The sequence below is a fragment of the Sabethes cyaneus genome, chromosome 1, assembly GCF_943734655.1.
Source record: "Sabethes cyaneus chromosome 1, idSabCyanKW18_F2, whole genome shotgun sequence".
Taxonomy (NCBI): Eukaryota; Metazoa; Arthropoda; class Insecta; order Diptera; family Culicidae; genus Sabethes; species Sabethes cyaneus.
In genome coordinates, this window is record NC_071353.1 from 110181942 (window position 1) to 110254030 (window position 72089).

Genomic DNA, 72089 nt, shown 5'->3' on the forward strand with positions numbered 1-72089 from the left:
TAATGCTATCAGAGATGAGGTCCTAGATCTCACTCTGTGCAGTACTTCTATAGCTGAGAAGATCAAAAACTGGCATGTCTCTGACGAACTAAGTTTATCAGACCACAGCCATATCGTTTTTGATATTGAGGCAAACTCTCTTAGGAGAGAACAATACGGAAATCCGAAGAAAACCAACTGGAGTTCATTCAGAGAACATCTGGGAAACTCTCGGAATTCCTGTCATATTAATATACGCACACCAGCTGAGCGACGCTGAAACCAATAACCCACAAAGTAGGATTATTGATGCTTATACTGCAAACTTTCCGTTAATCACGCGGATAGTCTACCGTGACGTACCCTGGTGGAATGAATCGCTCAGCAACCTTCTTCGGGAGGCTAGGCGTTTATTCAACAGGGCTAAGATCACGTCTAATTGGGAGGCCTACAGACCATTTCTTACCAAATACAACGCAGAGCTTTGCAAAGCCAAAAGAAAGTCCAGAGTTAAGTTTTGCGAAAGCATCCAGACTCTGCCTGTGACGGCACGACTCCAAAAAGCGTTAGCCAAAGACCATAATAATGGCCTAGGGCAATTGTAAAAAGAAGATGGCAAGATGTTACTACTAGGGAAACGTTGGAGATTCTTAAGAACACGCATTTCTCTGGTTCGACAGTGCGACAGTTTCCACTGCGGTCAGTTTTACTGTCAAAAGTGCACCGGACTTTTCCGGATTTTCAACGGAATTCCTGGTCCGGTCCGGTTCCGGAACGCTTCGTTCCGGTTCCGGTCCGATAAAAAATCGGACTCAAAAATTTCGTTCCGATCGGACTTCGGACCGGACATCGGACCGGACTTTCCGGACTTTACCCGGTCCGATGTCGATCACTACTTGCGAGTTCTTGATATAGCAAACAAATTTCAGCAATGTTTAACTTTCATCTGTCTCAGCAAGTGTTACGTTCTACATTTATTTTAATGTTTCGATGTTTACTGTATTAGGTGTTAAGGGCCATTGGGGCATTGTTGCCTGTTGGTAAAGTTATGATAAAGTAATAAATGTTTTTCTGAAACTTGACAGATTTCTTGGCGGCTTTTGCACTGGTTTTCGGTGCAATTTCCATGATAGTTAAGATTAGCTAACTTCGCCATAGCGTTCATACTAGAAAGCATTTGGCTCCACAGCGCGCACGAGCACGAGGCACCTCGGTTAAATTAGATATACCCTCAGCCATTAAAAAAATAATTTACAATTCTCCTCCACCTCAATACAATCCGCAAGTCGCACGAATCATTTCTAAAAGGGGCAGTTTGGTCATCGCTGATCTGAAGTCTCCAAAACACTTGTAGAGAAAAGTGTTTAATTTGGTTATCTGTATGGTTGTAGAGGTACATTCTCACGGTCATCATATTTGTCCAGTTTTGTATGGCTTGTACCTTCTGTAGCGTAAACAGAAGTGGAAGGGGGTTAAATTAGTTGGTTTGTCGAATATAAATCTTAATCCGCATGTTTGGGCAGAAAATGTTCTGATTTTTTAGTTCGACCGATATGGTTACCTCGTTTAATATTCATAAGTTCCATTTCTAGCATTTTTGTCTGTAAGGTTGCTGAGTGGTCGATTTCTGGCCGGCCCGGCCGGTTTTTCACTTGCAAAGCCGGTGACCGGTCAATTTGGCAAAAAATCGGTTTACCGACTTAAGAAAACGGATTTGTATTTTTTGTTCGATTTTTAAAATTTATTTTTTATTTCCATCATTCCGCTAGATTTTCTAATAAATGTATTAGCAATCCTGAGCAATTCGTTGCAGTTTCCGGTCAAAAGAGTTTAAAACCGCAGGCCTGACCAGTGCGACATCAGCTATTATTTCGTTCCTAACGAGATTTCGTATGAGTAGGAAAGAGAATCAACAGCAGCAAAAGCACACGCATATAATTTTCTAAAAATTAAGCTTATTTAGCTTAATAAACTTAAACAAAACTATGGTTTTCTTTGGGGTTGCGTGTACCCTGCCAGTGTATCGATACCAATATCGATACCACTGGTATCGATGCTTGCCGCCCGATATTTCAGTCGGATCGATACTTTTAGAAAATTTGTATCGATATTCGAATATCGATACTTCTCGCAGTATCGCCCAATGCTACTGCCAAATCAACTTTAGTAAGATACCACGGGGCAAGTGGGAATACGGGGCAAGTGGAAACGGAGCTCATAACTCTCTTCAACCTCATTTTCTCCAACCGAACCTTCCTAGAAATGAAAGATACAACTCAAACGCATGTATTAAAATTATAGATTATTTATAACAGGCATTCTAAACATCAAAATTGGACTTTCAATTTGAGCGTTAGTTTCAATTTGCGTTGTAAGTTTGACGCACCTCTCTATAAATAATATTTTGGTCATAGGCTTTACGTAAAAGTACTTGTTTTTCTGACAGTAGGTAAACATAATGAGTATATTAACAAATTACACCCGAAAACTAGTTGTTTAATTTGACAAACGGCATTTAAAAAATGGCTCGTAATAAGGTCGGTACTTCAAAGCACCCGAGACAAGTGGGACCTATTAAAAATAAAGTGTTTCAGCACAAAACTTCCTGTCTTAATACATTTTTTAGATGAACTACCGAACATTTTCAGTTCAATTACATAATATTTATACCAGTAAAGCTTTTAAAATAAAACCGAAAAGGACTAAACCAAGGCGCCCCAAAAAAGGAGCCCATATGCACAGCTTGCGAGGGAACAAACACTTTGGTCACATTTTGGTTACACCTAAACGATGTTAATTGAATTTGGAAAGTCAAATTTGATATAATTAAGCAAATCTGCAACTGGAATTGAAACAATAAAGTGTTGTGGTTATTATAATTATTATATTATAATTATTTGTCTGTGTTATAACGTAAGTATCTCTTATGAGTAGCTCTACCGAATTGGGCATGGTAGAACAAACAGATCTTAATCGTATTTTCGAGCTATTAAACAATGGTTAATCCTAAATTACGTCTCGCAAGAATTGGATACAATGGCATATTCAACTACATTTCATTACAATAATGCTTTACAGCGTAATTGCTCACGATCTGTGTTTTAAATAAATTATAAAGTCGCCCGCTGTGATCTGATTTTGTTACGCTATTTTTGAATGAACCCTTCGTACAAATATTGTTTTTGATTGCTTCTTTCTGTATATGTATTAACTTACGCAATTTACTATTATTTCATGCTTCTTAATCAAATTTGAATATAGGTCCCACTTGCCCCGGTAAATGTGGCAAGTGGGACCTATCGCCATAATTTTGAAAATTCTCCTCCAGATTTATTTCATGTAAATTGATAGGCCTTTTTCGTAATTAATCCTTCGAAGTGATACCACTGAAGAGTTTCTGTGCTGAAAGAATTTTGAAATATTCATAGGTATACAAAACACAGTGGAATAAACCCAAACTATGGATTTTTAGGTCCCACTTGCCCCGGCGTACCTTATCACTCATCACTGTTCCAGTAATAGAGGCAAAGCGTGATCAAAAGTTTGGTGGTAAAATTCGCAGCTATTTTCTAAAAACAATAATACTACAAATTGTTTTCTAAAAACAATAATACTACAGAATGTTTTTTAAAAACAATAATAATACAGACTAAAACGCGTCAATTGCTGTTAGAGAGGTTGTTAGAGTCAATAGGATCATAGCAACTGACCCTGTCCTGTGCTCTTAACAACTGGCTGCGAAGTCTGTCGTATAAAAACATAAGGTCAAGTTTCGATGACGGAATCAAGCTTTGCTTTGCTTTTACGTGTCACAGGTGTAGAATAAGAAAATGAAGAATTCACATAGAGACGAACTATTTTAAAGACAGAAATTTGAATTCCCCTATTATCGGAACATTTTCTACTATTACAGGAACTTTACCACTATTATTGGAGCAAGGCACGTTTCTAATTTTTTTGACGTAGGACTACGTCTTTGTTTATTAAACTGGGACTGGGTAGCACTTTATGAAAACGAAAATAGAAGTGTAACGTTTGAATGAAAGATTTCAAATGATATTAATTACTAAACTACTGAACCAAACTGAACAATTTATATGTCGTTGGGTAGAGAACATGACTAGCAATTTTATGGAGAGAGCAAGACAGCAAATTTATGGTGGGCTAAGAGGGGAGGGGGGAGCTCCTATACAAATGTAACACAAATTTCCTCAAAACTCGAGAACTAATCAGCAATGGAACCAAATTTGGCATGATGGGGCTTTAGTAGGCAGGATTGTTTTCTATGGTGAATTGAGACCCCTTTCTCTTCTAAGAGGGGAGGCTCTCATGCAAAGGAAATACAAATTTCCTCATAACTCTAGTACTAATCAAGCAAATGGAACCAAGTTTGGCATGTGGGGGTCAGAAGACAAGAATTTTTTCTATGGTGAATTGAGACCCATCCCTTCTTTAGGAGGGGGGAGGGAGGTTCCATGCAAATGAAATATTAATTTCCTCAAAACTCTGGTACTAATCAAGCAAGTGGAACCAAATTTGGCATGTGGGGGTTTCAGAAGACAAGAATTTTTTCTATGGTGAACTGAGACCCCTCCCTTTTTAGGAGGGGGGTTTCCATGCAAATGAAATACAAATTTCCTCGTAATTCTAGTACTAATCAAGCAAATAGAATCAAATTTGGCATGTGGGGTTTTTTGGAGGCATGAATTTATTTTATGATGGAGGAGTATCACGTATCACCCCTGTGTTAGGAGGATAAGGACTCTCATACTAATAAAACAGAAATTTTTGCGTATGTGCCATAATTTCTGCTATGTAACAGGTGGTAAGCTGTGAAAGTAAACTAGTAAACTACAGAAGAAGAAGAAGAAGAAGAAAAGATGGCTAAAAAATAAAATTTTGTTTTCTTTTTCGTTTTACTCAAGCTGTATTTCGTTTACAAAACTCAAAAGTAATAAAAGTCTTTGCCAAGCTCGTACCAACAAAACAAAACAAAATTTGTTCCAATACGTTGTGTAGTTTCGGAGAAAAAGTTACATAAAGTTTGAAAATCGTTGTTTTTCAGGAGCGGCATTTTATTCCGTCGAGGGTGTTGCACGCCGCGCTGGAATGCTTATATGTTCGATCATTTTTCGGCCACTGCCTGTGTTCGGATCATTACAAAATTAGTATCAAAATAAGCGGAAAAGACTGCAAAATCAAAATCTGAAATAAAAAAATAATGAATTTTTCAAAATTTTTAGTCGTTTATGTCCCCTTAAAGGCCACAAGCGAGTTAAAGTAAGATTATTGAAACATGTCAAACCTCCCAGTTGGTCTCGAGGTATGATGTTGGCCTAATAAGCCAGTCGTAGTAGGTTCAAATCTCAGCTGGGAGAGGCTGTTGGAATCAACAGGATCGTAGCAACTGGCCCTGCAATTGTCCTGTATTCTAACAGCTGGCTACGAACTCTGTCATACAAAAACAGAAGGTCAAGTTTCGATAACGGAATATAGCATCTAGGCTTTGCTTTGCCTAGCTTTTTTGTCAAGCTACGCATTATCATATTTAATACAATAATCTGTAGGCTGGTCATTCATTACTATTTCAACATTTATGATGCACACAAGTGGTTTTTAAAAGAAATCCCTATGTGTCAATGGTAGCAGACATTGTACTTATGAACCCCCGTATTTTCAAAACCACCATTGCATTCAGGGAAGAATTGAATCTGAATATTTCGCTCTTCGCTCTCAAACATTCACTTAAACCCGACGGAATCCCTCCAATTTTCATAAAAAAATCTTGCAATGGAGTTTACAGCTTCTTTGTTTTGGCTTTTTAACTTATCACTGGAATCCGGAATCTTTCCAAAAATATCGAAAAGCTCTTTTCTAGTACCTGTCTTTAAATCAGGTAGGAAATCTGACGTACGTAATTATCGTGGTATTGCCATAATCTCTTGCATTCCAAAACTTTTCGAAGCAATTATTAATGAAAAATTACTCCTGCAAATTAAAAACAGAATTACAGAAATGCAACACGGTTTCTTCAAAGGACGCTCAACTACGACAAATTTACTGGAATTTATTGACTATTCATTGAATGCAATGGATAATGGAAACCATGTAGAAGCACTTTATACGGACTTTAGCAAAGCATTTGATCGCATTGACATACCAATGCTGCTTTTCAAATTGCAAAAAAATTTGAATTCAACCAGGGCTCCGAAATGGCTTGAATCGTATTTATCTAATCGCCAACAAATAATTAAATTTAATGAAAAGAACTCGAATCCAATTCAAGTCACTTCTGGGGTCCCTCAAGGCTCTCATTTGGGACCTCTTCTTTTCATTTTGTATGTAAACGACATTTCCTTCATTCTCAAGAAACTTAAAGTGCTAATATATGCCGATGACATGAAGCTCTTTTTGGAAGTAAAAAATGAAGAAGACATCAATGTATTCCAGAATGAAATACACATATTCTACACATGGTGTATAAAAAGCCTATTAGAACTTAATGTAAAAAAATGCAATCTAATAACATTTACCAGAAACAGAACTACACCAGAAGTCTCAATCAGATTAGGAAATCAAACAGTAGAAAAATGTGAAAAAGTTAGGGATTTAGGAATTATCTTAGACTCCAAGCTAAATTTTATCGACCATTATAACGCAATAATACACAAGGCAAATAACATGCTAGGTTTCATTAAACGTTTTAGCTACAATTTTTTGGAACCATACACAATCAAAACATTATACATTGCCTATGTGAGGTCAATACTGGAATACTGCAGCATTGTATGGTCACCTTTTTCCTTCACGCACGAAGAGAGAATAGAATCAGTACAAAAACAATTTCTCTCATATGCCCTTCGTAAATTAGGTTGGACAACATTTTCTCTTCCATCATACGAAGCACGCTGCATGCTTATAAATATACAATCATTAAAAGAGCGTCGTAAATATGCAATGGTCTTATTTGTAAACGATATCGTTTCGCACCATATTGACTCAGCAACAATTTTATCAAAACTGAACTTTTATACACCCACTCGGCAACTTCGTAATCGAAATTTATTTGCCATAAGCCATTATCGCACAAATTATGCAAAATTCGGTCGATTAAATCGTATGATGGCCTCGTATAATCAACACTGCGAAACCATTGACTTTACAATGTCTCGGCATAGACTTAAACATCACTTTCAGTCAACACGTAATCGTAACGCGTACCAAAGTTACGAAGAAGAATAAGTACACTTTTTAATCTTCATTTAATTATAAGACTTTTATATGAGAAAATTGTATATATTATACTAGCCTACATCGGTTGACGAAATAAATAAATAAATGAACAATGACACTTACAGATTTTGATAAACATAAATATGCCAGAAATGCAGTTTACATTAGTCTTTGATCTAATGTTCTGACATAGTCCTACGTCCCCTTTCGTACAACCTTTAGGACTGTATACCTTGTAGTTTTTTTTATTTTTTCATACTATTTTTTATTAAAACGTCGAAATTTTGGGCAAATAAGAAAAAATGGTTTAATAATCCTGCATATACAAAATTGTTCTTGAATATGCCGAATAAATCGGGTAATGCCCTATCTACACTACAGAGCAAAAGATTGGATCTCACAGTGGTCCAATATCACAAAAAAGTGAGCTTCAGCAATTGGGTAAACAATGCGTATCTTTTCAAGGGTTCTTAGGAGATGTTTCTCTTTAAAATATAACGCATCTGTCTGCATTATTAGCGTCACTGTAAATCCACCTACGAGGATGATAAAAACTTTTATTTTTTTAAATACGTTCAAAAAAAACTTGTTCAAAAAAGTTGCAGAACATAGTACAATAAGCAACTTTGCAGAATACTTCTGGTTACGAAAAATGACTGAAGTTTTTGGAGCGTCTTAGTAGAATACGAAACCTAAAATTAAAAAAGAAGATAAGTTTTAGATAAGTTTTCTTCTTTTTTAATTTTAAGGTACGAAAAATGATTTGTTTAAAAAGAGCATTAAAAATCAATTATGACCCAAGCTGTTAAAATGACTATAATCGAAGACTACAGAACTCAAGACTGCGCATTCTGTCAAATCTCTACGGACAGTATTAGTACGCCCTCCACGGGCGACGGTGGCTACTGTTAGTTTGTGTATGTGCCATCATTCTAACATCACTACCACGCTGGCACCATTGCACAATGGGCAAAAACGAGCGAAATAAACAGACGCAATTGAGGCTGATAAAATATAAGTGATCTTACGTAAAATCTTCTGGAGAATCTCGTGATTCCCACCCCTTTCCTGTTTGCCATCGGGAGGTGCCCAATTTTGCTCATTTTCCCCTATTTTTGACATTTTTTACACTTGTTGGACTATGCCAAGCTAGACTTCGAGAAAATAAGACTTGAAAACCTGATAATTTTGTGTAAAAAAGTCCGCAGAATCGAATAGGGTTTAGCCCATTGGCAAACAGGATGGCAAACAGGAAAGGGGTGGGCACCACGAGATTTTCCAGAAAATTTTACATAAGATCACTTATATTTTTTCAGCCTGCAGGCCGTATCTCAATTGCGGCTGTTTTTTCGCCCGATTTTGCCCATAGTGCATTGGATGAAATCGCACATCAACATCACATGCATACATTCAGATTCAGATGGTTGCTATCACTAACACTTTTAAGCAATAGTAACTCTTTTGAGATAAAAAAAGGCGTTAGTAGTATCGTCCTTTACTGCGTATTTCTACTATACCCAGTCTTGAGTTCTGTAGTCTTCGCTATAATCTAACGGATAGCGGGTAGCCAACCCCGGGCGAAACTAAGGTCGTATTCCGACTGGGAAAGAGGCACTCATACTTCCGCTGAGTGTTGGTAAAAGGAATAGCTTTGCCAGCCGTGAACACCTGTCTCCACGTTAGGGGCGGCTCATGACGATCATCGCACTGTACTGATCTTCGTTTCCTTACCAGATATGCGGCTGTATCCCAGGTTAGGAGTGGTGTACAATAGCGACTAATCCGGAGTCCGTCGGTCCGGCAGAACAAAGGGATGAAATCAGAGATCTCTTGATGGTTCTCCTGCTATGGCTTTCACCTGTCGCCAGGACAGGTTCTCGTCAACAGCCTGGATGTCGTTCGCCAGCCTGCGTCGCCATTAGCCTCTAGGTCTGCCTCTTCTACGCTGTCCTTACGGATTCCATTCGAGTGCTTCTCTACAGATCTCATTCGCTCCTTTCCTCAAGGTGTAACCGATCCACTTCCATCTACGTTCATGAATTTCTGTTGCTATTCGCCGTTGATGACATCGACGAGGGAGTTCCTCATTGGATATCCAGTTGTCAGGCCAGCAGGCACGAATGATATATAGCAGATACTGGTTAATAAATACCTACAGTTTTTGCGCTGTCTCCGCTGAGACGCACCACGTTTCGCAGACGTATAGGTTTACCGTTTGAGTTGAAAATTCTGGTTTTCGTACGTAGAGTGATTTGGTTTGAGCGCCAAATGTTTCGCATACCTACAAAGACACCCCTGGCCTTCCTGATCCGTTTGGCAATATCAGCCTTGGTACCACCATCGGGCGTTATCTGGCTACCCAGAGATTGGAAGGCGTCCACCTGCTCGACTTGTTGTTCCACTACTGTAAAGTTGGTGGGATTGTCAGCGTTCATTACCATAGATTCAGTTTTTGCTGTATTGACTGTAAGACCTGCTGTCTGAGAGCTCTCGAAGAGGTCATCTAACTTGCTTTGCATATCGTTTCGGTGTTGTGCGAGCAAACCAATGTCGTTGTTTAGGTCGAGGTCTTTTAACTGCTTCATCGTTAGAGAATTCCAAGATAATCTTCGATTTAGTCTACTAGCGCTCTACTGGATTTATTCTAAATGTATCTGATCCTGTAGCCACCCGGTTGGCTCCGAGGTATGACGCTGGCCTAATAAGCCAGTCGTCGTATGTTCGAATCTCGACTGGGAGAGGCTGTTAGAGTCATTAGGATCGTAGCACCTGGCCCTGCAATTGTCCTGCACTCTAACAGCTGGCTGCGAAGTCTGTCGTATAAAAAAACAGAAGGTCAAGTTTCGATAACGGAATGTAGCACATAGGCTTTGCTTTGCTTTGTATCTGATCCTCCGTGTTGCCACCTGGATTTCATACTGTTGATGGCTGCTTCTGTTTCATCCAGTGATGGCGCCTCCGAGTTGACACGAATAATTCGACGAACTCTTGGCATCATACACAGCAGATTTTGTTGGCCTCTGACATTTGAAACTCGGAAGAGTTGTTTAAAATATTCAGTCCATCGCTTAAGCTGCTCTGTATGATAAGTCAGTAGCTGACCAGCTCCGTCGTTTAGCGGCATCTTTGTATTCATCCTAGCGCCAATAAGGCGGCGAGAAATGTCGTACAATAAACGGATATCACCACTGGCAGCGGTGGTTTCTCCTTGCTCAGCTAGGGAGATATTCCAAGCGCTCTTCTCCCGCCTTACTAACTTAATTGGCCTAACGTTTTACGACAAGGCCTGCGCAGTATAAATTCTCCATCTATTTCGGTCCATGGCAGCTGATCTCCAGTTCCGTCGGCACACAGTGCTCGCCAGATCTCGCTCCACCTGGTCTTGCCGACCAGACCACCTCGCTCGCTGTGCCCCTCTTCGTCTTGTTCCTACCGAATTCGATGCGAAAACCATTTTTGCAGGATAGTTGACCGGCATTCTAGCAACATGTCCTGCCCAATGTATCCGTCCAGCTTACCACTTTCTGAATACTGGGTTCGCCATTGCGACGCGCGAGCTCATGGTTCATTCTTCGCCTCAATGCACCATTCTCTTGCCCGCCGCCAAAGATGGTTCTTAGCACCCGCCTTTCGAAAACTCAGAGTGCGCGTAGGTCCTCTTCTAGCAGTGTCCTCGTGCTCAGATTGTTCGACCGCAAGTGTTTGTGGAGTCTGTAGTAGACCCAACTTCCCGACTGATAATACACCTTTTAATCTCACGGTTTGTATTGTTGTCCTCTGTTGCCAGTAAGCCAAGGTATACGAACTCGTCGACTACCTCAAATTCAACCCCGATTACTAGGGTACTGCCCAACCGGGCACTGTCACGCACGGTCCCGCCCGCCAGTTCGTTTAAGACGTATTTATCTTCAACCCGCGTTTTAGTTTACTGTTCTTCCATCGCCGCAAATGTTCGGCCGGCAGCATCCACGTCGTCAGAAAAGCAAATAAATTGACTGGATTTATCGAAAATTGTGCCCCGCATTTCGATCGCCGTACACTTTAAAGCGCACTATTGAATAGCAGGTAGGAAAGACCATCTCCTTTTCGAAGCCTCCTGCGAGATTCGAATGGGTCTGACAATCCACCCGAGATTTTCACACAGCACTGGAATCCATCCATCGAATCGTAGCCATGATAAGTCCAGTAAGCTTACCCGAAAATCCGTTTTCGTCCAAAATTTTCCATTGCTCTTGTCGGTTTACATTACCCTATGCGGCTTTGAAGTCGATGAAAAGGTGATGCGTGGGCACTCGGAATTTGCGGCATTTCTGGGGGATCTGCCGCAGGGTGAAAATTTGGTCCGTTGTAGACCAATTGTTCGTTTAGTTAGCAGTGATGTGATTAGCAGCAGCAGTGATTAGTTAACAGCAGGAGTGATTCGTGCTAATACCGCAGAGGAGGAGTACTTTTGTCACCCCGTCATTAGTTTACGCAGATAGTTCTGAGCTTATTGCTGCTTTAAGTCGCTCGCTATCTGTGCACATCTATTTGTCATCGGCTCGGATTTATTTTTTTTTTTCATCCAAAAAACAAAAAAGAGCAGCGGATGGCACGAGAAGCAGTGATGTTTTCGCGCACCGGCAGCGGGAGCTGGTCACACGATTACGGCGCTACTAGCTGTGGTGGTATCGTCACTACGCCACCCGATCATAACAATTCTGGCGGCTTTAGCCCGACGGAATTCATCTCGCTGAGCAAATCCATTGTGAGTAACCCGCAAAGCGTCAAACAGCCAGCTGTCTTTGGATATAAGTTTGTTAAATTTATCGGTACGAATAGGGATAACGACACGCCGAGGGAAAAGATACACACCGTACAGGCAACAACACATAAAAGGATGTCCACGACCAACAAAGATTTGCGGCGGCTAAAGGTGGTTATGCAAATCTTTTCTGTTCTTAATGTATCAAAAAAATAAAATAAAAATAAAGTGTACCTAATATAAATTTAAAGCATAATTATAAAGTGTAAAGTATAAAGTGTCATTCAAGTTATTGGTGTTATTGGCTGCCATCAAACACCTTTTATTCCACACCTGCTCTTGGTGGTGCTACTGATACGTTTGTACGACGATTATTCGACACATATTCCACAATTCCTCTTAGCAAATGCAGCTGATGCGTTCGGGCAACTTTCATTCCACTCTTATTCCACACTCGCTCTCAGCAATGCTGCTGATACGTTTGCGCGACGCTCATTCCACACTTATTCCACTTTTATTCCACACTTTCTCGTAGCAATGCTACGCAACATTTATTCCACTGTTATTCCACACTTGCTCTCAGCAATGCTACAAATTCGTTTGTACAACATTTATTCCACTTCTATTTTGCACTTGCTCTCAGCAATACCGCTGATACGTTTGCGCTCATTCCACACTTATTCCACTATTATTCCACAATTGATCTTCGCGATGCTGCTGATACATTTGCGTAATGCTCATTCCACTCTCATTCCACTTTTACTCCACAATTGCTCTTGACTGACACGTTTGCACAAAGTCTATTCGATATGCATTTTCATGGTAGCTTTTAAGCGACCATTATTCCACACCTGCTCTTAGCCGTACTGCCGATACGTTTGCATAACGTTTATTCGACTCTTATTCCGCACTTATATAACAACGTATAGATGTTGATTAGAAGCTGGAAAAAATATAGGATGACGTTTAAACAACAGACAATTCAGCAAATTCGCTTATTCAGCACCGAATGCTACCATACAACTCTTATTCCACACCTGCTTGTTTAGGTGCTGCCGTTTTGTTCCTTGGGATAGCCTCGTCGCTTGCTACACCAATGTGGTCACTTCCTCTGCTACCATGGTCTTCCGCCTGCACGCCATTCAGGTGTTCATCGTATTGCTGCTTCCACCTTTCGATCACCACACGGTCATCAGTCAAGATACCTCCATCTTTATCTCTGCACATTTCGGCCCGCGGCACAAAGCCTTTGCGAGATTCATTCAGTCTCCAATAGAACTTCCGTGCATCATGAAAACGGTACAGCTGCTCGAGTTCTTCGTAGTTTTTCTCCTGCTGGTGGTGCTTCTTCTCCCGGAAGAATCGGGTTTGCTGTCTCCGCTTGTTTGTAACGCTCCACATTCTGACGGGTGGCTCTACACAGCATTTGTACCCGCGCTGCGTTCTTCTCAACCGATATCTGCTGGCACTCCTCGACAAACCATTCGTTACATCGATTCGGTGCCACACGGCCTAGGACGTTCTCCACTACGTTGTTAATGGCTGTTCTGAAAACTGACGATCATCTATCTGAACGTGGTCGATTTGTGATTCCGTCTGGTTGGGTGATCTCCAGTTGTGGTGGAGGTTATACTGGGAAAAGATACTACGTATGGTCATGTTCTTGGAGGCGGTAAAATCGGCAAGTCCTAGGTCGTAGGGATGGGAAAACTATCATTAATTACTGATAGTTATCAGTAAGCAATAATATCACTAAGTGTCAGTAAGGTTTCGCAGTTATTGATGCTTACTGATACAGTTACGTTGTCCCGTTAGAAAAATCAGTTAGATTAAAGTTAATGGTCGGTAGTTGCGTACGATAGACGAAAGTGACACAATATGTCGTCGTTGTCGTCCGCAGCCTAGAGCCGGTGTGGCTCGTCCTGTTTCAAGCAGTCGTGTTTCCGGCACCGGTGGGGCTTTTGAAAAGAACTGTTGTCGTTGCTCTGTCGTCCGGCATCCTTACGACGTGCCCGGCCCACCGTAGCCTACCGACTTTCGTCAGATGTAGATGGGAGTCTCTGGGATTCACAAGCAGTGAAAGTATGTCGTGATTCATAAACTTCTACCCTTGATGAAAATCATGCCTCTCGTTTCGATACCCGCTGGTCGGAACACAGCCTCAAGAGTGATGTTGAACAGCATACTGGATAAGCTGTCACCATGTCCCAACCCTCGCCGTGTCTCGAAGGGACTCGATTGTGTCCCGAGACGCGCGAAACACATCACTCGTTCCAATGTAGCTCTGATTAGTCGCGTCAGTTTATCGGGAAAACCGGTTTCGTGCATTATGTGCCATAGCTGGTCTCGATGTATCGTATGTTGCTTTGAAATCAATAAAGATGTGATCCGAGGACATGATATACGAAAATGTATGGAAAGGACACGATGTACGATGTATGGAAAAAATCTGGTCGGTATTTTTTTGCTACAATGACATGATGGGTAAAATTACTGATATTTACTGATAGTTATCAGTAACGTACTGAAACTACTGATGGTGATCAGCAACGATTTTTATGATAGTTCCCATCCCTACTAGGTCGTTTTCGTTCGTTTACGGATGTGAACTGAAACGCTCAATCACTGGTTTAAATTCCCGCTCCTGACCAACCTGACCATTCCCTCCTCTGTTGGGTACTCTAACCACTGCGTCCAGTATTTTGAACTATTGTGGTATGTCCCGTTTTAGTATTTTACCATTCGCTTCAAGCTTACCTATCACTTATTGAGGAAGTTACAGGCTGGAGCGAGACATGTGCCAATCAGGGATGACTAGGTTTATGAGTCTAGTACCCTGATTGGCGACGCCAACCAGATCTTCCTTTTTTGAGATACTGCAGTCTGCGTACTATTTGTGTTCCACGATTGCAGAGCAAGTGTTCCATATCATCTTGTACGAAACTGAAATTCCGAAGATGATATTTGCTCGGACAATGCCCTATCGCAAGACCGGTAAGCCTGCTGAGATCTCTCTTATTGAGACTCAGCGACTTTTGAGTAACTCTCATACTCGACGTTATATATTTTTAGATTGTTTGAGCGATTGTACAGCCATCCTACTGGCCATAACTGTTCGGCTCTCCTTTTATTTCAGCCCACCCTCCAGCACACAGTCAGAGATCAGGCAGAGTGAATCCCGACCCGTGAGTAGCGAATTGGAGCCACATCTTCGTTTGTCGACTCACGAGTCGGCGTGTTGAGGATAGACGAGGATCAGGACTGAACCTCTGCTAGCGCATCGTTCAAGTCCTGCTCTCGCCCTATTCTCCTCTCCACCTCGTTCGTTTCTTTGTTTTTCGGCAAAGCGAGCTTGCGCGGTAAGAAATCATTCACTGCATCAGTGACCGGCTTGATGCAGCAAGGGCGAATTACTGTGGAGGGCGCCCTGGTCCTCCACAGGCTCCGTTGCGGCGAGAGAATTTATAGAACCCCCTCCACTATTCGGCACGGATCGCGTCACACCTTAGATTAGGGGTTTATCCCTTCAAGTTTTTACATAATAGCCATGGATAACAGCTATTAAAACTATCCTCCTTTGGGGGCTTTGGACCCTCTGCTTTGATTCTTAGTAGTCTTACCTCGTACAAGAACCGTCTTGCAGGCGTAGATACACTCAGCCTTCGCATGAATGCCCCCTTCTCTGTCCGCACGACCCTAGTTTGCACCGGTTGTCCGATTTCCAATAAGAAACGTACCCCGGATGATACCACGCGAAGGTAGAGATAGGAGTTGCTGAATAAGAGACTGTGGAACTTCGTGGTAGTTCTGGAGCGCATTATTCAACCAATTACCATCTAACCTGACCACTACAACCCGCGATGATAATTTTAACATCATGTCTTGGGCAACGGTCGTATTCGCGCTCCAACTGCGCGTAAACTTCGTCTTTGTCATCATCGGTACTTCCGAGGCGAAGGCTGTACACGTTAATTATGCTAATATTGAAGAATCTGCCCTTGATTCTTAATCATCACATTTGGGGGTTGATCGGCCAGCACCAGATCACCCGTTTTTGCACCTCGCCCATTACTATAAAAACTATAAAACTCTTCACTTATTTAGAAAGCACGGGGGTACTTCCGAATTTAGAAACCGACAGTTCCATCCTCCTAATTTCGAATCGTTAGTTCGTTTTCGTCGTCTGGGTCTTTGCCGATTGTTTCGATTAGAGTAATTATTACTTGCGGAGCACATTGCTTTGGTTAATTACTGGTTCAGGCTTGCAAAGCCCGCAAACAATCCCACAGTATCGCCGGAGGGCTAACGTGTCCCACCTACAAACTCGTTCAACAACCCTCTCCAGTCCGGCGGCTTTCGAGTCCGCTCGTCGATCTTCCTCCAAGTTTCATCTGAAGTCCACTCCCTCCGCCCGCTATGCACTTTGCCGTGGGCTTCGCTATTGGTCGTGATGAAAGCTCTTCGACAGATCCACCAGGTGGCAACTCCGAGGCTCGGGATTCAAGTTGTTCGACAAAGGTCCTTTACACCTCAGGATTCACCAATTCGCGGACGTCGTAACGGCCCTCAGTTTTCTCCTCCCGTCGTTGGACACGTGCGACGCGCAGACGTATCTCAGCGATAACAAGATGATGGTCGGATTCAATATCAGCGCTGCGTTTGTTGCGTACATCAAGAAGGCTCCTTCGGTCGTGGGTTCGAATCTTAGTAGAATCAAGTCATTCGATGTCAAGTGACTTTAGCATGGGTTTATTCTCAGGCCCCTCCATTTACCCTTCCTTCATGCTGAATTCTACATTTACCCTCTGACGCCTCTTGACAGCGCATATGTCCCTCCTATAGTCAAGTGTACTGGTCAGAGGTACGAATGAGTCCTCGACAGGGACGGCTATAATATGGGATAGTACTGGCAGCGAGGAATAAGTGGGTAAAGTAGATCAAGCTTTGAAGAAAGGGTAAACCCCAATACACACAAGCACGCATAAAATTTAATAAGCATATCGCTCATTCAATAACAATTATACCAAAAAGAAATGCAGTGCAGGTCATACGGCAAGCACCCGGGCTATATCAGTATTAACTGTGCAGCCAGGTTTCGGTCAATATAACAACGTCATAGGCATCACATTCGGTGGCCGTCAATTTTAGTCCGAAGTCCACGAACGTTCTGGTACTGGTAGTATATCCGAAGTCCAACACTCGATGTGGCACCAGCAAGGTTTCGCTCGATAATGACTGACGATGGATCATCAAGTTGCGTATTACGTACTAGAAGTACGGTACGGGTTAGTGTGAGAGTTAGCAAATCTGTACTTGCCGTGGAGAGTATTTTGGACGACTGAAGATCGTTGGCAGCTGTGGCACTGTGACTATGGCCGGGGATCGGGGGCATCCATTATACTAACAACGGTGCATACCAGTGTCACGTCATTTGATGAGACAAGCGGTCGGCTGAAGATGGAGGCAGGAGTCGGCAGGCATGGTCCTTCAACTGCAGGGGGCTGCCCTAGGCCCAAAGTCGATGAGAGTCCTAAAGGGACTGGAGAAGTAAGCACCATCAGACTGGCCGATGATGGGCCGATGCCAGAGTTAACGCAAGGTCCAACCGATGGAGTACTAGCAGGAGCGGGGTCAATAGGAGGCAGCCATACCACTGAATTCACCCGAGCATCATCAAATTCCATGAATACAATTCCTTGCGGTCAAGTATCAGGGTTCAAGGTCGCAGTTTCGTACGCCAGTGGAGAGCCAACTTTGAACGAACTTGATGGGGATTTTAAGTTTGTGTAAGCCATTGTTAACAAACTCCTTTTTTGGAATTTGGTCAAGTAAACAAAATCTAGAACTCGAATATATTTCATGCATATTTCGTTTATTCTATGCGATTATGTCCTATAAATTTCCTGGAAATTATTTTCATGGAAAAGTTATATATATACTTAATTAAACATTATCGGTCAATTTTCTTATTCTTTTTTATAGGAAACCATATTTGTAATACTACTTCTTTTTTCATCATAAACTTTACTTTAGTCCGTTGCAGCGGAATCGAAACTTAAAACTCGAAAAAGAAAACATTTATAGTATATAACAGAAGATACCAGAATACAAAATAGAATACAAAATAGAACACAAAATATACGACAAATAGAGTAGATGGCTTTTTTGATTTTAACACGAACCTTAATAAAAAAAACTAATCTTTTTCATTATCACATGCTATGGTTGATTATAAAATAAAATCTTAACGGTAAATTTGCGACTTAGATTTCATAGGAGCGACTCGCTTTCCGTACGTCACTCAGTTGTAAAGCAAGCTCTATTACATGATTTAAAAAAAAATAGACTTGTAAAAACATACGCTTTCAATTTTTTTCAACACTATTGTTGCTTATTGGATTCGAGTTAAGTTGAACTTAACAGCCATTATGCTGGTATGGCAGATGTTTTTCTTCTTTTCGGCAGAGTAATCTTGTTTCGGTATAATTTATAGTTGTGTAGTATACGTACGCTCTTAGAATACCACGGCGATACGATTCGCCCTAAGAATTAGTTATCCTATCTGAATGCTATCCGGAGGTTGGCGTAACACCGGTTTCCTCTAGAAGTTAGTTTAATTTTACAATATAATATGGAATCATCGTGAATTTCAGTTCTGCCCCACGCGTTCTGATGTGATTTTTTCCGCATCCGCTGTGGAATGGTGATTTTCCAACGGAAGGGAAAAAATCAGTACCTATACGCAAGCTGGAGAAAGGGTGCCGTGTGCTTGTTTGTATGGATGTCTATGAAAAGTAAATCGAAAGAAGAAGGAGAAAAAAGTTCTGCCCACAAACGTTGATTTGCGGCTTGTCCGGTTACACGATTCCATTCAGCTGGCTGCACTTGGTATCCTGTATGAGCTGGTTCATGCGATGTGCAAATGTGGGATAATCCTGAAAAGATAAAGGTAAATAAAAACAGGCATGTCTTTGAGTTCGTGCGATAACATTTCTTAAATTTTTATGAAAACAAAAGCAAATGGTATTGAGTTTATCCACAGCGCGAACTTACCGTTGCCATGCACACCTCGTCTACCTTTTGCGAATCGGCCGGAAAACCGATACCTGTGAACGTCTCATGTAAACGCTTCATCTCCACCTCGCCCATGTTGTACAGCACGGCCAGGAACAGTTCGTAATGCAGAATACCTTCCGGAGCCACAAGGGCCTTGATGATGGCCGCCTGGAACGATTGCAGCAGCTGGGTTCGGAAAAAATCCCGCTGATACAGCTTCCATCGTTCATTTAACGCCTGTAGCGATTGTAGTGTGGCCCGTGTAATGTGCGGGTCATTTGAACACACTATCGCCTGCCCGTACGCGTTCATGATCGCTGCGAATTGTTCCGGATGCTCAAGCGCCGACGATGGCTGTACGATGTCACCGGTGACACTGTGGGAAATTTGCTTCAGGACACTTGATTTGTAAAAGTACTGCCATCGGTGGAGCAAAATGCCGTTGAACAATAGATATAACGATAGACTGAAGTCCGCATGATCACTTTGCTCGCTCTTGCTGTTATGTTCCGTGCAGAAAACCATCGGTAGCACATGTTCAATCGAGAAAACCACAATATCCGAAAGCAATGATGCGTTTCCAGGTTGTTCCACTATTAGTAGGAACATTTTTAGCAGAGTATCCAGTGAACGAAATCGCTGTGCCGTAATTTGTTCCGTTTTGGTTTTTTCCAGTAGCAGTTGAATGATGTTTTTCAGAAACATTTGACCCAGCTGAATTTGCAGCGTCCTGAAGACGCCCAAGCAAAAGTCAAAGATCTGTTCAACCAAAGCGCAATTCTTGTTGCTAGTAGCACTGTAGATGGTAAGGGTTTTCTCTATCACAGGTCTGTAAGCACTGGCCAACATTTGCTTAACAGAGCTGGTCTGTTCTTGGTAGTGATCTAGCAATTCACGCAGGATACTCAGCACGATCGTGGCAACCGAAGTAACTTTCTCCTCTTGACCATATTCGAACGAAGAATTGAGAGCGCCAAAAGTGTGTCCTAAATCTATCCTAATCAAATCACCGGCAATAAATGCAACATATTCCTGTAGAAGGGCAGCACGTCCTTCAAAGTTTTGCTCCTCGCTAGAGCATCCAGTCCACGGAAGTACAAAGCAGTTGCAAACAACCCGTCGAACTGTCAAGGCTGTTCCTCGATCCAGATGGCCTAAGTCACTGTGAACCAGTGGTTTGATTAACTGCACGAGGTATTTCGGTCGTAGGTTGGCACTAACAGCGAGCAATAGCTGAGCCGTTGCACTGGTCAACAGTTTTAGCTGATCTCGCTTTACTTTGGTTGGAGGCGCCAGAAATCTTGGAATGCTTCCCACAAAATGCATCATTTCGTCCTCGCCGAATGGAATGTGCGCACAGAGTAGCAGACTTCGCAGTGTGCTGAGCGTTTGGGCCATCACTTCCACTAGGTCACTAGCCAGCGACGCAGACCGGTCGAAGAAGTACTCCAATGGATCGCCAACGGCACTGGAGACCACATCAACCAGTTCGACCAGCGATTGCACTAGATATCTCAGTGAAACGTTTGTTCGTTCGGAACGTTCATACAATACCGGGCTAATTCGAGTGATAATTTGGCACAGGGATATAAAATCGCGCAATTTGCATCGCATAACGCTAGGACCATTGTCATCCAGCCCTTCATCCAGCATTTCATCCAGCCCTGGTTTTATTAAACTAGCTTCATGACGCAGGATTCCAACCGTCGAAAGAACTTTGTTATACGGACTACAAGGATTTACAAGCTCAGAAAACACGCAATCAAACACCCGAACCGGCTCGACCTCGGCTATCATCGCAATCGTATCAATACACTGGTTCAAAAAATGCTGTAGTTCAGTTTCATTCTGTAAGCAAGAATCATTTTTTTCAATACCTTGTGATGAAAACATTTATAATAATCCAAATTTGATCTTACCTCATCATCTAGCTCTTCGCTGTCTAACATTTCCAACTGCTGATCGATATCATGCTGAAACAGCATCCGTTTAACCGTCCCGGCAGCTAGCGCAAACAATTTGTCCACGTGCTTGCAAGCTGTCCCATTTGACTCACTGTATGTCGAGCTGCGTATGATCGGATTCCAAATCGTAAGCCTCTCGGTAAAGGCTAACGCTCCGTAACCGAAAAAGGTATACTGAAACAGCCAGTTCAGATAGTTCATGGCAGGGAAGTGAGGATCCTTGCTCCACTTGGCCCACTGCTGGGCAGTAAACAATCGCAACAATTCCGTCAACTTGTCCTGATACAGTTCATTGGACAGCTTCAGTGCGGATTGTTGCAGGAGATCGATAATGCCGGTTGCAATGACTGTCGGTAACGGTAGTGCTTTCTGCCGGTAAAACAACTCAGAAATCGTGGTCAGCGCAGAAACCGACACATCACTGTAGGAATCGTTCCAGCGGGCTAGCACAAACAGACTTTGAAAGAAGTCCGGCGATGTGATGTTATCGAGTGGAGCCCACGAGAAGATCTGCTGTACGCATAGCAGCAGGTCCAGGGTGGCCTGCTCTACGCGGGAATCGTCACCGAACGGTGCCGGCAGATAGGCCAGGTTCAATCCATTCTTGCAGCTGGTTCGTGTGATGCACAGTTCGGCATACTTTTCCAGTACGTCGAATACCGCGGGGAGGTACATGGACACGCAGTACGACAGGTACTTCTGTCGTTCGCTTGTGATGTCGGCTTTGGTGCTGGTAATTTCATCCGAAGTGGCCCGTAGCAGTGTGATTCCTAGCGTGAACTTTGTTTTAAGTAGTTCCATTATCTGCAACGAGAGAGAAAGAGTTTCCGTCAATCAACTGTTCTGTTCTAAGGGAATTTTTTGATATAAATATATATCGCATCATATAAAAACGGCTGACGTCAAGTCGAAACTAATAAAATAGATAGCAGAACGTAGTTTAGCACGTGTTTATTGAAAGGTAGCTAATTAAAGAAGAAGATATAATAAATGCTTACAATGGTTTATAACGTATTCAGGAGTAACACAACGAGTGTCTATCTGTTACTGTTAGTAACGGTTGCACTAGGGTTGTACATCTAACACCTCCGCTCAACCCAATAATCCGAGTTTGTTCCACAAGTGTTCGAAAGCTCCTCGTGCCACTCCTTTTGTAAAGATATCTGCAAGTTGATCCGTCGTAGGTAGGTAGAATACTTTCAAGAGACCCTCCTGAACCTTCTCCCGTATAAAGTTGTACCAGATGTCGATGTGTTTCATCCGCTTATGATCCCTTGGCTCCTCTGTGACCTGGATACAAGATTGGTTGTCTTCGAATAATGGTATAGGGTTGTGAAACGTGACTCCAAGATCGATGAGTAGATTTTTGAGCCAGATCGCATCACAAGCAGCTTGACTCAGAGAGATGTACTCCGCTTCAGTCGACGAGAGTGAAACAGCAGAGAGTTGCTTCCGAGTCATCCATGAGACAGTAGCTCCATAAACCTGGAATACATTTCCGGAAACGGATCGTCGATCTTCTTTGTCGTTGCTCCAGTCAGCATCTGCGTAGCCAACTAGTGGTTGTTCTTCACTGCGCTTATCGTAGATTAATCCCATAGTTACGGTCCCTTTCAAATACCGTAGTATACGCTTCAGGTGGTTCCAATGAACATTCGTTGGTGCCGATTGGAATTTACTAAAGAAGTTCACAGCAATGTTTATGTCTGGTCGTGACGCAAGTGCCAGGTACGTCAAACAGCCGATAAGCTCCCTGTACGGTTTCTTCGTAGTTTCCGGTTGATTTTCAGTTTCCAATTTTAAATTGGGTCGCAACTGGTTTGCATTCAGTCATGCCGAACCTTTGCAATAAATCAGTTATGTATTTAGGTTCGTTAATCTTTACAGTACCTCCGCTGAAATCTCGATCCACCTTCAAAACAAGGAAGAGTTTCAACTCACCCATATCAGACATCTCAAATTGTTTTGATAGTTGCCTTTTCAACTTGGTTACCAGATCGATTCGATCTGAGACAACAATAATGTTATCGACATATAAAAGTATGTAGATAATAGATCCCTGCCAATTCATCTGATAGAGACAGCTATCCACATTAGACCGCTTGAATCCAAGCTTCGTCACGAATAGATGAAATTGATCATTTCAGCTTCTCGGGGCTTGCTTCAAGCCGTACAATGATTTCCTGAGACGACAAACGAGATCCGAATTGACACCTTCATGACCTTGAGGTTGTCGCATATATATTTCCTCTTTCAGCACGCCGCGGCGTTGAGGAAGGCAGTCCGAACATCCATCTGGTGCATATGGTATTCTTTCTTGTTCGTCACCGCCAGAAGCGTTCTAACGGTAGTAATTCTGGCTACGGGTGCGTACGCCTCGTCGAAATCGAACCCTTTTCGTTATGAGTAGCCTTTTGCCACTCGCCGGTCCTTGTAGCGATCCACATTTCCGGCATCGTTGTACTTCATCTTGAAGACCCACTTGCAGTCCACAAGATGCTTTCCTGCAGGTTTGGGTACAAGTTCCCATGTCTGATTTTTCCTGAGCGATTCCAGCTTACTCTCGATGGCCGCCTTCCAGTAAACTCAGTCTGCTCGCTTTCTCAGCCCATCGATTGTTGACGGAAGATCATCTACGAACGCTTCCGCATTCAACGCAAAAGCCATTAAAGCATCGTCTATCCCATTCTGTATCATCAGAATCACTATTTTCGGATAGTTCAGCTTCTGTTATTCCAGTCGGCGCGGACAAATCATCCTTCTCCAGATCAATTTCACCTTCGTTTGAATCATACATCGCCTTTCCCGGTTCCTGATTCTGCACTGCCTTCTTGTTCTCGTCAAAAACAACATCACGAGATGTAAAAGTAGTCTTCTTCATAGGATTCCAAATCCTGTAGCCATTTGTAACATATCCGACCATAACGTTCTTCTCACTTCTTGGATCCAATTTCGGATAAAAATACGATTTCCTCTAGACCAGCAGTCAGGCTTCTATTCAGGATATAAGCAGCAGTGAGTACGGCTTCACCCCACAATGATTTCGGTAAACCAGCATCTAGTAACAGCATCTAGTAGCGAGACTTATCCAACAGAGTGCAATTTAATCACTCGGCAACTCCGTTCTGTTGCGGACTATACGGAACAGTAGTCTCCACACGGATTCCCTCAGTGCGGCAATACTTTTTGAACGATTTGCTGGTATACTCCCCACCGTTATTGCACCTGAGTCTCGATACCTTTGTGCCGAAGAATGACGTTGCCTGTGCACAATACTGTTCAAATTTTTCTTGCCCTTCATCTTTCGATGCAAGCAAATAGACCATCGTAAAATGGTTGTAATCGTCCATAAACTATTCCACGTAGTCAGAGTGAACGCTCCACATACGTCAGAGTGGATGAGTTCTAGTGGTCGAGATGATCGGCTCTCTACAACATCATTAAACGGTTGTCTCGTCTGTTTACCTGCCAGGCACACTTCACATATACATCGATCGGGCCACTCTCGAATTTTCACCGCCGTCTCAATCATATCGTACTTCCAAGGATTCTTCAGATTGACCTCTCCTAGATGGTCATACCTTCGATGACATAAATCGAAGCTGTCGACTTTCGCTGCCATAGCGCAAACATCTGCTGATCCCGTATCATCACGAGAATACACGTCAAGAGTATACAATTGGCCTTTTCTGTATCCGACGCAAACAAGCCGCTCAGCCTTCCGAATTGTCACTTTTCCTCCAGCAATCTTCACGGTCATACCGCTGTCTTCGACCCGACGAACAGAAAATAAATTACATTGCAACTCAGGCACGAACAAAACATCCTTTACCACCGATGGTTTCCTTTTTCCATCGATCAGCATGTTGACACGGATTGTGCCTGCAAACCTGGCCACAATAACTTGGCCAGATTTGGCAACAGAAATGTACACTTTTCGTGGGTGCAGCTCGTCGAATAAAAACTTGTCTCTGACTGTATGATCTGTTGCACCAGAATCTAAAAACCATGCAATTCGCTTGCTTGACGTTTCAACTGATGTAGAGAATGCACTCACACCCGTGGTAGCAATAAACAAAGTGTCACTGTCATACGCGGCGTGTACGTTACCTTTAGACTTTCGGTTCATTTTTCTCTTTTGCCATACACTTGTTTCGCGTTCCTTCTCCCTCGTCGATCGATGATCATGACAGTCAACTCGCTTGTGTCCGAATCGGCCGCATTCAAAACACTTCAGTCCGGATTTCTTCCCAGCAAAAGCCGTTTCGCCTACATTATCTTCTGTAGAATCCGTTTGATTAGCACTTTTTACTGACTCGTCCATTAGCCGCTTTTTGACATATTCCAAAGTAAGCTGCTCCGGTTGAATGGTTTCCAAAGTCGTAATCAACGCGTTATAAGACTCCGGCAGCGCCAGCAAAAATTGGCAAACGACATCTTCCTCGTCAATTTTCACTCCGGCAGCCTTCATTTCACGTAGCACTTTTTCGAACTGTAGCAGGAACGGTTTGACATTTTCGCCTTCATTCAACTTAAGCCGCTGGAACCGTATCGTCAGGAACAACTTGCCAGCAATACCAACGCGCTCGAATGAGTTCTTCAAAGCGTCCCACGCTTCTTTCGCCGTCCGCTTGTCCTTCAGCTAATCCAGCTGATCCTCTCCTATTCGGTGGATTAACAAATTTTTGCACTTCCGGCCTTTAGCAATTCGCTCGTCCAGTTTCTTCTTCTTCTCCGTCTTGACAGCCGCTGTGTCTTCAGATCCATCGCGTACTCCTCATCAGCAATCGCTTTCTCCAGACAGTCCAACAAATTTTTAGCCTACATCAGCGTCTCGATGCGAAACTTCCAGTTTCCAAAATTCGTTCCGTCGAACAGCCACAGTTTTTCGTTGCTCATTTTCACGTGTTACGCAATGCACTTATATTGCTGCTAGATTTTTCTTCCGGCTAAGTGCTGAGCTCATAACCTAATAAAATTGATAGCGAGTGTCTATCTGTTACTGTTAGTAACGGTTGCACTAGGATTGTACATCTAACAGAAACTTGGCGTTAAATGATCAAAACAGCATTGGAGTCAATGCAGCAGTCATACTCTAACTGTTAGTCCTTAAATCCAGTAAGACAAGTGACACAAGTAACGTACTCTCCGATTTTAGTTCTACGGCTGCAGTAACGAATTCGGGAAACAAGAGGTCGATTCACGTAAATCCTATGTATTCACGACATAGACTACCCCCGAATGAAGTTATAATCATTAGTATTGTTTAACTGAGAATAAACCGCTGGATTTGCTTGTGGTGAATTTGAGCGCCATTATGTGATCGAAAAAAAAGTTCGAAACGTTGTTTTTCAGCCATTTCACTCGTGCTTTATGAGACGGTACCGAGTCTTGTTAAAACGTCCATGGTCTGTGACCGAACTGTTTGTCTACTCACGGCTTCAACGATTTTCCGCAGCCTCCAGAACGCTTTTCCGACAAAATATATCGTATTTACTTTGACGCAAGGCTCAATTAAAGCGCATGGGAGAGTGCCCAGCTGCGGTTACAGCAGCCCAAATCATTGTTTATGGTAGGTCCTCATGATGACCAATCGATAGCTCAAATTCACGTATAATCGTTCGACATAATAAACCCTGTCGTTTCGAGAGTATACGAATCGCTAAATTGGAAAACTTTTCTCGTAAAAAATACGATGTTCGAAAAGTGTCCTTCAATTTCTCAAGTTTAACTTGTTACTGCTTCGGTGTAAGATCATGTGCCTTTTGGAAGTTGTAAGGCTAGACCTTGAACTCATTTTTCAATATTCGTCGGATGCTGCGGTCGGATATTGTCACTTCTTCTTCTTCTTCATTTTCGAACCATCTCAGATAACGTCTTTTGATGACCCCTGCAGGTATTTTGCGATGCTACCAATGCCATTATAAAGAGTTTTGGTACGATAAGCCAAAACGTTATTCACATCGAGATGTTTTAGAGCTTACAACTATATATAGAGCAATCACATTATTACGTTCAAATTCCATTGCTTATAACTTTTTTTCTGTGTTCACTTTGGGCAAAATGTTCTTGCATGCCTGAAAACTATACTCAGAACCATCATCTAGCAAATTTATAGACAGCTGTTGCCAGTGTGACAACCTGTGACAACGCTCAAAATTTGATTACAGACTTTTTAGAACCACCTTACATCAACTCACCTGATTCATATAATCGGGATGATCATCCGGAAATTGTCGCTTTCCAACCAGTGCCACCAGCTGGGCAACCTTGTCCCGCTGTAAGCCCGGAATGTCCTGGGAGAAACTGGCAAAGGTCGACCACAACGAGTCCCTAATCTGACCGCGGCCGGTTTCGTCCAACGTAAGCCATCGCTGGCTGATAGTCACCTCCACGGTAGAGACATTGAAAAACCAGAAATACTGATTGTTGAAGTGATGCAAATTTTGTAAACACACGGCCCAAGCGTGAGGCGCTCGCTGAAACTGCTGCAGATGACCTTCGATCGAATGCTTCCGCGCATTTGTTGTTGCTGGATGGTAGAACTCATTTACTAGCGTCTCGATCGACAGCATGTCGATCTGGTGATGGTTGACATCGGGAGCTAAAGCGCTCTGAAAAAAAAGTAGAAAAATTATTATATACGCATTCCAGCTAAACCATCAATTGAATTGACCAATGAGAAATATAAACAGAGTTATTATTCAGTGAATCATTCCCGCATGACATAATTCTACGCAACATACATACATATATTATCATTGAGCTATTCATTACTACACATTCCGCGTTCGCTTTCAGCGACAGCCCGTCGCCGCAGTAAAACTCACTGAAGACTAAACAAACGTTGACAAACAGGAAACCTTGGCCCGCAGCTCATCGATGTGCAGTTTTCGATTTACTCGCAGCCAATTAGTGTCTCGTCAGTCGGTGTACAATTTTTATAAATTTCAACTCTGCTGAAGATACTCCCCGGATTGATAATGTGCCGCCAACAGTACGAAACAATGCTTTTATCAATTAAAAAACCAGATTTCTCGATAGCTCACTCGTTCGTTGAAAAAATAAACAAAAATACGTTTAGTATAGTGTTTCCTTCGTTTCCTTGCCAGTACTTCATTCATTTTATTCATTCATATGTATTAAAGTATATGCAGACAGAGAACGGATTAACATGTGTATGTGTGTGCGTATGAATCGCGAGAAGCGAGATAACAGCACACAATAAGAAGAAGGGTCCACTTTGCGACTTGTTTTTTTTCTAGCTCACCGTCTGCAAGTGCTGCAGCCTGCAGCTCACTAGCTTTGAGCAGTGTTGCTGAAAAGTTTTACAAATTGTTAGTTCCATCAGCATCAGGAGAATGAACCTTTGCTACCAGAAAATTTCATTTGGGCTGTGAACCATTTCGCGAAATTTTTATCTTTTTAGTTAAAACTTGACAATCCCATAGTGTCCATCTAGCGGTAAGCACTAGTAAAAGCTACCTACAATGATCCATTGACGGCAATCAGCTGAACCGGTTTATTTGCTGCTTGCTACCGATAATTGAATTATTCTTTGTGACAAATAACAGTATAATCAGGCTGTGAACCATTTCGCGAAATTTTTAACTTTTTGGTTAAAATTTGACAGCTAGCTAGCTAAAGCTAGGCTGAAACTACTCAAAATGCTCTTAAAGTGTACAAACTTAGATTTGGAGTATTTTTTCAACCATAAAATTGGTAGTAGGAACTTGAAAGTGCGTTATTTGTCAAAGAGAATAATTCATTTATCGGTAGCAAGTAGCCAAAATTGGTTGAACTTTTAACCCAAAATTTGAGATTGTTTTGTACACTTTAAGGGCATTTTGAGTAGTTTCAACCTAGCTTTAGCTAAATCCGTCCTATTTACGGGTAGAATCATTTAAGAGTGTGGATAATCAAAATTCTTGCCAACCCTGAATTTAGCGAACCGGTTAGTTTTTGGGTATTTTGGTTCTTAGCAAGTAGCTGGCAGGCAGCCATGTTTTCGATGCCAACATGTTAGCGTTAGCGTAAACGAGAAAGCATATATTCGCCACTCTTCACACAAGTTTGCTCTTCAGCTGTCAGTGGGGCCCACGATTCCTGAGCCCGCCTGATGTTAGCTCTCGTCAACGCAAAGCAAATGAGATAAGGGTGCCAGTTAGCTGGTTCTTAGCTTGACGCCGGTGACACCGTCGTGATGGGAGTTGAGGTCAGGGCCCGACGTCACCTTCAATTGCATAGCGTCACTTAACAATGAAGCAGTGAAGCTTCGGTTTCAACAGAAGCAGCACCGCTTCGGTTTCCAACTGGCTTATGTCAGCGTCAGTGAAACGGGTTTCACTTCATCATGACTATCTGTTTTAACTTTTCATTTGTACTTTTCTGTCAAATATTCAGAAGAAGGCCAGCAACTTTCAATGCAAATGAATTGAATTTGAGTAATATTTCCTGCAATGGAACGCATATTGTAGTTATTCTAGTCAATGTCGACAAATCGTACCTGACTTTCTGCCGTCGTCAATTGAAACAGACAACTTTAACTGAAGCTTGCTTGAAACGTTCTGTTCAACAAATGAAGCAAGTCACTTCATGTATGAAGCGAAGGTAAGAGGAAGTCAGTTTCATTTATTTGTTTCGACGATGCCGGGCCCTGGTTGAGGTACCATCCGCCAAGGGAAAATCCGGCATTATCGTAGCGGCGGCCTACTTTCTTGATGACGTTCCTGAGGTTCGAACTCAAGAAGTTGCAGCTTTTGTCAAATACTGCAGGGAAGTGAATAAAGACTTCATCCCAGACTAAGGCTTCGTGCAGAGTAAGCGCGAAAGCGTATTTAAACAGTATAGGGTAACCAACCTATTTTGGACCCCTTCAGCAGCTGTACATAATTTGGACACTTCCATTTGATTTTGCTGTAAGTGTCCAAATTATGTACAGCTGTTGAGGGGGTCCAAAATACGTTGGTTACCCTAATCAATATATATAGAATGCCAGTGTCGCTGCAGTGCGCGTGGTAAACATCACGCATGTTCAGATTTACATTACATTATATATGCAAATGTGTGTGTGCCTGAGATTCATCAAAAGGGGAATCTCATTGTCAAACTTTGACAGCCAGTTTAAATTTTCAACTATGGCTGCCAAGTAATGTGATTGGAAACTTCGCTTGCTTCAAATTTCTGAAAAAATCGGTGCAAAAGGGCGCAGTTTTGGGATTCTGTTCATCCAGACGAAAAGAAAAAGGACGTTTAAAACCATATCACTGGCATAAAAACACAGCGGAGAGCGTACTGATGACAGCACCAACCAGCGCACAGATAAAGAACAGATAAATAACAATGAGCAACTTTGACAATGAAGTTCCCGGGCGATGCACAGACCTGATACAGATTGTTAGCATCATGTTTACCACAATGAGTCCTGTAGGAAAACAGCGACACTGGCATTCTATATATATTGATTCTACTATTTAAACGAATGTGAGCGAAGTCGCGGCGCGTCGCGTTTACTCTGGCGGCACCCTAACACACAGGAGCATCGTTCCATCGCCAACAAAAACGATCATTTCAAATTTCCACTCAAGCCAAGACTCAAACAACAGTCGCTGTGCGAGAACGCCAACGTTGGCACTGCCATCAGATACTAGGTATTCCGATAAGTACCTGAAAATCCCAACGATTCCAACGATTTTCTAACTTTTTGATACCGTCCGAAAAGTACTCGATCGGAAGGTCTCCAAAATACGTTTCAGTTTCAGCTATGAGCTCCTCATTTGAGTAAAAACGCTTACCGGTGAGCCATCTCTTCAAGTTAAGAAGCAAGTAATAGTCGCTGGGGGCCAGGTCTGGTGTATACGGTGTATACGGTATGCCATGAGCGACCCAAAATACGGAGACCATAACCTTTCCGGCCCATTGATGCGTTTTTGAACGCTTCGGAGCACTTTGGCCCGGCAAAACCCACTGTTTTGCCTGTTGCGTTAACTCAGGAGTGTTAGTAGTAATGGATCCAGGTTTCATCCACGGTTATGAATTGGCGCAAAAACTCGGTCGGCTCACGCGAAAATAATGCCAAATTCTGCTGGGAAATCGTGACACGAATTCGTTTTTGGTCCACTGTGAGCAAACGCGGCACCCATCGCGCGCAGAACTTCTTCATGTCCAAAACTGAGTGAACGCTATTGCCCACGCGTTCCAGTGATATGCCTACAGCATTAGCTATCTCTCTCAATTTCACTTTGGGTTCATTCAACATCATATCATGGATTTTTTCGACGTTTTCTGGTGTAGTAACCTCGTTTGGGCGCCCAGATCGTTCAGCATCAACTGTGCTCGTACGGCCACAGCGAAACTCGGTAAACCACTTATGAATCGTTTCAATCGACGGTGCAGAGTCCGGGTAATACTTATACAGCTTGGCTTTGGTCTCGGATATCGTTTTCTTGCGTAGATAGTAGTGTTTTAGTAAGTAAATAGGTTTTGAAAACGAGATATGATATTTCGTACTCTAAGACATGCTGGTTTGAATTGTCTCTAAATGCACATAGAAATCTATTGAGGATTGAATGTATAAAAACAATTTTGTATTTGTCTGAATATAGGCTTTAGGCCCGTTACCCAATCTTAAATCTAATTATAATATATACAAGCAGTCGCACTAAAAATCTATACCTATAAAAATGGATTTCTCCGGATAAGGATCCGTATGTTCCTTATAGGATCGAAAACTACTGAGCCGATCGGCGTGAAAATTTGCATGTAGGGGTTTTTGGGGCCAGGCATGGTTCTTGTGATGGTTAGAGGCCCCTCCTCCCACTAAGAGGAGGGGCTCCCATTCAAATCTTTACCTTTTAGATTTAGATTTTATCGGCTCATCAGTTAGAAAAAACAAACGGAATTTAACCTTACCCTAACGTTTCAACATTATATCACAGACAGACATAACTCTTGTAAGAAAAATCAACAAAAATTATCGTACGTCACATTTAGCCTGAACACTAGCACCATCTATGATCGACATTCCCAAATATCAAATAGCAATATGGGTATCCCTCGAAGTAGCAAGTATTTTTATGGGGAATTCCCCTTCTTTCGTCAAAAAACGCCACTTTGACCAAAACGGAGACATTCCCAACTAAGCCCAAATTTGAAGTGACGGTTTAATCGGTACGATGTATGGAAAACGAGTGTTATGTCTGTTTGTCTGTGATTATGTCATGTCTTTTTCAAAGAGCTGTAAGCGAAACAAAATATATATGGTTTTACATTAATCGGAAACATTTCTTACAAACAAATTTTTCTCAGTGTACTTACATAGCTATTCGTTTTGTCGTATTATTGTTTATGTTGATGACGATGTGCGTCAAATGTATCGTCCTGTTATATGAATTGTCAGATTTCTTAATATATAAACGCATAATGTAGACGAAGAACTCATATGCATATAAATAAAAACGTACACTAACATCCGTTTCCGTCTTCGTTTGCAGCACAAGGTGGGGCAGTTAGAGCCCAGTCTGTCCAAGGCTGAGAGAAAATGGTTCTGATAATGATGAAATGACAAAACTTGACTCAACCCAGACCCGATCTCAACTAATTATAGTAGCATAGAGATAAATTAAACGTTATTGATTAGCACCAAGTGCCTGATTAGCAGTAAGTGCCACCAAAATATTCTAGAACATTTTGATTAAAATAATTAAAGAAGATCCAGTATGGTTCTATAGCAAATGCAAATTAAAAGCTTAAATAAATCGAGAGCAAAACGAGCACAAATTTTCAAAAAAAAACACGAAAGTCCAGATAATTTGGAGAAAATTATTGGAATACCGTGGATCCCCGTTCGTTTGACCGTTTTTAATCTAAACACTGTTTAATTTGAACCCCGCTGGTTTGCACGACGTGCAAATTAAAAATGGTTCAAATGTCATTCTCAACCTGACATCATTTGCTTATGCAGACAATGCACATAAACACGATTTGTTTGTACTAATCTAGCGTGTTACATCTGTTTCACATTGTGTTTTCCCAATGATTATGATAAAAATCCGATCGATAAATGAAATATTAGCTGCTTGCAAGTGCCAAATGAATCAAACCACCAAAACAATAACAAAGATCAGAGCGGTCAGTTCACACCAGTTCCAGCATATTTAGGGTTCAAATTAAAAACTAACCCCGTTAGTTTGCATGAGGAATTGTTCAAACGAACGGGGTTCCACTGTATATGCAACCAGCTTAAGCTGGTCATAAATACTGAAATTAGGGAGTCTTCAATATTAATCAATCTTAAGACTGAATATGAAATCAAAGCTCGCCAGTAAGAAATACATATCTTTGTCCTTTATGCTGCGTCAAGGCAGAGAAAGAGACCCGGCATCCGAGGACAATTAACCGAATCCTGGTTCTCGATGCCAGATGACCGATCGGAAAGCAGTGGATAGCTCAGAACAGCGTTGAATACAAAAACATGAGACTACCACGTATAGACATGCTGTTGGGGACACATACCCTACCGTGTACCAACATACCTGCTATCACAGGGTACATGGAGTGATCCCCGCTACCAACCTCAGTTTGCCGGTCCCATCTTGTATTTTGCATCTGTTCCAATCAAACCTCCTTTCTGTCTATAAATAAAAACATACACTAACCTCACAAACGAAACTATTCTACTCATACCGTCATCACACCATTCATACAACGGTTTGTCCTGCGTTCTATTTGTTATTGTTGACAATGGTGTGAAAGATGCCGGCATATGTTGTACTAAGGCCTGCGATGTCACTTCTCTTGTGGACTGTGATGGTGTTTGTCGCTATGTGGCACATCTCGAGAATCGGCAGTGTATACCTATAAAACTGGCAGTCTATACCTATAAAACTGGATTTCTGTCTGCCCGTATGTTCCTTATAGAATCGAAAACTACTGAACCGATCGACGTGAAATATAGGTGTTTTTGGGGCCAGGGAAGGTTCTTATGATGGTTAGAGACCCCTCCCCCCACTAAGAGGATGGGCTCCCTTACAAATGAAACACAAATTTCTACATAACTCGAGAACTAATCAAGCAAATGAAACCAAATTTGGCATGCGAAGGTTTTTGGAGGCAAGAATTTTTTTCTATGGTGAATTAGGACTCCTCCCCACTTTAGGAGGGGGGGCTCCTATACAAATGAAATACAAATTTCATCATAACTCGAGAACTAATTAATCAAATGGAACCAAATTTGGCATGCGGGTGTTTTTGGAGGCATGAATTTTTTCTATGATGAATTAGGACCCCTTACCTTTTTAGGAGGGGGGCTCCCATACAAATGAAATACAAATTTCCTCATAACTCCAAAACTAATCAAGCAAATGGAACCAAATTTAGCTTGTGGGTGGTTTTATAAGCCATTTTTTCTATGGTGAATTGAGTCCGCTCCCTTCTTTAGGAGGGGAATTATTTCCCCTCCCTCTTCAATAGTGGAGGGCTCTTATACAAATGAAATACAAATATCCTCATAACTAGACAACTAATCAAGCAAATGGAACCAAATTTGGCATGTGGGGGATTTTGGAGGCAGGAATTTTTTTTTATGGTTTGAGACCCCTCACCCCTATGGTAGGGGATAAGGACTCTCATACAAATAAAACAGAAATTTTTGCGTAACTCAAAAACTAATCGAGCTCGAGAAATTTTAGACTCTTTCATAAGTTTCCTGCGAGCCCTTTATTGCTCGCTAGTGCGCTTAGTCTTAGAGACTGCCTGTGCTGTATGGGATCCATTCTACGACAACTGGATAAAACAGATTGAACGCGTACAGAAGCACTTTATTCTTAGCATCTGCCGTACTCTACCATAGAGAAATCATGACAGTTTACCTTCTTATGCTGACCTTTGCTCTGATAGGAATTAAATCTCTTGAACAACGACGTAAAGACATCATGGCTCAAACGACTCATAAGATTCTCAATGGTAGCTACGACTGCCCAACCATTCTTTCGATGCTTCAACTACATTGCCCTCTTCGTCCACAACGCCATTAACGTCTGTTTCAGTTGAACGCGCATCGCACAAACTACGGTCAGCATGAACCTATTCGTCGACTGGCTATAGTATACAATCGCACTGAACATGCCTTAAATTTTTAGTCTTGATTTTCTGTAGACTTTTGGTAATGTTTTTAAAATAACTATGTATTTAGTGTTTTGTTTTGTTAACCACAGTATCTTTTTATGAAAAGATGTTAGGGTTTTGTGCCGGCTTGAAAACTGCCATGTGTGCATTTCAAGGCGGCTTTTCCCAACCAACAACATTATTCAGGAAGACATTTCTGCCGGATGAATTATACAAATAAATAACAATATCAAAAAAAAAAACAGTCAATAACAGACCACCAAAAACTATCAATAGTAACATTAGATAATTCAGCACGAGGCGGCCACAGGCCGCGAGTGTTGCTGGCGACCTACCGTCGAAAGCGCCGGCCACTGCGGGGGGGCAGCCCCCGTAGAGATCACCTCTATATAGGTTTATTCATTTTCCTAGATCTACTGACCTCTATTGCTTTCCTTCAGTTGGGTTACCCATGCGAAATGGTACTTTTTTCTACGAAAAGATTTTCAGTGAAATGGTACATCCCGCGTAAGGTTTTTCGTGAAATGGTATTCTGCGAAACTCTATATTCCGCGTTATGGTCAACCGAGAATTAGTGTTCAGCAAAATGGTATTCGGCGAAATGGTTTGTAATGATGGCGAATATTTAAATGCTATCCGCTTTATTTTATCAAGCTAAGCAATAGGGGGAGTTGTTTTCTACTTTACTGTGAGGAAAATTTGTATATTAAAACACCCCACAAAATAGTCTAAGCCTACGCCTAATTAAATCGGGCGTCATATCCACGGTTATCACTTGTTGGAGTGCATTGAAGGCGTTCATGAAGCGGGAAGTTGGTTCGTTCTGTGAATAGTCTCTAGTTCGCAGCTGGGGCTCGAAAGTTCTCCGTCATTGAAGCATGACTGTGCTATCGTTCCGTGTTAATCGACTAGCAAGAGGTTGGTTTACGGTTCGTACTGACAGAATGTTTACGAAGAACACGATATCAGCTATCTTGTGCCTCACGTGGACTGTATCGAGGTCCACCAAAGAACACAGGTTCTCCGTTTCATTCGAGGTTCTTTAGAGCAAATCAGACAAATCTCTTCTAAATTCCTTCCATTCGTTGAATGTACGTTATGTACTGCGGACGCCAAATAACGCTAGCGAAGTCTAGTTTGCTCCTGACGAGACCTTTGTAGATTGATAGTATCGTATAAGGATCGTCTAGATCGCGCCCAAATCTTCTGACTAGTGAAAATAATTTCAAGATCTCATTGACCACATTGTCGATGTGTCTAATGAAGGTAAGCGTGCGGTCAAATGCTACCCCTAGGTCTCGGACATATTCTGCACGAGGCACAACTTTATCCCGATAAACATAATCAAAAATCACCGGGCGCAGTTTCCTGGTGAATCATAATTCATAATTGAGCACTTGTTCGTGTTTATTTTTCGCAGTATTTACCGAGATGTTCTAAATCGTGCTGCAGTTTCAGTCATCCATAGACTTAATAGGAAAAAATATGTTCGTCGTCTGCGTAGATGTTATTACTTTGATAAATGTTACATACAACGTATGTAGCATTTATATATGCTGCCTATAGCATTTACTCTTGAACAATCGAATTTTTACATGCATGCTACTATGACTACAAAGAGACTTACACAGGTGTTGCGTTACCTATGCGGTCGTATCTTTTACACAACCTCTCTGATTTTTAATAACGATATTGAGATTACCGGCGTTTGCCGCACACATCGACGCGCGATTTGTTGTTGCTGTTGTTAGATTTTACGTTTGTTTTTGTTTTCCCCCAGTTATACCCCGGTAAAAAAACATACGTTTGAATGAAAACCCGATTTAATCCTTTGGAACGTTTGTTATGCGATCTTACTTGCTATTTGAGATAGAAATCGACACGTCTTCGAAACATAATTCATCTCTTGGTTATCGTTGCGTAGTGCGTTGGTTTACATAAATTGAACCAACTACTTCATTGTGCCGATCAATTTAAAAGTGATCGGTAACAATACATACTTTTTGGAGCGTCTTAGAACAAACGAAAATTTTAACAATACATACTTTAACAAAATTGTTTACTTTCAGGACATCAAATTGGACTAGGTTAAATGTTCAAACGATAACATCGGTTGAAGAGGGGTGGTTTTTCCTTCTAGTGTACTTCCCAAGCACAGATATCAAATTGGTATAGGTTTAAACGTCGTAATCGTAAAGAATTTTCGACCTGTTGGGAGGGGGAGCGGCTGTCAAGTTTCTGCAAAACTTCCAACCAATCAGGATGCGAGGATTTCTAGTTGTGGACGATGCTTCATTATTTTCAATTTTTCAATAGTCTAAAGCAAAGCAAAGGCTAGGTGCTACATTCCGTTATCGAAACTTGACCTTGTTTTTTATACGACAGACTTCGCAGCCAGTTGTTAGAATACAGGACAATTGCAGGGTCAGTTTCTACGATCCTGTTGATTTCAACAGCCTCTCCCAGCCGTGATGCGAACATACGACTGGCTTATTAAGCCAGCACCATACCTCGAGGCCGACTGGGAGGCTCAATAGTCTACACTTACGATTTAATTGCGTTCTTTATTTGGACCAACGCATAGATGTTTTAAAACCTGACCTTTTCGATTTTTTGGAATGACACCCTATCTAGCCAAACCTTACCGTAAGACGTAGTCTTACGTCAAAAACTAGGGAACGCAGTCAGTATTAGCTTAAAATGTCTATTTTGTAGAAGTTATAGTTGAGTTTAGTCAGAATTTTGCCTGTCCCGATCATTAAGTATATTCCCTGTAAATTCATTATTCATTCTAAATAGAAATATTTACATTGAATGAATCATAAATTAACCACGAAATTTTCATATTATAAATAAATATTGAAATTTTTATCTTATTTGAATAAAAACGGTTCTACTGTTCAGACTTGCAGCACTGCTCACGCATCAATCCATCTACGACGAGATTTCCCAGACGACGAATAAAAGCAATGGCTACTCACCATTTTAATTTTTCAGGTTTTCTATCCAACCAGTTCCGAATGCAAGACGAAAATGATAGACCTGTTTTTCGCTATCAGACAAACTAGGCAGGTTTTTTTCCAATTACAGCAATGATCATCAGCCAAATCGGCACCGAATTTTCACGGATGGTCCGACAAGTTAAATTCAGTAACCACGTAAACGCCCCCTTTTGCTTCTTCCGTCGAAGGAAAAATTTTCTCCTCAGCTGGAGGTTGGAACGGTTCCAGAACGTTCCAACTAGGGACAAAACGGTCTCGGAAAGCAGCACAATGTTGGATACCGCATGAGAAAAATGTCCGGCCACTCCTTACTTATCCGGACGAAATTGCGTGTTTCGCCAAAGATAAAGATTTTCGTTTTTCACTTTATCACTAACAGTTCAAACTCTGGCGATTCCGCACTGCCAATCGACGACATTGACGTCTGCACACCGCAAATTCTACTAACACACTAAACCTGCCCCTGCGTTGAATACACACGCTCATCTATACGTCTCGATTTTGACAGTGAGTGAGTGAGGACCAGCGCGTAGCGACTAGCGAGCTGCGAGGATATATAGCATACTGCTGCTGAGAGAGAGAGCATCAAAACATGTGCAGATAATTATAGATGTGTTTGTATATGATGAATCAGAAGACGTCATCATCGTCATTCGGTCGACTTCTTGAATGGTATCATTGATGGAAAATGTGATGGGAAAGGGGAAAGCGGAAAGGCGAAAAGGAAAACGCACAAAACACGCACACCGGACAACGAAAGTTGAATGAAAACGACTAGATACTAATCTCAGGGTACTAATTAGGTGTATCCACGACTTAGATACATATACGATATATTTTAGTAGTGGGTGTATCTATGTTTATGTATTATTGTCGATTTGTAAATAAATAAATAAATAAATAAATAAATAAATGTTTACATATATATAAAAGAACCGTCGCCTTTGAAGGACGATGATTTTTAAATAACATCCGCAATAAAATAAATTCTTCAAATAAATAAATAAATAAAATTGGCACCAAAAAAATCTTTTTAATTCTAATTGATAGATTATTTTTTCAAAAAACTTTAATGGAAATAAAACGTTTTTTTAGTCGCCCAGCACGAGTTATACGATGCTAGCCTAAATAGGATATTGTTGCACTAGTCCCATAGTGTTCCTGTACTTAATTAACCGACTGCGAAATCTGTCGAAGCATTAAGTCTAGCCAAGGCTTTGCCTGTTTGACGTAGAACTACGTCTTACCGCAGGGTGTCAATACAAAATTTGGATTCAACACAGCGTCACGAAGAATGAAAGATTTTGAACGCTAATAGCTGTGCCAGTTATGAATGGATTTTCATGGTTTAGATACCGATCGACTCATAAAAGATGTAGCAATTATATGATTTCTATTGTAACATTCTTTTTCAATCACTAGTTAGTAAAATTAGGTTGGTTGGTTGGTAAACGGCTGGATAATGCGGAATACAGACCCCATAGTGGTCGTTAGCCTCTTATCCAGCAACTCCGATCCCGACCTCCTCGTGGTACCAGCCGGAATACGAGCAACCTTAGCGGAGATCGGGTAACCAACCCCGGTGGAAACTAAGGAGGTATAGTGAGTCTCGGCACTATAAGACGGCAGCCCCATCGTGAGACTCGGTAGTGTTGCTCCAGTACGGCTACACACCTAAATTAAATCAACTTACAAGATTCAAGCAAATTCGGAGCGGAATATTCGGCATCGACTTAGGCGACGGAACAATGACGACGAATGGAGACTCGGTACTTGGAACTGCAGATCGCTAAATTTCGCAGGTTGCGAGGGGGTACTGATTGAACAGCTTGAATCCCGCAAACTCGGCATCGTAGCTCTGCAGGAAATCTGTCGCAAAGGAGAGAAGGTATGAAAGATCCGTGGCGGAAAGTTCCGCTTTTACCAGAGCGGTAGCGCTAACAACGAACTGGGAACAAGCTTTGTAGTGTTGGGCGGAATGCAGGATCGCGTGATAGATTGAAAGGCGATCAACGAGAGGATGTGTGCATTGAGGATAAAAGGCCGTTTCTTCAATTATAGCATCATTAACGTGCACTGCCCGCACGAAGGCAGACCCGACGATGAGAAAGAAGCATTCTACGCGAGGCTGGAGGCTACGTACGACAGCTGCTCGTCATGGGACATCAAGATCGTCATCGGGAATATGAACGCCCAGGTCGGTAGGGAAGAGATGCATAGACCGGTGGTAGGACCCCATAGCCTGCACACCGACACAAACGATAACGGCCAACGATGTATAAACTTCGCAGCTTCCCGAGGCCTGGTGATCCAAAGTACCTTTTTCCCGCGTAAGGATATCCACAAAGCCACCTGGAGATCACCTGACCAACGCACAATGAACCAAATTGACCACGTTCTCATAGAGGGCCGGTTCCTCCCGTCGGGGTGCGGATATTGATTCTGACCATTACCTAGTAGCAATACATGTGCGCTCAAAGCTGTCCACCATATACCGAACACGTCAAAGCCGCCCTCCTCGGCCGAACATCGGGCAGCTAGATAACCCGCAAGCTGCCGAGAACTACGCGCGAATACTGAACGAGGCACTGCCTTCTTCCGAGGTGTTAGGTGTTTCAAACCTCGAAGACGGTTGGGGCAGAATTCGCTCGGCCATCGGAGAAGTCGCTACCGCGGCACTAAGTATTAAGCCTCGGAGTACACAAAATGGTTGGTTTGATGGGAAATGCCAACAAGCAGTGGAGGGGAAAAAACTGCTTGGGAAAATTGTCTGAGTATTGCCACTAGAGAAAACCTGGCCAAATACCGACGAGCTAGAAACCAGTTGACCACGATCCTGAGGAGGAAAACGCGCCAAAAGGAGGACCCCAGTAAACCATTTGGTTTGTATATCTCGATTGCAACTGAGGTATACGAAATCATATCTGAACGAAAAAGTTATATTTCACGCCATATAAGAGCATATATGTACCAAAGTGGAGGCGATATACGTGCGAAAATTTTGACAACTATTTGTAATTCTATTTTGCGCAGTTTTTATAACACGCAACTAAATACTCCTGAATATATGATATAGATATAAATATAATCAAATATTGCAATTGTCTATCCTGCTTTATAATTCACAGTCATGAATTGTATATGAAGACACGCACGACTGCAAAACAACTTATTGTTCACTTCGATTTGACATACTCTAATCACAGAGAACAGACATTCATCTTAATCTTGCGGGATGTGTAAAAGCTCTACCGCCATTTTGAATGTATGTGGTAATGCTCCCGTTACATGGCGCTCGCATCATAAAGAAGGCGAGCTTTGGTTACCAAAGCACATATTACATTTCAACTAAAGCAGTATAAAGTTGCTAGGGTAACTAACAGATTGTTTACCTAATCAAACAATCTAAAACGAAGGAAAACAAAATTTATCGCAAACTGTAATCGCTGAAGAATCTGAAACACGGGTTTTATATCGAAGAGTAAAATCGGGCGAGGAACGACCTGATTCAAGACTTTGTCATCCCAACAAGAGGTTTCCCGGAAAGCTCTTGAAGCTACCGGTACCGCTGCAGTCGCGGTGGGGTCAGCTACCGAAATTGCAGATGCATTTTTTTACCTCCACTAATTTTTCAATCACAACTGCCTGTAGGTATAAAGTTTGCGTTTTCTGGTTTACATACTCCTTAAATTTATATTTTGGAGCCTTTCTTACTGCATGTTCGTACCGTAAGTTCCTAGGAATAAATAAATCTTCAAATGTTTTTCTTACCATTATTCGTCAGGTTCAATAAATATTTATATTCAAAAAACAACAAGGCGTTGCCTAGACCGTTGCTACAGGAGCTGATATTAGAGTTGCCATTAATTCGAATATGTTGAGCGTAGTAAGCTTATAAATTTGATTTGGCAACACGGACGTAGAGTAACTGGTGTACCCTGAGAGAGATGTCGCTAGTGTTTTGTTCAAAAGCTTACACACCATTTGAATAATATTTTATATGAACATAAATGTCTGTTCTCTGTGCTCTAATCATTATACAACTCCAATATGAAATTGATATGAAAACGATTTAATGTGAACTTTCTATTACGATTTTGTGTTATCTGGGACAGAGACCGTGAAGAATTAGAGCAACTATTCCGAGCTAATGACATGCGCAAGTTTTATGAGAAGATGAACCAAACTCGGAAGGCTACACACCGAAACCTGACATGTGTAGGGACGAGGGAGGGAATCTAATTACAAACGAGCGCGAGGTGGTCGACAGATGGAAGCAGTTCTTCGATAAACACCTCAATGGCTAAGTCGCAGAAGAAGGCGGAACGGAAATTAACCTAGGAGCGCCCATGGAAGATAGTAATGTCCTAGCACCTGATCTCCAAGAAAACAAACGAGAAATCGGACTGCTGAAGACCAATAAAGCTGCAGGGAAAGACCGCCTACCGGCAGAGCTTTATAAACATGGCGGAGAAACGCTAGCAAAGGCTCTACACTGGGTTATTTCAAGGATCTGGGAGGAGGAAAAGCTACCGGAGGAATGGATGGAAGGAGTGGTTTGTCCCATCTACAAAAAGGGTGATCGGCTAGACAAACTGACGCGACTGATCAGAGCTACATTGGATCGAGGGATGTGTTTCGTACGCATCTCTGGGACACTCTCGAGTCCCTTCGAGACGCGGCGAGGATTGAGACAAGGTGACGGTTTATCCTGCATGCTGTTCAACATCGCTCTTGAGGGGGTGATCCGACGCGCGGGCATCGAAACAAGAGGCACGATATTTACCAAGAGTAGCCAACTTCTAGGCTTTGCAGATGACTTCGATATCATAGCCAGGATCTTTGCGACGGCGGAGGCAATCTACGACAGACTGAAAGCAGAGTCTAGTAAAAATTGGGCTAAAAGTAAATGCGTCGAAGACCAAATACATGAAAGGAAGAGGCTCAAAGGAAACAAACGCGCGCCTCCAACGGACGGTAACTGTTGACGATGACGAACAAGAAGTGGTAGAGGAGTTCGTGTATTTGGGATCGCTGGTGACCGCGGACAACAACTCTAGTAAGGAGATCCAGCGGCGCATCCAAGCGGGAAATCGGGCCTACTTTGCCCTTCGTAAAACGCTACGATCAGGAAGCGTACGTCGCCGCACGAAGCTAACAATGTACAAAACTCTTATTAGACCGGTAGTTCTTTATGGACTTGAAGCCGTGACGCTGCACACGGAGGAGATACGCGCCCTTGCCGTGTTCGAGTGGAAAGTGCTGCGGACGATATTTGGCGGAGTCCAAACTGAAAGCGGAGAGTGGCGGAGGCGTATGAATCACGAGCTACAGGCACTGCTTGGGGAGACCCCCATCGTACATCTAGCGAAAGTTAGCAGGCAACGGTGGGCCGGCCACATCGTAAGGATGCCGACGACTGTGCGACGAAAATACCCAGGTAACATTTTGGTTGTATAATAGCTTATTTAACTAGTGTACAGCTAATTCTCGTCGAACAAGTGCTTGATAAGGTATTATACAACCAAAATGTTACTTGGGTAGTCCTCTTCAGCAACCCCACCGGCACCAGGAACAGGGGAGCCCAGCGTGCACGATGGCTCGACCAGGTCGAAAGCGATTTGCGACTTCTGAGACGACTAGGGAATTGGCGACGAGTGGCCCAACATCGAGTTGAATGGAGACGAGTGCTTGAAACAGCACGAACCACCCCAGCTCTATGCTGCTGCTGAAGAAGAAGTAAAAATTACGGAACAGTTTCAAGGTCAAATTATCCCATATATTTTGTTTGTAATCGCCTTGCTCCACAGGCAGGGACGGCAGTTAAATACACCATCTGTTTACTGTGATTTCGATTACTTTATGTTTAGAAAAAAAGCAAAGAAACCCCCTCGTCCCAATAGGTCGAAGATTCTTTACGACGCTTAAGCGGGGTACGCTGCTGAAAAGTAATGGGTAAAAAGATAGGACAAGAAATGCTCAAGAAATCGATTTCGTTTACGATTTCTTAAGCAGTACGCACTTCATAAGAAATATTATTTCACGTTCAGATGGCGCAGTTTTACATGCAGGTGAATTAAAACGTCACTTTTCCGTACGGAATAATATCCGGCGCAATTATTACCACAAGAAAAAATGACAGGTGGTTGCTTGCATTGGAGTTGTCAAAATTTCTTCGGTAAATAGCAAGATTTTTTCTTGAGCTGTTTTCTTTTCAGCAGCGTACCCCGCTTTAGACTTATACCAATTTGATATCTGTGCTTGGGAAGAGAAACCCAAGTAACTAGTAAGCACTAAACACTAGTCCTTGGAAAACATTATACAGTGGACCCCCGTTCGTTTGAACGATTCCTCATGTAAACTAACGGGGTTAGTTTTTAATTTGAACAACTGGTAACCCTAAATATGCTGGAACTTGTGTGAACTGGCTGCCCTGCTCTTTGTTATTGTTTTGGTGGTTTGATTCAGTTGGCAGTTGCAAGCAGCGAATATTCATTCTCCTATCAGATTTCTACCATAATCGTTGGGAAAACGCAATGTGAAACAGATTAAACACGCTAGATCAGCACAAATAAATCGTGTTTATGTGCATTGTCTGCATAAGCAAATGATGTCATATTGAGTATGACGTTTGAACCATTTTTAATTTGCACGTCGTGCAAACCAACGGGGTTCAAATTAAAAAGTGTTCAGATTAAAAACGGTCAAACGAACGGGGGTCCACGGTATTTTGTTTGTAATCGCCTTGCTCCACAGGCAGGGACGGCAGTTAAATACACCATCTGTTTACTGTGATTTCGATTACTTTATGTTTAGAAAAAAAGCAAAGAAACCCCCTCGTCCCAATAGGTCGAAGATTCTTTACGACGCTTAAGCGGGGTACGCTGCTGAAAAGTAATGGGTAAAAAGATAGGACAAGAAATGCTCAAGAAATCGATTTCGTTTACGATTTCTTAAGCAGTACGCACTTCATAAGAAATATTATTTCACGTTCAGATGGCGCAGTTTTACATGCAGGTGAATTAAAACGTCACTTTTCCGTACGGAATAATATCCGGCGCAATTATTACCACAAGAAAAAATGACAGGTGGTTGCTTGCATTGGAGTTGTCAAAATTTCTTCGGTAAATAGCAAGATTTTTTCTTGAGCTGTTTTCTTTTCAGCAGCGTACCCCGCTTTAGACTTATACCAATTTGATATCTGTGCTTGGGAAGAGAAACCCAAGTAACTAGTAAGCACTAAACACTAGTCCTTGGAAAACATTATACAGTGGACCCCCGTTCGTTTGAACGATTCCTCATGTAAACTAACGGGGTTAGTTTTTAATTTGAACAACTGGTAACCCTAAATATGCTGGAACTTGTGTGAACTGGCTGCCCTGCTCTTTGTTATTGTTTTGGTGGTTTGATTCAGTTGGCAGTTGCAAGCAGCGAATATTCATTCTCCTATCAGATTTCTACCATAATCGTTGGGAAAACGCAATGTGAAACAGATTAAACACGCTAGATCAGCACAAATAAATCGTGTTTATGTGCATTGTCTGCATAAGCAAATGATGTCATATTGAGTATGACGTTTGAACCATTTTTAATTTGCACGTCGTGCAAACCAACGGGGTTCAAATTAAAAAGTGTTCAGATTAAAAACGGTCAAACGAACGGGGGTCCACGGTACAAAACATTTTGCAAACATCTTTAACTTACTTAGTAGCCTTCAATCATTAAAATGAATAAAACGATCTGAAAAATTGTCGACTTGCAAAAATTTGGATTTCACAACCCTGTAGCACAGTCACAGTAGCCATTTTAACATAACAATTTTTTGATATCATCAAAATACATGTATATGTGAACAGTATTGTCAATTGCAAAAAAAATTGTACCATCCAAAGTGCGATATCGCTCATAAAAGTGCTATTTTGCATTAAATCGTTTCGTTATCTTCAGCGCACTTAAGGCCCAAACAGAACGCTGCGCCAACGTGTCCATCAGCGTCAATTTGACAGTAAACCCATGGGAAAACTGTCAGAATAACGCTGACGGACGCGTTGACGCAGCATTCTGTTTGGCCCTTTATCGCTTGGAAGATAACGAAAAAGTGCGCCGAAGATACCGAAACGATTTAATGCAAAATAGCACTTTTATGAGCGATATCGCACTTTGGATGGTACAATTTTCCTTGCAATTGACAATATTTGATATTAAAGAGAGAATTTTGTTAATAGCGGGGTGCGTGAGGGAGATACGGTTCGTTAATTGGGTGTTCGTTAGTTGGGCCATGCTCCAACTTGAATGTCAACATTCTATTGAACTTTTAAGTTTAAAAATGTCAAACAACTGTCAGTCCGCCCAATTAGCGAATCAGCTGAAGTCCCAAGTAACATTTTTGTTGTACAATAGCTTATCAAGCACTTGTTCCACGTGAATCAGCTGTACAATAGTTTAATAAGCTATTGTACAACAAAAATGGTACTTGGGGTGCAGTCGTGATACCCAATTAACGGATTCAGGCTGTACTCCGATTCAGGCACTGGTGAAAATATTTGTTTTTGGCATCACAAATTACACAAAATATATACCAAAAATACCATACAATTATTTAGCACTATTATTTACTTAACGCTATTTTACGTCACACATATGTCAATCATGTCAATATGGTAGAAAGACAAGTCACAAAAACCCGCCTAACGTAGTTCTACGCCAACTACTCGGTTGTGTCTGGAATACAACCTTTCTGATTTTTTGATTTATTTTTTAATTTATACTGAAAATCTAAATATAAACAATGTTCTAAGAAACAAAAGCGCAAATTTAACTCAATGCATAATATTCAAATTCAATAGTTATCGGAAAAAATATTTTTTGTAGACCGGTTACTAGTGTAGCAAATTTGGCAGCTCTGCATACCACCTTACCGACCTAACCAAGTAACCAAACCATCCACCCCACCCAGTGATAATATCAAAATCAAAATAAAATAGTAAATGATGTTTACCTAATTTTGTTAAAGGTATCCTATCGGTGTTCTGAGTTATATAGCGTGTTATAGTCTCTTTAGTAAATAAGTAAAGTTCAAAATACTAACAGTATATTTTGAAATAAACATCCACCGATGAATCGCTTTCGGACGAGCTTTCCGGCAGTAAGCCGAGAACTGCTGAACTGGTTTCCCGGTCATATGGGCAAAGGTATGAAGCAAATGCAGCAGAAGCTGAAAGAGGTCGACTGCGTAATCGAAGTGCATGATGCACGCATACCGCTTTCGGGTCGAAATTCCGAGTTCCGCTATACAATCAGCGGTGTTAAGCCGCACATTCTGGTGCTGAACAAAAAGGATATGATTGAGCGGCGTGCTCAAAAAAGGATAGCTGAACGTTTGCTACAGGAAGAGTCTCATGCCAATCGTGTCCTGTTCACGAATTGTAAGGATCAGTGAGTATAATCCCCTTTTATTTCGAATTAACTATTTTAAAGAACCATTTGAATTGGCAGATCATGCGACGGCATCCGCAAAGTGATGCCTTTGGCACAGGACCTTATACTAAGCTCCAACCGTTTCAACAGATCGGACAAAAAAGAGTACTGTATAATGATTATCGGCGTTCCAAATGTGGGCAAATCTTCGCTGATAAATGTTTTGCGCAATCGTCACCTAAACAAACGAGGCGCTTCTCAAGTGGGAGCCATAGCGGGCATCACACGGAGCGTTCTGCACAAAATCAAGATTTGCGAAGACCCGCTAGTCTATTTGTTAGATACCCCCGGTATACTCAAGCCAAATATTGCCGACACCGAAACGGGTCTCCGATTAGCTCTGGTGTCCTGCCTTCAAGATCATTTGGTTGGAGAAGAGGTGATAGCAGATTATCTACTGTATCTATTAAACAAGAGGGAAAATTTCAAATATGTAGATGTGATGGGGTTGCGAGAGCCCTCCGATTCAATTGACGAAGTTCTACTTGTGGCAGCTCAACATCTAAACCGGACAGTGCGGATTAAAAATTTCGATAGAACGATAATGATACGACCGGATGTAAGTTATGCTGCCAAGCATATGATCAAAGCCTTCCGAACCGGTGTTTTCGGTAAAATACTTATTGATAGCGATAAATTGGAATGAATAAGATGAAGATAGTTTATTAGTCAAATAAAAATAACTTTTTATTCAATGACTCTTTTAATTTGTGTTTTGTGAAGTTTTATATCTTAATGTAAGTCTTAAAAAGATGTAAATTAAATTGTAAAACACCTTGTCTCTAGCTGCTTACTTCAGAAGCTTTGAATAATCAATGTATGTACTTTTACCACGTAGGTATAGAAGCACGTGTAACTCATTCATCCTTCTATCAGTTGTTCGAGTTCTGTACTGGGAATCTCCGTCCCGGAAATAGTTTGAAATTCTTCCTCGACCGTCTCTGGGCGCTCTTCCTCGTAGGCGGCGAATTTTGCACGTTCCTTGGCCTTCTCTACAATCTTGCTTTTGGCCTCGTAGTACTCGATGACCAACTGAGGGTCTTTTTCGTTTACCGTAGCAGCCTGCAGAATATCCATCTCATCGGAACCCTGCCATTGCACGAGAAACATCAACTCGCCGCCACAGTCCGTGGCTCCGACAATGCGCTGCAACGGCAGGTTTCGGTCATAGCCGCGGGGTTTACTAATTTCCTCCAGTTTCTTTTTGGCTGATTTTTTCTTTGCCTCCTTGAACTCTTTCTGTCGGCGAGCTTCCTCGTACTTTGCTATCAGTTCGGGACAGTCTAGATTTTCCTCAGGCTCCCAGGTGTTATCCGCATCGGAGTATCCCTTCCACTTCAGGTAATATTCGATCTTACCGGCAGATGTAATTCGTCGATCTAAAACTTTCTCTACGACGTATGGGGCTTCGTTACTGTCCTCGTCGGTCACTGTGCAACAGGGAAATTATTTAGAAACATGAGTACAGTCACACTTCAAAAGAAACTCACTATTTTAGTTTATTGATTTGTTTTGATTTAGCAACTTTTTGAGCGTCACTTTTCCGTCCATCAGCAACAGAGACGGGAAAATGATCGATCTCGATTTTTAAATATCGCCTGTTGTAACTGCTTATCGATTATGGAATAGACTGGTAACCAATGAGCGGTAATACACAGGTGAAGACTTGAACGTCGATCTCGATTGCTTTTCGGATCAATTTCAACGGGGTAACCCACCCCATCGGCAGACAACCATGTTTTCGCCGCCAACATCTCGTGAGTGCGAAAATGAGATAGCATGGCAGCACTGCGTTTCACTCAACTGCGAGCAGTCTGATTTGGGCCCGCTGTCAAATTTTGAGCCCCGGACATGCTGTCGCTGACGTTTACTGCAGCTCGATATAGAGATGTCGATGGGGTGGGGTAACCTTGGGGGTAACATACTGACAGCACAGAGAACAGAGGTGACATTGCGATTCTCGTTTCGAGTGATTTTGGTTTGTTTCGCCCATTCGTTTAACGTGGTCGAAACGAACCAAAATCACTCGAAACGAGAATCGCAATGTCACCCCAGATTAACAGGCTCGAAGGAAGTAATCGATTTTTTGTGTGTAAAATCTGTTGGTAGCGCCCTCCAGAAATAGTTTGCCAAACGCATAAAAAAATATCCAAGTACTTTTATCAATATTTCTTTGTACTGGAGTTATTATTAAATTCCCACCCTTTCGTACGCGATGAATTATAACCGTCGTGGGCGAAACCGTCGCCAGAATCGTCGCGGGGAAAATATCATTCAGTTTGTCAACTAAGTCAATAGCTTACGTGCTAGACAAGCATAATATATACTTATAACTTACATACAGCCAAGCAGATTCTTTCTGCGACGATTTCAAGCTAACAAAAAAGTAAGCAGCACGTTTTGTTACCAAAGAAACGGGCAATACATAGCAGCGGTGGCAGCGACATAGGTGAACAAAAGCTTCATTCGACAAGTAGTTGGCGCCGCGGTAAAAATGATGATATTTTTATTTCGAGCTGTCAAAACACAGAAAACTAAAATCATAAGAAGCGAATTTGAATTTTTTTTTTAAAATACGCGCTTTGGAATCAATCAAATGTTATGGTTGGGTTAGAAAATAACATATATACTTACTATAATTTTTATTTGCCTGCATTTTATTTAAAACCATTTATAATTTTATTACATAATAAATACTAAACAATAAGGACATTGATTCAACATGCCTTGGATGAAATATTGTTATAATTTTGCTTAAAATCATTGAAATTACCTTAAACAATATATAGAACACTTTCATGAATATATCTGGATCTAAATTTTTCGGTCCCGAACCTATAAACATAACCACACACACCTAAACTAAATCCGGATCTCAATTTACTTGTCCTAAGTACACATTTCATTTGCAACCACCAGTGCGCTAGCTGGTAAATAAGATTTTTAACCCGCTGCAGAAAATTTAATGTTCGCAATATTCATTTTACTGAGATTTAAATGAAAAATGTTTTGATTCGTATATCCGTCCAGCGAAAATTTGTAACTGATCATCATTTTCCTAGTTCGGACAGTCAAATGTAGGAGTCGCATGGGCTTCATTAGTTTTGCGTTTATTCGCCTATTCGCTATGACGGCGCCGCAGTGGAGACACCTACATTAGTTTCGAGTATGCGTGAAGCAGAATAGCGATTTGTTAAAGAGTGCAAAAGACAGAAATATGTCGAAAATAATTTTCACGCATTCAGCTACGGGCAGTTCTGTAAGTGGAAAAGAGGTCGTGCGGTGCCGTCATAGCGAATCAAGATTTAGTTTGCCACTTACTGCTCGAGGGGTGCCCTATTGAAGGATTTCTCATAGATTACTTAAAAACCTTTTACACACTTTTTGTCAATTACCGTGTATCCCCGCTGGAATGACCTTCCTCAATCTGAACCCCGTTGGTATGGATAGCGCGTAAAAAGCTGGATATAAAGGCCCAGACACAATGCATGCGGATTTTACTACGTTGCGGATATTTGACAGAAAACCCATGGAAAAACTGTCAGATTGCCGCAACGTAGTAAAATCCGTACGCGTTGTGTCTGGGCCTTAAGGGCCAAACAGAATGCTGCGTCAACGCGTCCGTCAGCGTTATTCTGACAGTTTTCCCATGGGTTTACTGTCAAATTGACGCTGACGGACACGTTGACGCAGCATTCTGTTTGGGCCTTTAATACATGCCGTCGTGTCTTGTACACAACCCCTCTGATTTTTTTCTGGGTTTCTTTTCTGATCGAGTGAGATTGCATTAGAATTACCGCACCTGCCAAAACTTCATTGCGTTCCGCCAGTTTGCTTGCAAGTGTTTGAGTGTCCTGTCTATTCGTGTGTCCATGTCTATCCATTCCGTCTACTTCATGGTGTCGTAGTTCTTTCAGTGAAAATTTTCAAAACTTGATTTTAGTTTGAAAAAGAAGTGGAAGTCAATGCAATTGTGTTTTGAAAAATCTGTTTTCTAGTAGCAGAAAAATAAACCAAGCCTAATAAGCTAACAGAAATCATGGCAAACAAGAGGAAAGCGGATGGACAGTTGCCGGCTGAAGAAAATGATTTGCTGTTGATACGACCCCTGTAAGAAGTGTGTTTTGGTTTATTTTTTCCCAATAAATTATTTTAATATTTTTGCAGCGGTGCCGGCCAGGAAGTCGGACGATCGTGCATTATGCTTGAGTTTAAGGGTAAAAAAATCATGCTTGACTGCGGAATCCACCCGGGACTGTCGGGTATGGATGCACTTCCGTTTGTTGATCTAATCGAAGCGGATGAGGTGGATCTGCTGTTTATATCGCATTTTCATTTGGACCACTGCGGTGCGTTGCCCTGGTTTTTGCAAAAGACCAGCTTCAAAGGTCGTTGCTTTATGACCCATGCAACGAAAGCTATCTACCGGTGGATGTTATCGGATTATATCAAAGTTAGCAACATCAGCACCGAACAGATGTTGTACACGGAGGCCGATCTCGAGGCCAGTATGGAGAAGATTGAGACGATCAACTTTCACGAGGAGCGTGATGTTATGGGTGTGCGGTTCTGGGCTTACAATGCCGGTCATGTGCTTGGCGCGGCCATGTTTATGATTGAAATTGCTGGCGTTAAAATTTTATACACTGGGGACTTTTCACGGCAAGAAGATCGGCACTTGATGGCTGCCGAAATACCGGCCATGAAACCGGACGTTCTGATTACGGAATCTACTTACGGAACGCACATTCATGAGAAGCGAGAGGATCGCGAAAATCGATTCACTTCGCTGGTACAGAAAATTGTCCAACAGGGCGGTCGGTGCTTAATTCCGGTGTTTGCTTTGGGTCGTGCCCAGGAGTTGTTGCTGATTTTGGACGAATATTGGAGTCAAAATCCGGAGTTACAGGAAATTCCAATTTATTATGCGTCTTCGTTGGCGAAAAAATGCATGGCCGTGTATCAGACCTATATAAACGCTATGAACGATAAGATTCGGAGACAAATTGCTGTTAACAATCCGTTTGTTTTCCGTCATATTTCGAATCTGAAAGGAATTGATCACTTCGAGGACATAGGTCCTTGCGTTGTGATGGCTTCGCCCGGTATGATGCAAAGCGGGCTCTCGAGAGAATTGTTCGAAACTTGGTGTTCCGATCCGAAAAACGGTGTTATTATTGCCGGTTATTGTGTAGAGGGAACGCTTGCAAAAACTATACTTTCGGAACCCGAAGAAATCACCAGCATGTCTGGTCAAAAGTTGCCGCTAAACATGTCCGTGGATTACATATCCTTTTCTGCCCATACAGATTATCAGCAAACAAGTGAATTCATTCGGTTACTCAAACCAACACACGTAATTCTGGTTCATGGAGAACAGAACGAAATGGGCAGACTGAAATCAGCGCTGCAGCGCGAATACGAGAACGATCCGAACGCAAATATTACTCTGCATAATCCAAGAAACACCCACGCAGTGGAACTGTGCTTCCGGGGTGAAAAGACTGCCAAAGTTATGGGAACACTAGCTGTCAAAACGCCGGAGGAAGGGCAGAAACTTTCCGGAGTTCTTGTTAAACGAGATTTTAAATACCACCTCTTAGCTGCATCCGATTTGTCAAGTAACTTAGTTTAAAATTCTCGTTTTCACTGATATGCAGTTTTAACAAACAAATTCCTTTTTAGAATATACCGATATGAGTATGTCGGTGGTAACCCAGCGTCAGAGCATCCATTGGCAAGGTTCGATAGCCAGTTTAAAACTGTTGCTGGAGCGCATTGGCGGTCCCGGTACGGTAACAGCTGATTCGACGGAAAACGAAAAGAAGTTCCGCGTTTTCGAGTGCATTGATTTAACGTTCGATGGAAAGATTGTGATCATGGAGTGGCAAGCAACGCCGGTAAACGACATGTACGCTGACACGGTGTTGGCCAGTTTACTGCAGTCCGAGCTGGGCGGTAGCATGGTGAAAGGTGCCACAGCTAGCAAACCGGATAAGATGCACTTTAAAGAGTGTCTGATCGAAACGCTGCAGGATATGTTTGGCGAGAGTTCCGTTCCAAAGCTGTTCAAGGGTGACAGTTTAAGTGTGACCGTACACGGGAAGTTGGTGGAGATTAATCTAAGCACACTGGTGAGTACTGTTAGTTAGGTTGACGCTAAAGCGCCAGTTAACGTAATCTTTATCGATAGGAGGTGATTTGTGACCAAGATGAAACTCTTTACCAGACTGTCAAAACGACGGTAAATAAACTCCATCAGAATCTAGTGCAGGTGTCCTAAGGATGCGGTACGTTGTGAACAAGGTTTACCTTACCTTATAATTTTACATTCATTTTTGATTTTCAACTTACAATACATATATCTTCGCAGTAAGGAAAGTAGAGCGTTTACTAAATCTTAATATAACTTTTTGCTGTTTTTTATCCGAACCACGATCCAATTGAACTGTGCTCTATTTGTAAATAGACCGCAGTTTTATACTTCGCCGAAGCGAAGGTACATTTTTGGATCACGGAAAGCCATTTACATTAAAACTTATAGCAAGGGGGTCAAAGTGTGGTAAGCCATATGCAGGTGTCATGTTGGTATCCTGTAACATTAACTATAAAATTAAGCGTTCAATTCCCAGGTCATCAGCCGTAACAAGTATCGTAGCATCAACTACTTTGAATGTTCTGGTATACTATCAAAACGTCGGCGGAATGAATAGCTCTCTCGCCGAGTATAAGTAAGTCAGTCTTCAGCGACACCGGTTATGACGTCTATGCGCTCACCTAAACCTGTTTGAATCAAAATACGACGACGAGCCAGTTCTTTAACGACTCATACCTCGTTTACCAGCAGAACTGGTCGCGTCCAAATAATTGTAAAAGCACAAGGGGTGGCATTTTGTTAGCCGTTCGCTCAGGTTTCCGAGCTTGAAGTTAAACATTTTTGAGTCAACGATTACCACTGTTGACACAATGCTCCTATCTCTGCATAGCATACGTCCCCCCGATCGAATAAACGACGAAAACCTGATAGAAAACCATCTGGAAACAATCAACTGGGTTGTATCGCAATTGAACGCTAAAGATAAAATTGTTATTTTAGGTGATTTCAACTTAAGCGTGATCTCTTGGCAGTATAATTCCCACGATTCTCTATTTGCGATAGCCTCTCTATCTGCTTTCGGCAAAGCTCGGTGAAAACGGTTAAAACTGATGGACTTAGACAGTTGAATGGAATTGAAAACGAGAACCATCGGACCCTTGGTCTGTGCTTCGTTAGCGATGAGTCACGTTTAGATTGTACAGTTGTAACTTTAAATGGGCAAAACCCGTCATGAACTGACTTGGGCCCGCCCGCAAGGGTTATGTTACTTATTGTTTATCAATTTGAACATGAAACTTGGGTAAGGAGAATGCAACATAATGTTTTTCACAATGCTCACCTTTGGGAGGTGAATTGGAACCTACCCTTCCTTTGTTCAGGTCCGATTTCAGCAGATTGTAGAATATCCTGGCAAATTGAATCACAAAACTGGTAATTGCGATCTTCAACAGATTTATTCAGGTACCTACGTAAGAGCAACAAATGATATAAGTTTCGCGAATTTATGATTTGTCGATTTGATATGATTTAGTATTGCGTTTGTCTCACTTAATCTAGACTTGTGTGTGTGTGTGTGTGTAAGTGTGTCCTAAGGTGTATCCCTCGGTGGTCGAGCACAGAAATGTTTGAGGCCCCCGGCCTCCGAACCAAGCTTGGCCTTTGCACAAACAACCTTCCTCAGCGTCGGTTGGTGCTATATGATACAGCATGGAATTTATGTCGTGTATTTGTACTATGTTGGTCAACTCTCATGGCATATTATGAGTTTTTTTTTGAATTGGGTACTTCGTCTTGATTTTGTGGCTTAGTGTTTTGCGTCGAACCAAAAACCTAGGCAATGTTAATTGAATTTAATTGCGAAATCTTGTTTTGCGCGTCAGTTTTGGGAGAACAATTAACTCACCGGACGGAATAAATTATTGTTTTAATGCAGCATCTCACGTTTGCGTCTTGGCTTCAAAATAAGTATGCTGTGAAGGTAATATGCTGATAGGTGAACAGGATTTCCACTTTTGTATTTAATTTTTACCATTAACGCTAACGTGACAAACCCCCGCCAAGCCTAACGACCTGACTAGTGGTTTGAGCGTCGGTCCTTGGTGCTTAGTCAGTCTGGCGTCGGTTGGGAATCCTCTCCCTTCACTCTGAGAAACAATATGAATCAATGAGTATGAACAGTCCGTAAACTGTGTACAGCAATCGGGGCCTGCCACAAAAAACGATTATTAAGACTGTCGTGGTGGCTTGTTAACCCAATGCCCTTCAGGCATAATTTTATTCATTAAGACAGTATGACAGTATGTTAGATGAATACAATAAACAAATAAATAAATAAATAAATGAACAGAATTTTTGTTTAAAACCAAAAAACTGCTTTTGAAATGTGCGACATCAATGACCACTTATTTCACCTCAAAGCTAGGCTTCATTTTCGGTTTTTTGCACAGCAGATGCTTATTTGACTACAGCGCCTCAGAGAAATGGAAAAACTAGTGTAGCATAATAGAAAACCTGGCAACAAACAGAGCGCTCATTTGGCTACCAACAAGGTAGCAGCTCCATAGCATCATGAATACAAATGATAAGACTACTTTCTTCTACAATATTGTTGTTAATAATTAACTCTACAATTGCCTCTTACACTAGTTTTTCGAACTCTGTTCCGCTGAAGCACTGTAGTAAAATGTCGAATGTTGCATCTACTGAGCAAAAAACCGAAAATGAAAACTGCTCAAAACTGTCAACCGTATACCAGGCACGTCAAAATGATCCCCCTTGGCTGAATATCAGTTAGCTAGATAACCTGCAATCTACCGAGGACTACGCGCGAATACTGGATTAGGCATTGCTTTCGTCGGAGGTGCTTCAGCCCTCAAAGACGGCTGGGCTAGTATACGTTGGCCATTGGAGAGGCTGCTACCGTGGTACTAAGTGCCAGGCCGCGGTTTATACGAAAGGTTGGGTTCGATGGGGAATGCCAAGACGCGGTGGAGAGAAAAGAAATGCGCATCGCCACTAGGTAGAACTTGCTTAAATACCGACGAGCAAGGAACCAGTTGACCACGATCCTGAGGAGTAATAAACCTCAGAACGAAGACAAAGATCGTGAAGTATTGGAACGACTATTCCGAGCAATTTTTACGAGAAGGTGAACCAAGCTCGTAAGGGTTGCCATCAAAATCTGTCATGTATCTGAGGGAATCTGAGCAGAAACGAGCGCAAGTTGGTCGACAGGTGAAAACAGTTCTTCGATAAACACCTCAACACGGAAGTTACAGAAGAAGATGGAACGGAAAATGAGTTAGGAATGCCCATAGTAGATAGTAATGTCCCAGCACCTGATCTCCAGGAAGCAAAACGAGAATTCGGATTGCTGAAGACCAACAAAGCCGCCGGCAAGGAGCATTATAAACATGGCCGAGAAACGTTGGCAACGGCTCTGCCCTGGGTTACTTACTATTTACTTTAGTAGCCGAGAGCCGGGGTGGCTCTTGCCGTATCAAGAAGTCCTCTCCATTGTACTTGGCACTGGGCTACTCGTCGCCATTTCGTTGCGCTCAACCCGGTCGAGCCATCTAGCATGTTGAGCCCCTCTTTTCCTGGTGCCGGTAGTGTTCTGATAACTGGATATCCAATGAGAAATTCCATCGTCGGTGTCATCAACGGCCGATAGCCACAAAAATTCGTGAACGTAAGTGGAAGTGGATCGGACACACCTTGAGGAAAGTCGAACGACCTGATGGCTTGAAAGCGATTTGTGACTTCTGAGGTGCCTTGGAAATTGGCGACGAGTGACCCAAGATCGAGTGGAATGGAGACGACTGCTTGAAACAGCTCCAGCCACCCCATGACGACAACGTGTCTCAGCGATGGAATGTTTCTAGTATTTTAGTTCAGGTTATTTGTTCGTTTCCCAGTTGGTTTCAAGGTATGACGCTGGCCTAATAAGCCAGTCGTCGTATGTTCGAATCTCAACTGGGAAAGGCTGTTAGAGTCAATAGGATCTTAGCAACTGGCCCTGCAGTTGTCCTGCACTCTAACAGCAAGCTGCGAAGTCTGTCGTATAAAAACAGAAGGTCAAGTTTCGATAACGGAATGTAGCAACGAACTAATAGCCTAAGTTCGTTTTACGGGAAAATATGAATAGGGCTTAAGTTCCACTACAAAAAGAATCTTGAGAGATCTTCTTGGATTTGCCAGCTATCATTGAGAATCTAGACACTCTATTCTAATAATATAAGTGCCTTATTCGATCTGTAACGAAACCCCCAACGCCACAAGTTGCAATTAGCAAATAAAGTGTAGTTTCAGCGATTCACCGCTAGATGCAACCCACTGTTGTGTGCAAGTTCAGTAAAATCTTCTTTTTCTTCAGCAGCATAGAACCGGGGTGGCTCGTGCTGTTTCAAGCACTCGTCTTCATTCAACTCTGTCTTGGGCCACTCGTCGCCAATTTCCTAGTCGTCTCAGAAGTCGCAAATCGCTTTCGACCTGGTCGAGCCATCGTGCACATTGGGCCCCCCTGTTCCTGGTGCCGGTGGGGTTGTTGAAGAGGACTATTTTCGTCGCACTGTCGTCCGGCATCCTTACGACGTGTCCGGCCCACCGTAGCCTGCTAACTTTCGCTAGATGTACGATGGGAGTCTCCCCAAGCAGTGCCTGTAGCTCGTGATTCATACGCCTCCGCCACTCCGCTTTCAGTTTGTACTCCGCCAAATATCGTCCGCAGCACTTTCCGCTCGAACACGGCAAGGGCGCGTATGTCCTCCGTGAGCAGCGTCACGGCTTCAAGTCCATAAAGAACTACCGGTCTAATGAGGGTTTTGTACATTGTTAGCTTTGTGCGGCGGCGTATGCTTCCTGATCGCAGCGTTTTACGAAGGGCAAAGTAGGCCCGATTTCCCGCTTGGATGCGCCGCTGGATCTCCTTGTTGTTGTCCGCGGTCACCAGCGATCCCAAATACACGAACTCCTTTACCACTTCTAGTTCGTCGCCGTCAACGGTTACCGTCCGTGGGAGGCGCGCGTTTGTTTCCTGTGAGCCTCTTCCTTTCATGACCAAATTCTTCGACGCATTTATTTTTAGCCTAATTCTCCTAGACTCCGCTGATAGCCTCCGGCGTCACAAAGTTCCTGACAATGTTAGCGAAGTCATCTGCAAAGCCTAGAAGTTGGCTACTCTTGGTGAAAATCGTGCCTCTCGTTTCGACGCCCGCTCGTCGGATCACCCCCTCAAGAGCGATGTTGAACAGCATGCAGGATAAACCGTCACCTTGTCTCAACCCTCGCCGCGTCTCGAAGGGACTCGAGAGTGCCCCAGAGATGCGTACGAAACACATCACTCGATCCAATCAGTCGCGTCAGTTTGTCTGGAGAACCGTATTCGTGCATTATCTGCCATAGCTTGTCTCGATCGACTGTATCATATGCTGCTTTGAAATCAATAAAGATGTGATGCGTGGGCACGTTGTACTCTCGACATTTCTGCAAGATCTGTCGGATAGTAAAAATTTGGTCCGTAGTTGCGCGAGCCCCCATGAAACCCGCCTGATAATTCCCTTCGAAACCTTGTGCTATCGCTGACACCCGGCGTAACAGGATCTGGGAGAGTACCTTATAGGCGGCGTTTACCAGCGTAATACCACGATAGTTGCAGCAGTCTAGCCGATCACCCTTTTTGTAGATGGGACAAACCACTCCTTCCATCCATTCCTCCGGTAGCTTTTCCTCCTCCCTTACTTACTTAATTGGCCTAACGTCTTATGACAAGGCCTGCGCAGTATAATTTCTCCACCTGTTTCGGTCCATGGCAACTGATCTCCAGTTCCGCGGGCACCCAGTGCTCGCCAGATCTCGCTCCACCTGGTCTTGCCACCTCGCTCGCTGTGCCCCTCTTCGTCTTGTTCCTACCGGATTTGATGCGAAAACCATTTTTGCAGGATAGTTGTCCGGCATTCTAGCAACATGTCCTGCCCAACGTATCCGTCCAGCTTTAACCACTTTCTGAATACTTGGTTCGCCGTAGAGACGCGCGAGCTCGTGGTTCATTCTTCGCCTCCATACACCGTTCTCTTGCACTCCGCCAAAGATGGTTCTTAGCACCCGCCGTTCGAAAACTCCGAGTGCTCGTAGGTCCTCTTCTAGCAATGTCCACGTTTCGTGCCCGTAGAGGACAACCGGTCTAATTAGCGTTTTGTACAATGTGCACTTTGTACGGGGGCTCAGATTGTTCGACCGCAAGTGTTTGTGGAGTCCATAGTAGGCCCGACTTCCGCTGATAATACGTCTTTTAATCTCACGGCTGGTATTGTTGTCCTCTGTTGCCAGCGAGCCAAGGTATACGAACTCGTCGACTACCTCGAACTCATCCCCGTCGATTACCACGGTGCTGCCCAAGCGAGCCCTGTCGCGCTCGGTCCCGCCCGCCAGCATATACTTCGTTTTAGACGTATTTATCTGCAATCCAATCTTCTCTGCTTCGCGTTTCAGTCTGGTGTACTGATCTTCCACCGCCTCAAATGTTCTGCCGACAGCATCCACGTCGTCAGCAAAGCAGATAAATTGACTGGATTTATTGAAAATCGTGCCCCGCATTTCGATCGCCGCTCGCCTTATAACACCTTCAAGCGCAATGTTGAATAGCAGGCAGGAAAGACCATCTCCTTGTCGAAGTCCCCTGCGAGATTCGAATGGGTCCGACAGTCCACCCGAGATTCTCACACAGCACTGGATCCCATCCACCGTAGCCATGATAAGTCTAGTAAGCTTACCCGGAAAGCCGTTTTCGTCCAAAATTTTCCATAGCTCTTGTCGGTTTACGCTATCATATGCGGCTTTGAAATCGATGAACAGGTGGTGCGTGGGGACTCGGAATTCGCGGCACTTCTGGAGGATCTGCCGCAGGGTGAAGATTTGGTCCGTTGTAGACCGACCCTCCATGAAGCCGGCCTGGTAACTTCCCACAAATCTATTGGCTATTGGCGATAGTCGATGAAAGAGGACTTGGGACAGCACTTTGTAGGCGGCATTCAGGATAGTGATGGCTCGGTAGTTCTCACAATCCAGCTTATCACCTTTCTTGTAGATAGGGCAGATAACCCCGTCTTTCCACTCCTCCGGTAGTCGTTCCGTATCCCAAATCTTGACAATCAATTGATGCAGACAGCCGGCCAACTTGTCCGGGCCCATTTTAATAAGTTCCGCTCCAATGCCATCTTTTCCCGCTGCTTTGTTGTTCTTCAGCCGCTGGATGGCTTCCTTAACTTCCTTTATCGATGGGGGTGGCACATCTTCGTCACTTACTGCACCAATGTGGTCACTTCCTCCGCTATCATGGTCTTCCGCCTGCACGCCATTCAGGTGTTCATCGTAGTGCTGCTTCCACCTTTCGATCACCGCACGGTCTGACTGATGACCGAACTTATTAAGATACCTCCATCTTTATCTCTGCACATTTCGGCCCGCGGCACGAAGCCTTTGCGAGATCCGTTGAGTTTCTGATAGAACTTCCGTGTGTCGTGAAAGCGGTACAGCTGTTCGAGTTCTTCGCACTCCTTCTCCTCTTGGTGGCGCTTCTTTTCCTTGAAGAGTCGGGTTTGCTGCCTCCGCTTCTGTTTGTATCGCTCCACATTCTGACGGGTGGCTCTACGCAGCATTTGTACCCGCGCTGCGTTCTTCTCATCCAATATCTGCTTGCATTCCTCGTCAAACCATTCGTTACGTCGATTCGGTGCCACACTGCCTAGGACGTTCTCCGCTACGCTGTTAATGGCTGTTTTCACGGCATTCCAACAGTCTTCAAGAGGGGCTTCATCCAGCTCTCCCTCTTCCGGCAGCGCGGTTTCGAGAGATAACGCGTAGTTTTCGGCGACCTCCGGTTGCTTCAGTCGCGCTAGATTATACCGTGGCGGGCGGCGGTATCGTATGTTGTTCACAACAGATAGTTTTTGACGTATCCTTACCATCACTAGGTAGTGATCCGAATCAATGTTAGCGCCCGGATAGGTTCTGACGTCGATAATGTCTGAAAAGTGCCGACCATCTATCAGAACGTGGTCGATTTGTGATTCTGTCTGGTTGGGTGATCTCCAGGTGTACCGATGGTAGAGGTTATGCTGGAAGAAGGTACTACGTATGGCCATGTTCTTGGAGGCGGCGAAGTCGACAAGTCTTAGGCCGTTTTCGTTCGTTTGCGGGTGAGCGCTGAACCGTCCAATCACCGGTTTGAATTCCTCCTCCTGACCAACCTGAGCATTACAGTCCCCGATGATAATTTTGACATCATGTCTTGGGCAGCGGTCGTATTCAAGCTCCAACTGCGCGTAGAATTCGTCTTTGTCATCATCGGTACTTCCGAGGTGAGGGCTGTGCACGTTAATTATGCTTATATTGAAGAATCGGCCCTTGATTCTTAATCTGCACATTCGGGGGTTGATCGGCCACCACCCGATCACCCGCTTCTGCATCTCGCCCATCACTATAAAAGCTGTGCCCAGCTCGTGTGTATTGCCGCAGCTCTGGTAGATGGTATGACCATCTCTATACGTACGTACCATCGTTCCTTTCCAGCATACCTCCTGCAGCGCTACGATGTCGAACTTGCGGCTCTTCACTTCTTTAGAAAGCACGTGGGTACTTCCGAGGAAATTTAGAGACCGACAGTTCCATGTTCCTAATTTCCAATCGTTAGTCCGTTTTCGTCGCCTGGGTCTTTGCCGATTGTTCCGATTAGAGTTATTATTATTACTTACGGAGTCCATTGCTTTGGTTTTTTAGTGGTTCAGGCTTGCAAAGCCCGCAACCAACCCCACAGTATCGCCGGAGGGCCAACGTAGCTCGAAGGAGCCCTCCCCCCCTGTCAGCATACGACCTTGGTTTCCACCGGGGTTGGTTACCCGATCTCCACCCGAGGTTGCTCGTATCCCGGCTGATACCACGAGGAGGTTGGGGTAGGAGTTGCTAGGTAAGAGGCTGTGAACCACTGTGGGGTCTATTTTATGCCCAGTGCACAAGGCACCGATGGTACGCATTACCTAGCCATTTACCAGCCCATTCCTCCTCCCACATCCTCAAAATAACCCAGTGTAGAGCCTTTGCTAGCGTTTCTCCGCCATGTTCATAAAGCTCTGCCGGTAGGCGGTTCTTCCCAGCGGCTTTATTGGTCTTCAGTAGCCCGATTTCTCGTTTGACTTCTTGGAGATCAGGTGCTAGGACATTTACCTTCTTCCATGGGCGCTCCTAGGTTAATTTTCGTTCCGCCTCCTTCTGCGACTTCGCCATTGAGGTGTTCATCGAAGAACTGCTTCCATCTGTCGACCACATCGCGCTCGTTTGTAATTAGATTCCCTCCCTCGTCCCTACACATGTCAGGTTTCGGTGTGAAGGCCTTCCGAATTTGGTTCACCATCTCATAAAACTTGCGCGTGTCATCAGCTCGGAATAGTTGCTCCAATTCTTCACGCTCTCTGTCCTCCTTCGGGCGCTTTTTTTCCTCAGGATCTTGGTCAACTGGTTCCTAGCTCGTCGGTATTTGGCCAGGTTCTAGTGGCAATACTTCGATAAATTTTCCAAGTATTTTTTTCTCTTCATCAAACCAATCATTTTGTGTACTCCGAGGCTCAATACCTGGTGCCGCGGTAGCGGCCTCTCGGATGGCCGAGCATATTCTGCCCCAACCGTATTCGAGGTTTGAAGCACCTAACTCCTCGGAAGAAGGCAGTGCCCCATTCAATACTCGCGCGTAGTTCTCGGCAGCTTGTGGGTTATTTAGCTGCCCGATGTTCGGCCGAGGAGGGCGGCTTTGACGTGTCCGGTATACGGTGGACAGCTTTGAGCGCACATGTATTGCTACTAGGTAATGGGCAGAATCAATATCCGCACCCCGACGGGAGCGTACGATCGTGATGTTAGAGAAAAACCGGCCCTCTATGAGAACGTGGTTAATTTGGTTCATTGTACGTTGGTCAGGTGATCTCCAGGTGGCTTTGTGGATATCCTTGTGCGGGAAAAAGGTGCTTCGGATTACCAGGCCTCGGGAGGCTGCGAAGTTTATACATCGTTGGCCGTTATCGTTTGTGTCGGTGTGCAGGCTATGGGGTCCTATTACCGGTCTATACATCTCTTCCCTACCGACCTGGGCGTTCATATCCCCGATGACGATCTTGATGTCCCATGACGAGCAGCTGTCGTACGTAGCCTCCAGCCTCGCGTAGAATGCTTCTTTCTCATCGTCGGGTCTACCTTCGTGCGGGCAGTGCACGTTAATGATGCTATAATTGAAGAAACGGCCCTTTATCCTCAATACACACATTCTCTCGTTGATCGCCTGCCAATCTATCACGCGATCCTGCATTCCGCCCAGCACTACAAAGCCCGTTCCCAGTTCGTTGGTAGCGCCACCGCTCTGTAAAACTGGGCCTTTCCGCCACGGATCTTCCATACCTTCTCTCCTTTGCGACAGATTTCCTGCAGAGCTACGATGCCGAGTTTGCGGGTTCCAAGCTGTAAAATACTGTTTAGTAAAATACTGGAATGAAATTCAACTATAAAAGCTTGTAACATATATCTAGTTACTGCAGAAGCTACTTTAAATAAGATGGAAGCTACACACGTGGGTACAACTAATATCCAACTAAACACTTATTTCTCCAGAGCATGTTATTACCACAGACAAAGGTCTGTGTTATTACGCTAAAGGTTGTTGTCAAAAAAGACTCATAAATGAACTGCGTAGATCTAAACAGCAGACGCTTGTAACGACAAAGATGTTATTGTTGTTCAACCATGCTTCAAAAGCAATCTAATTTGTATGATGTTAGATCCTGCGCAACATTCGTCATATGTTGCATTAGAAGAATCTTTTTTCATTCAGCCAACCCGTGGCGGGAAAGTACGTCAACTGTATCAATAATTCGAGTAATAGCATTTACAAAAGTAGTAGTAGTACTAGTAGCAATAGTACCGTAGTTAATCAAAACACTCACGAGCGGCAATGACAGCCTCTGAAAAGCACGTGACGTACCGCTGGGTCGCTTTGAACTGAAAGGTGTCTTAAACATTTTTTAAGCGGAACTAAAACTCACTTGATAAGAATCAACACGTAACTTATGGTACTAGAACGAAAGTATATTTTGAACTATATTATTCCATAGATAGTTTTCTATTTGGAATGGCGGCTTAAAAAAATTTTTTTTGTTTGTCATTCATTAGGAATCACCTTCATATGATGATGCAATTTAGTTGTTTTCTTTCTAATCAAATCGAACTTCATTGGGGTTTCCTTTATTATTTTTCTGCATTCGAATGGAAAAATAAATTATACCAGGATGCACAATAAGGCGTTTAACGAATCCGATCCTGAAGCAGCAATGTGTTATTAAAAGTGGATTAGATTTGCCAGCTTACTTATCACGGCCAGGGGTATTTTGATACGATGAAAAACAAAACAGGTTGCAAGTTTACGAACGCGGCTATTTTTACTGGTTAGCTTTCTAGCTTTCAGAGGATTCAGATTGGCCTTCCGTCGGATTAAGTTTGACTTTTTCATCGGAACGATGTGTGGGCAATTTTTTAAAATCTGTCATGCTTTCCAAAACGCACAACTCTAATCTCGTCGTCAGCGAAAATATTTTTATCGTTAACCGGAAAACGATAAACAACGTTCGTTGATAAGATCCAGACGACGCATATCACGCGGTGATGTTGCTGACGTACGTGACAGGCCCATCCTCAGCGGGAAATTTGTTTACCGCAGTTCTTTTTTTTTTCGAGGTCGCGGCGTGTTTCCGATTTTGGACATCGCGCGATCCATTGCGTGGGCAAAGATTTCGCACATGTATGTAGGGACCTACGCAGCAATTTACGCAAACAACACGGTGGCGCAGTGGACGAGCCCCCCAATAGTGTGTGGAGGCCAATGACGGCGAGAAGGAAAATAAACAACACTGATCCACATAACAGTGAATAAAATCTTTCCCACGCACATATAACCCATTTGTAATCAGATATGAACATGTCTACTAAAATATGTCAAAAGCAGTTACACTTCAGGTTCTAGTATTAAGAATGTTTAAATTGGTCCAACCTCTACTGAGTAAAATATCCGAAATATTTACATTAACAGTGGAGTTAGATTGCTTCTTTTATGAGAAACACAAAAGTTAACCGTCGCAATTCGGGTCTTCAAAAAATAGTGCATATATGTGAGTAAGTACAGACATGAACTTGGCATGAAATGTAAAAAAATAAAAATAAATGCACTTCTACAGAGAAGCCTCAGCAAGAACTTTTGTATGCGTGAAAGCATCATTGCCGTTAACGCGAATAACTAATAGCAAGATCAGTTCGATTATTCAGTATCATAACGTCTGTAGTCTATGTTTTGCTTGATTAATTACGCAGGAAGCTATCCTGACCTTATCAGTCCCGTTCAGTTCAGTAAACAATACGTCAACCAGATTTTTTTCTTTGCTGATTACTAATAACAGCAACTCTCTGAGCCGCAATAATAAATCTAGTAGAACTAAAGGATGCGCTTCTTTCTTCGTATGAAATCTGAAATACTAAGGATGCAAGTTTGGTTTGGGATTGATTTTTCTCATTTGTACGGTACGAAACCACGAGCTCGTGATTCATGAGCGAGCTTCCATTAAAACTGTTGGCCAAGCGGTTTTACCAATCTTTACAATTTTAACTAGTAAATACTTTCAGTTTAGCTCAGTTTTTTTTATATTTGGTTGATTGGCCCTTTTCATATGTTTATTGATGTTGCAGTTGAAAACCGTAATAATCGACTTGCGACGTTCGGTTTTATTCTTGTTCTGCGTGTCGCAACTACGGCGCACGTGGTGCGCTGTGTTCGTACATTGATACGCTATACAGCGCACCACGTGCGACGTAGTTGCGACACACAGAAAAAGAATAAAACCGAATGTCGCACATCGATTATTACGGTTTTCAACTGCGACAACAATATCGAGAACTTACATCAGACTTATCTTGGTTCACTTTCGAGTTTTGACAGCCATCAACCAACAGCTGTTTCGATAAAAGATAACAGCACTAGATGATGATCAATATGGTAGCTGCATAGATAGTGTAAGATAATTTACCTTGAAATCAATGGGCACACCAGCTCCGGTGCCCTATTTATCTAAGGATTATGAGCTCTGTTGGTAAAAGTTCCTCAAGAACTCAAATCGCTCAAACAATCAAAAAAAGTTATAACGCCGAGTATTAAGGTTTCTCAAAAGTTGCTGAGTCTCAATAAGAGAGATCTCAGCACGCTTACCGGTCTTGTGACAGAACATTGTCCGAGTAAATATCATCTTCGGAATCTCGGTTTCGTACAAGATGATATTTGTCGCCTGTGTACCCAACAAACACCGAAGCTGAATTAAAATGCTACTGATTTGGTCACAGTTGATTTAACCCTGAATACAGGTGGTAGACGCTGAATAAATTTAAGCAAAGACCTCTGTATTCTATAAGTGATTAAGCAGCCAACGAACGCGCTGTTAATCAGCTGCATCACATAATAGTGTCACAAGCAGATTAGGCGCATCTTCAACCTCTCCACAACCCGTCAATATTCTCAATAATTGTGCTATACTAGCTGAATAAACGATTTGTCATCTTAATAAACAGCCCTCCCACGAAACATTTATGCGGTGATAAAATATTTTGGCATCCATTATTATTCAGCCATAGCTGAATTTGCATCGAATAAAATTTATGTAAATAATTCTACAATACTTATTCAGCCGAAATTGGAGAACTTATACAACCTATTTCGCTTGAGGCAGAAAAAACACTTGTTAAGCAATTATCCCTACTAGCACGGTTGTTACAAAGTAGTTGTGGTAACCGAATTATGACTAATTTCAGTCGTAATTCGGTTGCTGCAACTAAATGGACCTAAAGTGTGCTACTTGGGATATCGCCCTTTATATAACCTCTGTGCGCCTTGTTTCCAGCTTTGCGTAAATTGGTTATTTAAAAACGCGCAAAAGCCTCTATTAAGCTCCATTGCAGCTTCAGAAGCAGCTATTAGCAAGCCCGAAGCTTGATAAAATCACCAAATTTACATGTTTAAGAGCTGAAAAAAGGTTTTTATTTCTAAAACTAAACCATAGTTCAGCCACAGGTAGAATAAATTCAGCTATAAAAGCGTTTGATTAGCCTGAAATTGTTACTTGGGTAGCTGCTTTCAAAGCTGCAATGGAGCTTAATAGAGGCTTTTGCGTGTTTTTAAATAACCAATTTGCGCAATGCTGTCAATTCTATTTTTAGAACGAGAAATAGTTTTGCAATGCTCTTTCAGTCGCTTAATCAACGTCTCATCAACCTTTATGCAGCCAAAAAATAATCTATTTTCAAATTTCAAAAATGGAACGCGTCATATTTATTTTGCTTTGGCGTCATAAGCTATATTTTAAATTTCGAATAACTTGAATTCGTATATGCAAGCTAAATTAAAATGCATGTCGCCATCTTTCGGGAACAGCAAGAGCAATTGCTGTTTACGAGTTGGTTTAAGGCGATCCAAGCTGCGTAAAGTAAGCACTTAAATGGTGTTTGACCAAACGATGTTTAAGCTACTTTAAGTTTTTTCCAAACCAGCTTTCCTCCAAAGCTGATAAACAAGCTTAATAGCGGATTTTTCTGCTAAACTCCGCTTCTAAACAGCCATAAACATAGAACCGTTTTACGGTTGCTTAAAGGTGTTAAAGTGGCTTTATAAACCAGTAGACGCTTTCATTAGGCTCACAGCTTTCAAACTACTTTAAAGCTGCTTAAGGGTGTTAAAGTGGCTTTACAAACTAATACTAAGCTTTCATTCGGTTCACAGCACACAAATTGTCAGATCATAGAGCTTCGCAATTCGACTGGCAGCAAAAATATATGTCAGTTGTCGACATTATCGACTGCTTCAAGTGTAAAGATATTTTCACTGTCTGTTCTGCAGATGCAGAAATAGATTATTTTTTTGATGCATAAAGGTTGATAAGATGTTGATTAAGCGACTGAAAAAGCATTGCAAAACTATTTCACGTTCTAAAAATAGAATTGACATAATTCCGCAAATTGGTTATTTAAAAACACGCAAAAGCCTCTATTAAGCTCCATTTCAGCTTTGAAAGCAGCTACCCAAGTAACAATTCCAGGCTGATCAAACGTTTTTTAGCTGAATTTATTTAACCTGTGGCTGAACTATGGTTTAGTATTAGAAATAAAAACCTTTTTTCAGCTCTTAAACATCTAAGTCAAGCTTCGGGCTTGCTAATAGCTGCTTTGAAGCTGTAATGTAGCTTAATAGAGGCTTTTGCACGTTTTTAAATAACTAATTTAGGCAAAGCTGGAAACAAGGCGCACAGAGGCGATATAACTGCTTAACAAGTGTTTTTCCGCCTCGAAAAAAGTAGGTTGTATAAGTTCTCCAATTTCGGCTGAATAAGTATTGTACAGTTGTTAATATAAATTTTATTCGTTGGATATTCAGCTATGGCTGAATAATTGTGGCTGCTAAAATGTTTATTCAGCGCATAAATGTTTCTTGGGTAATGGCGAGGGCGAAACCTTGGAACACTTGCTCTGCGATTGTGGAGCACTAATAGGACGCAGACTACAGTATCTCAAAAAGGGTCTACTAGAGCCTAGGAAGATCTGGTTTGCGTCACCGATCAGGCTAACAAGGTTCATAAACCAAGTCATCCCTGATTGGCACCTGTCTCGCACCAAGTACCAGCCTATCACTTCCGCAATAAGTGTTAGGTAAGCTTGAAATGTGCAGTAAAAGAAATAAACGGGGCATACCACAATAGTTCAAAATAATGGATGCAGTGGTAAGAGTACCCAACAGAAGCGGAAAAAAGAGTTCCTCAATCAGCGCCTCAACGGTGTGTCATACAAAAATTCATTTGTCCTGTTCGACCCATGCAACGAAAAAAGACTATGAAGTCGAGACTCGAGACGTGGAATCGCCGATCTCGCAACTTCAGCGACGTATTAAAGAACTGCAAGTTCGACGTCGTTGTGCTGCAGGAGCCCTTAAATTCTTCAACCCAGAAGTACCGATAACGACAAGGAGAAATTCTACGGACATTTGGAGCATAAATACGATAGCTACGCAAAACATGTCATCAAGATTGTCATTTGAATGCTCAGGCCGGTCAGGAGGAGCACAAACCGGTGACTGGAGGATTCAGCACACAACCGCTGATCAACGAAATGCGCTTTAGGTTTATCGACTTTGCCAGCTCTAGGAACATGAACGAACGTACTACCTTTTTCCAGTAGAGACTCCTACAAAAATACACATGGAGGACACCAAATCAGACAGAATCACAGATCAATCACGTTTTGATCGACTCTCAGCACTTCTCAGACGTCATTGATATCAGACCCTAACCAAGCCGTAACGTTAAGTCAGACCACTACCTAGTAATGGATAACATGTGCCAAAAACTACGTTTTATACAGCATTCGGTACCGAAGTCAGCCTCGATTAAATTTAGGACGATTGAAGCAGCCAGATGTCGGGCATTTACTTGAGTTTGCCATATCGTGAAAGCATTTAAACAGTATACAGTACAGTACAGTATACAGTTTTTTTTAACAGTGATGCCAACTTTTCAGTCTTTCGTTTAATAACTTTAGTTGTTTGATCATAGCCTTGTTTAATGTTTTTCAACTTGGTGATAGACAAGAGGCTGGCAAAGGGTGAACATGTGCATTCCATTATCTCTGTTCGCTAACTCCTATTCGTCCCTCCACGTGGTGCCAGCTGGGGGACACAACCTCGGTTGTCGTAAGCTAACAGGAAAGGGGCACAGTGGTTTCCGCCCACACTAAGATGGCAGCCCCATCAACGGGATAAGGACTTTAGGTTAACAGCCTACTGTACCGGAACACAAAAAAGTTAATGAAAATAAAAGAAGAAATCTCTCTGGATTATTGTCAACGACCTTTAGCATGAAAATACGGACACGATTCGGAACATGGAATATACTGGCCCTTGACCAGCAGGGCAAGCTGGCTCAACTTGCAAGGGAAGCTAACCGCCTGAAGCTTGAAATCCTGGGGCTGAGCGAGATCCGCTGGCCGGGTATCATCCTGGCAAGTCTTGCTCCACTCTGGCATGCGAGGTGAAAATGCTACTCGAGAAAGAGGAGTTGAATTCCTACCGGGCACAGGGGCACATGCGGCTCTGAGGAAGTGGGAATCGATAAACGAGCGAATAATCGTTGCCAGATTTAGAACACGGGTTAGAAACCTTACAGCTATCCAGTGCGATGCGCCAACAGATGCTGCCGACCTGCAGGAGAAAGAGAGCTTTTACAACCAGCTGAACAGCGTGGTCCCGAAGGGGGACATCCAAATCCACTTAGGCGACTTCAACGCGGAGATTGGCTTAAACCACGCGGACCTTCAATGCGTCAAGGGACGCCATGGTCTAGGAGAAATGAGCGAAAACGGAGAGCTGTTTACAGAATTCTATGATAAACAACATGGTCATTGGTGTGTCGCTCTTTCCCCATAGACCAGTACATAAAGTCTCGTGGGTTTCCCGCGACGCACAGTGAAACGGCGTCAAAAATAGGTGGACATCAGCTTTTGCGGAGAAACTATTATGTTTTTCGCATTAGTGTCTTCGCAAAAGTTTCTTGGTTTTTAATTTATTTTTTTGTTAGATAAAAAAAATTTACATTAAGGGGGTGAATCAATAAATAGAAAAATTAACTTTTTTATTTTAGGTCCAAAATAAACAGTGCCTAAGGAAAAGTGGTAGAGGACATTATTTCAAGAGTATTTGGTGAAGGAAGGAAGTTTCTATCCCTTAAGCTCTCTTGACTCCTCCGAAGCTAACGATGAAGAAATGAACAGTTATTTAGAAATATAACATCATTGAATTTTTAAATCATTTATTAAATTTATTTTTATTTTAAATGGGTTTATACCATTTGTATTGGTCGATTATGTTATTTTATGTAATTTTTCAGGCGTTAAACGTGATATTTTTAGTCGCAGTTTGCTCGAATGTTCCACCGTGATCCACCGTGACATATACATAAAATGAAAGCCACTACATTGCAACACATAAAGTCGCTGAGATTGGCTGCGCATACTTGCGCCGTTTTGAAATAAATCACCTTAAAATTGACTAGAAAATTGTCTAAAAACTGTAACAGCTTAAAATCCCATAAGGTTAGAGCCTCGCTCTCTTCAGCAAAAAGATGTATTTTTACTATATCTTAAGTTTTACTGAACATCACATCGATGTAGAAACGGAAATAAGCAGGTAAAATTAGGAAAACTGATATTAAGGGGGTTTGTTATTGTGTAGCTCAATATCTTTTTTCGCTTAAGGGATAGAAACTTCCTTCCTTCACCAAATACTCTTGAAATAATGTCCT

General features: G+C 42.5%; 4 protein-coding genes across 4 annotated transcripts; 2 read left to right on the forward strand and 2 right to left on the reverse strand.

The window, feature by feature from the left end:
* Window positions 1-17914: 17914 nt before the first annotated feature.
* LOC128745384 (exportin-6-A) lies at window positions 17915-38525 on the reverse strand. Its single transcript, XM_053842449.1, has 5 exons — window positions 38082-38525; window positions 27177-27590; window positions 20932-21780; window positions 19010-20860; window positions 17915-18891 (listed from the first exon to the last, which is right to left on the reverse strand). The coding sequence occupies exons 1-5, from the start codon at window positions 38082-38084 to the stop codon at window positions 18814-18816; spliced, it is 3195 nt and encodes a 1064-aa protein (XP_053698424.1). The 5' UTR covers window positions 38085-38525; the 3' UTR covers window positions 17915-18813.
* An 8573-nt stretch (window positions 38526-47098) lies between these two features.
* LOC128746094 (mitochondrial GTPase 1) lies at window positions 47099-48225 on the forward strand. The gene is made up of 2 exons (XM_053843144.1): window positions 47099-47537; window positions 47598-48225. Exons 1-2 carry the CDS (start codon window positions 47218-47220, stop codon window positions 48223-48225), a joined length of 948 nt encoding a protein of 315 aa, XP_053699119.1. The 5' UTR covers window positions 47099-47217.
* A 56-nt stretch (window positions 48226-48281) lies between these two features.
* Window positions 48282-49136, reverse strand: LOC128741393 (chromobox protein homolog 3). The gene is made up of 2 exons (XM_053837228.1): window positions 49070-49136; window positions 48282-49009 (listed from the first exon to the last, which is right to left on the reverse strand). Coding segments are annotated over exons 1-2 (570 nt in total). The 5' UTR covers window positions 49071-49136; the 3' UTR covers window positions 48282-48440.
* Window positions 49137-51488: 2352 nt separating this feature from the next.
* On the forward strand, window positions 51489-53962 carry LOC128741323 (cleavage and polyadenylation specificity factor 73). Its single transcript, XM_053837101.1, has 4 exons — window positions 51489-51689; window positions 51747-53200; window positions 53265-53713; window positions 53773-53962. Exons 1-4 carry the CDS (start codon window positions 51619-51621, stop codon window positions 53860-53862), a joined length of 2064 nt encoding a protein of 687 aa, XP_053693076.1. The 5' UTR covers window positions 51489-51618; the 3' UTR covers window positions 53863-53962.
* The last annotated feature ends 18127 nt before the right edge of the window (window positions 53963-72089 follow it).

Excerpts from the sequence above, each read along its gene's own strand:
- LOC128746094 (XM_053843144.1), top strand. The coding sequence starts at position 47,218 with ATGAATCGCTTTCGGACGAGCTTTCCGGCAGTAAGCCGAGAACTGCTG. Across the intron at positions 47,538-47,597 it reads TTCACGAATTGTAAGGATCA|ATCATGCGACGGCATCCGCA; the intron begins GTGAGTATAATC and ends TTGAATTGGCAG.
- LOC128741323 (XM_053837101.1), top strand. The coding sequence starts at position 51,619 with ATGGCAAACAAGAGGAAAGCGGATGGACAGTTGCCGGCTGAAGAAAAT. Across the intron at positions 51,690-51,746 it reads TTGCTGTTGATACGACCCCT|CGGTGCCGGCCAGGAAGTCG; the intron begins GTAAGAAGTGTG and ends ATATTTTTGCAG. Across the intron at positions 53,201-53,264 it reads AGCTGCATCCGATTTGTCAA|AATATACCGATATGAGTATG; the intron begins GTAACTTAGTTT and ends ATTCCTTTTTAG.
- LOC128745384 (XM_053842449.1), bottom strand. Across the intron at positions 21,781-27,176 it reads ATCCCGATTATATGAATCAG|ATAATGGAACTACTTAAAAC; the intron begins GTGAGTTGATGT and ends CTCTCGTTGCAG. Across the intron at positions 20,861-20,931 it reads GCGAAGAGCTAGATGATGAG|AATGAAACTGAACTACAGCA; the intron begins GTAAGATCAAAT and ends TCTTGCTTACAG.